This window comes from Pituophis catenifer, unplaced genomic scaffold (genome assembly GCF_029215685.1).
Source record: "Pituophis catenifer annectens isolate HBS135680 unplaced genomic scaffold, rPitCat1.0.hap2 SCAF_1, whole genome shotgun sequence".
Taxonomy (NCBI): domain Eukaryota; kingdom Metazoa; phylum Chordata; class Lepidosauria; order Squamata; family Colubridae; genus Pituophis; species Pituophis catenifer.
Genome location: NW_027256881.1, coordinates 106,347,465 through 106,419,553, shown reverse-complemented (window position 1 = coordinate 106,419,553; position 72,089 = coordinate 106,347,465).

Genomic DNA, 72,089 nt, shown 5'->3' with positions numbered 1-72,089 from the left:
CCATGACTCTGTTGCCCATGAATGACTTCTCATAAAGCACTATGTAGGTTTGGGGCAAAGCCACATCAGCATCCAAGGGGGTTCTAGCTTTGTTTGACCTCCCCACTGTCAACTCAAGTATAGTTTTATTTCACCACCTGAAATGATGTGAAAATGAACATAATGTGCTGAGAGATAGTGGGCTGCTTCTGAATGCTATTTGGCCACAGATGTTTACTAAGTCTACATGAAAGTAAGTCCTCTACATCTTTTTTAGAGTAACATTCAAGTAAAGACACTTGGGCTTGCCTTCCTTTCCATGATTTCCTAAAGTTTCTTTCCTTTATTCTGGCATTGTAAATAAGATTGAGTAGCAGATCCCTGGGTGATGACAGGACAGTACATGGTGGAATTTGCAATTGGTTTTATAATTCTATTTTGTGCCTCCAAGCCACTCCCAAAATCTTGGTAAGAAAACTGCAGGAAATTGTTCCAGCAGCCACCAGAAGTCAACACTGACTCAAAGCCCCTCCCACACAAGGTGATTGACAGGAAGATAGGCAGATACATATATAGACAGACAGATAAACTATTTCATAAACTAAGTCAGTTTTTTTTTTACTTTTTTAATAGAAGACTAGTCCAGCCAGTTCCTAGGAGTCAATTCTGACTTGAAGCAAAAAAAAAAAAAAAGGCAAGGATCAGGGTTATACAAAATTTAAGGTGCTGGACTAGAAACTGGGAGATCATGAGTTTTAGTCCTCTCTTAGATATAAAAGCCAGCTGGAGCCCCACCTTAAAGAGTTCTTCTTTGGGGAAGGGAGATATGAGGAAGAAGCACTATGTGCTGTTCTGAATTGTACCCCAAAAAAAGCTGACCACTAAATAACAGCACAGAGACACCAAAACTATATGCTAGTATCCAGCAGTTATAGATCTTCAGGTTGGATAGATCTAGCAGAGTAGAATATTTGCAACTGTTATCTATCTATCTATCTATCTATCTATCTATCTATCTATCTATCTATCATCTATCTATCTTCTACCATATTTATCCTTCCATCTATCCATCCATTCTTTTTGGAATAAGCCTACTCTAGAAGAGCTACTGTGTTCAATAAGACACTAGATTTGAGCAGCTGGTAGTCCTTAGGTTGCCTATATTCGGATGCTAGATGGTTGAGAAGGATACCAAGCTACTTTCCTTCATCTCCAATCACTCTGATCAATACATCTAAGTGTGTGAATTGGTTTGGTGTTCTGTAAATTGGTAAATATGAACACTGTAAGTGTGTTTCTGTGTGATAGAAGCAGGGAAAACATAATCTCTTCCCCCATTTATTATAAGCAGCGGTGGGATGCTGCCAGTTAACAATCAGTTCGGTGAACGTGCGCTTTGTGTGCGTGCGTGTCTAAGGCGCTTGTGCGCAGTGCTGAAAATGGAACATTTAGAAGCTCAGCTGCTTACCTTCCAAGTCAGCAACAGTAAGTAGAACACCGAGGGAGGAGCTGTGCCACGCGATTGAGGTGAGCTACAAAGCAGGAAATAAAGGACAAGATAGAGCAGGGGTGGGTGGATGGGACCAACTGATTGTCAGAGCTACCGGTTCACCCAAATCAGTCCGAACCGTCTGAATACCACCTCTGATTATAAGTAAAGTATTGTCTATAACTAAATGTGTGTGTGTGTTCAAATGAGTCAGGTTTCCACTCATTAGCCTCATCCACTTCTCGCAGTATGACCTCTGAAAGATCTCATTGGGATTAGGGTTTCTCTGATGTATATGCTGTAGTTTCAACCTCCATTCTTTTCCTAGAAAGCCCAGGGGAAAATAACACTTTATAGATGTAGTCATCCAGACAAACATTCCTGCTGCTGTTTTTTAGACTCTGGCCTCAACTTAAATTGCAGTCATTGGAACTGAAGCATTTTTTTTTTTTTGCTTTAACTGCAGTTTCAGTCTGTGCTTTTAATTGTGTTTAATTATGCTTTTAATTACACTGTAAAGCATCTTGTAAACTAAGATGATATGGAGATTTTAAAATAAATGAAATAAACAGGCAAGTGGCTTACACCATGCCCAGTTCTACTTGCCATTAACACAAGACATGTGTATTTCAATCTTTTTTGCCTCATTTTAATGGAAAGCTGGAGCATGGGAACATTTGAAAAAGTGGATAGAGCCAAAATGAACTGGGGCTCAGGGAGGGCGGGGAACCTAAGTTTCATTTAGTATAAATTTAAACACAATATAACTACGTGTCATGCCCCCATCAGAGCCTGAATCTGAGGAGGACGACAAGCCAGAGCTGAGCTGACGGAGATTGAGAGGGCAGCTTCATTGGCTTTGGAGGAATGTGGGGAGGAGCAAGACAAGGCATCCCAGGGCCCCTCAGGATTGGGATGGCTTGTTATCAGGGAGGAACAGGGGCAGGATGACAGGGAGCAATGGACATGAGGAACAACAGAGTTCAGGCGATGAGCAAGGACTGCCCCCTCCTGATCCCCAAATATAGAGAGTGGAGAGAAGGTGGGAACAATGCAGGCCAACCTGATGACTCAGGAGGAGAGTGCTGTGGGGAGCGGCATTTGTTGGGAACAAACATTGAATTTGTAGAGTTTGGTGTGCTGATACAGACATTTGGCGTTTGCAGGACTACTTGCTTCTTTCTTACTTTGTGGACTTGGTGCCTTATTCCTGACTTCGTGGACTCTGCCTTATTCCTTACTTTGTGGATTCATTGTTTGTTCCTTGGTTTGTGGACTCATTGTTTGTTCCTTGTTTCATGGACTCATTTCCCTTTTCCTTTGCTTTGCTGGACTGCGCACAGCCAGAGGCTGCCGTTTGGGCGCACTTTGCTCTGGGACTTGCTAAGAATGTGAGAGCATTTGGGGGGAAATTTGGAGCATTAAAGGGGAGCTGGCTGTGTGACCTTCATACCTTGTGCTGGGTCATCACACTATGATTATTCCTGTGTATTTCATAATTCCTGCCATATTAAAAATTACAATTCAGTGGCAACTTTTAGAGGGGTTATGAGAGCACTATAACCCTGATTAGGCAATTCATCCATGCAACTCTGCTGCCATCAGGATTAAGTTGTACATTAATTACCCTTTACTCTAATCAGTGCCATCACTGGTATTCAGAAAAGGCTAGCTGCAACTCCGCCAGCTGCATTAATAGAGGAGAGCCAATGTGAAGGTGCTGGCCTAGAAACTAGGACAGTGATGGCTAACCGTTTTGCCGTTGCATGCCAAAAGTGGGGAGGGTCACACTCCAGCAGCCTTCTTGGAGTCTGGGGAGGGCAAAAACGGCCTCCCCTCCCCCCCCGGAGGCCCTTTAGAGGCCAGAAATGGCCCGTTTCCTGACTTCCAGTGGGCCCGGAAGGCCTGAAAATCAGCTGGCCATCGCACACGTGTGCACTGGAGCTGAGCTAGGGCAACGCTTATGTGCCCACAGATATGGCTCCACATGCCACCTTGGCACACGTGCCATAAGTTCGCCATCACAGAACTAGGACATTGTGTGTTCTAGTCTTGCTTTAGGTATGAAACCCGACTGGATGATTTTGAGCCAGGCACTCTCTTTCAGCCCAGCTCAACTCACAGAATTGTTGTTGTGGAGATAATAGAAGAAGAAAGGAGCATTAAGTATGTTCGCTGTCCTAAGTTACTTATAAAGTTACTTAAAAGCCTAATAAATAAATAAATAATGCACCCAATATCCATTCACACCTCTGGTTTCTCACTTCAATCTCCAGCTATGTACGTACATATCTGTCTTGTTGATGGATGATGATAGTGAGGTCCTGATGGATCAAAAAGTAGGGCAAGGTGTAGGCCGACCTGTGCATGAGCACAGCAAGGAATCACAATGAATGGACCAAACAGAAAAGCCAAGGCACTCCAATATCTGGAACTAACATGAAATAGAGATAAAATATCCCATAAAACAGAACTACAATGCTTAGCATAACTACAAATCTATGAATGCAAAATGGCAAATAGGAGTATGGTATGACCATACAATTCAAATGTGGGATTGTGACTACCATATGGATTTAAATCACATTGAATATAGATTTTTCTCTTTAAAAAAAATCTCTTGTTGTTAAGTTTTCTGAGGATTGACTAACATGCATCTTGGTGATGTAGCTTTTTTGATCCGTTACAAATATGCACATGCATATGTTAATATAATATTCAATAGACAAATGTCTTGACGTTATGAATGCATGAAAAGGAAGACTTATCTAAATACTGACTAAAACATGCCAAGTTATCTATTATGCTGCACAACAAGCCACGGTGGAAAAATGCAGAAAACTTGAGGTTGTGTTAGAGAGTTAAATCTATCCCTGAGGGTTTAGATTCATCCCTGATACGTTCATGTGCACAAAATTCCATTTAGTCAGCTGACAGTTTGCGTGCACAGCAACAAACACTTTACAGCATTATTCTAACTGCACTTATTTGAAAGTCAGGCCTATTGAGTTCAATATGAATTATTCTTTTTTAAAAAAACAACAACAACCACAGCCTAAAACTATAGTTTTAAATAATCTATTTTCTAAGTCTTAGCGTATCATTCTTTATTTCATTTAACACATCAGTTTTCTGAAAAAAAGTGCATGGAAAAAAATCAGCTGAGACGTTATTTTTCCCCCCATAGCATAGAGTTACAAGGGTTGAGATGACAGGGCCTGAATTTTCACCTCTTTTTCCCAATATTGAATGTTTCCAATGTTGGTTGGAAATAAAATAGGTCTATTGAACATTATCAGAAGCTTAAAGCATTTATTTTATTTCTTGTCCAAAACAGGGAAAAAATATATACATAGAAAATATTCTCTGTTATTCTGTGGTTTCATTGCTTTGAAGAGCTGTGGTGGCACAGTGGTTAGAATGCAGTACTTCAGGCTAACTCACTGCTCACTGCAGGAGTTCAGTTCTCACCGAATCAAGGTTGACTCAGCCTTCCATCTCTCTGAGGTTGATAAAATGAGGAACCAGATTGTGGGAGGCAATATGCTGACTCTGTAAACTGCTTAGAAAGGACTGTAAAACACTATGAAGTGGTATATAAATCTATTGCTATTTAACACTTAGCTATAGCTAAGTGCTTTTAAAAGTTGCCCTGAAAAAAAAGGCAAAATTCAGTTATAGTATCACTTCTTGTCTACACTAACATATGATCAATGCCTTCAGCTAGCCTAATTAAATATAGTTTTCATAAAACATTAGCTAGAACTTGGTAAAATACATGTCAGGTTGAAAGTAATCCTTTGACTAATCTTTCATTGAAACCATATTACTCCCATTGCAAATTAGTCAACTCCTGGAACCTACTACATGCTGTAAGAATAATTTAATTGGCAACATACTGAATCAAAATAACCTACATGTAATTGTTATAGAATTTTAGATGGTAAACTATAAATTAACTCAACTATTACTTACCGTGTTTCCCCGGAAATAAGACCCTGTCTTATATTTTTTTTGAACCCTGAAATAAGCGCTTGGCCTTATTGCCATGCACTGAAAAGCCCGATTGAGCTTATTATCAGGGGATGTCTTATTTTGGGGGAAACAGGATAGTTGTTGTATGGTCAGAAATACCAACCGAAATATACATGTGAAGCTGAAGCATATAATTAGTATTTGTGTCAAGATCGATATGTAATATCTAATTTTTATCTTCTGCCACTCAAAATTATCAATGCAACAAAGATTCTGAAATTTAAGCAAAATGACCTCATAGGGGAATTCAAAGAATTTGAATATTTCCTTAAGTCTAAATTCTAGGAACCAAACACATGCTACATTGAATATGTTAGCAGACAATCCATGGCATGTTGAGTCATTGTTTCAGAGATATTTCCTCTTAAATAGAAAAGCAGAATGATTATAGATAAACAAAAAATCAGTCAGAGCAGGAGGAACTTCTGACTTCCTGCTGGCTTCCCCATTGAATTTTCTTCTGGGAAAATGGAAGTGAGCATTGGTAATCCTTCCTTCCTTCCTTCCTTCCTTCCCTTCCCTTCCCTTCCCTTCCCTTCCCTTCCCTTCCCTTCCCTTCCCTTCCCAAGTAGGTAAGTGACTGCTGCTGTGTGAAGGAAGGAGTGAGGGATTGAGGGAGTGACTGGAAAACTGTCAGGGAAAATGAGTACCATGTGACTGCTGCAGTGTGGTGGCAGCACTGAAGCAGCCACAACTTTCCCAAATTTAATTTTCTCACGATTAAGGGTTCTGGCATTGTGGAAGTGACCCAATCTCAGCTCGCTCAGCCGCATTTGTGCTAGGAACTGCTGAATGACTAAGCCAAGATTGTTTGTGCCACCAGTGACTTTGTTTTATTTGAGTCTGGTACAAATGGGTCTCAGTCGTAGTCGAGTGCTATCTGTACAAAGTCAGCACTGAGAGCTTCCGCCTCTCAGCGCCTTTTGAACATGCCACCCTGCCCCACTCCTCACCCTTGGACATGCTGCTCAGCTGATTGGAGAATCAACCTCTCCATCCTCCACTGCTACATCACCCGCCGGTGCCAGGAATCGCAGCCATTTGAATACCGCTCTTGTGGCGTTTTTCAGTCCAGCAGTCCGCTTTCCCCAGTGATTCAGTGCAACCGACACCCCCCTTGTGCAACCTACAACCCCTGTGCCTAATCCTTTGTAAAGAGGTTTGTTCTCAATTCATGTATTCCCTCTTATGCTTCATGTGTCGAGCAGTGGCTGGGCTGGGCTCGACACCCAATTTAATAACCTCAGCTTAAAAGGTTTTGCTCTATGATGCACCATTTTGCCCAGTTAAAGATTTCAGATGTGAGAGTTTTAGTAGTATATAGATGTCATTTCATATAACTGCAATTTCAGCAACACTTACTAACGCAGAGAGAGGGCAATCTAAACGCAACCATGCTGGAAATAAGCCTAAAAATTTCTTTCTCAATGATCTCTCCACTACGCCACCTCACCTCCTATAGTTTCAGTTTGATTTTACTCACATTGTATTCACTTGCATCCGGTTTCCTTAACTCCCCGTCCTTCCAACAAGGTCAGAAGAAGGAGCTTCAGCAAGACCTGTCACTTATGAGAAGTTATGTTCCTAATGTGTACAAGATTTCCATTTTGTAGCTGTGCCAGAATATTTTACAAACCTAGTTACTGTTTGGTGGACAAATGTTAATGAACTTTGCCTGGTATCATTGGTGGGTTGCCCCCGGTTTGGTCTGGTTCTTGCAAACCGATAGTAAAACAGGCGGGAGGCTCCGCTCACCAACCCGGATGTTGTCATAGACGATCTGCGCATGTGATCCCATTGTAAACCGGTAGTAAAGGTAAGTAGAACCTACCCCTGCCTGGTATCCAATGTGCAGACAATATCCTGTGTTGTAAATGCTGGAGAAGAGATGGAGCATGAAAGATCTCAATACTTGGCTTTATCTTTGACCCCATTCTAATAGTTCTCCATAATTTTTTAATCTATTAGGTTTCCACAGTCCTTCACTTGTACAGTAAAGCCGTTACAACTTCCCCTAGAGTCCAGTTTTAGTTTCCCATACACAGTGTAAATTGCAACTGCAATCACATAAAATTATTTCTTCCATTTTGCACGTCAACTACAATGAGTCCAGCTATTAATTCCTAGTAATTTTGCCAGAAATAATGTGTTCCATGTTGTGTATTATATTATTTCTATTCTATTGTCACATGCCTTCCCCTTGGAGTCCTTCTTGTTCTCAATCTTTATGGGCTAAAAAACGGTGTGAAACTTCACCCATTAGCTATCTAGAATTTCCTCTTCAATTTGTCATTGTTGTGGTGTGTATCTATCCAATTGTCTCTCTCCCGCCTCCTCCTTAAATTTCTGTTTTGTGGTCCCCAGACAGAAAATGAAATATTAGGTTTGTCAAGTGTATATCATTGTTTAAATGCCTGGAGATGATGGGTTAAACAGACCAATCAATGATACAAATCTCCAGTGCATTGCAGCTACTGCTAGTGATGTTTCCTCTGGCTGTTTAAGGCCTAGCAAGTCAATAACCTATTAATATCATAGTCTGCCAGGGTCAGCTATGAACAAGTCACAGATGTCTTTTTAAGACTCTAGATATAGCTAAGCGTAGATTAAATAGAAATCTTCCAGTGCTTCGTTTATAGGGGTGAGGTGGGGAAATTTTGCCAGATATTTCTTGTGCCCAAAAGGCTATTCTTTTTTTTTTAAAGAAAGTACAGTAAATGAATGTTGAAAGATTTATACATGAAATACAAATATGTATGCAGTAGAAAAAAATATTTTTATTTTGGATGATTATTAACCCTGACTCCTTTATTATAACTATGAAAATAGTAAGTCAAACCATGGGGCTTTCTCTATGTGAAAACTGAAATGACCCAGTGGGGCAGAACAAAATCATCTAGTTCAGGATAGAAAAACTGCTGCCTTTTATATCTTACTGAACTAGACTTCTTAGCATTCCCAATTGCTGGCCATGCTCACAGATTCACAGCCCTTTGGAACAGCTCATGAATGAATCCTGCTACATGGCATAAAGGCCACACAAAGTCAAATCAGACACTTCTGTTGTCTGGCATAATACATCATGAAGCAGTACCCAGGCATCGGTTTCTTCCAAACCTTCTAATCAATGCCTGGTTATTATTCTGTCTTTGACTCTATAATGGTACTGATCTAGCAGTCGAAGTTGTTAGCTATTAACACTTGGTGGTGACAGCAAAGATTAACACACATTTACTATGCATCATGCAAAAAAGCAGCCTATACTCTCTGCCCCAAATCTACTTTTCTATCTTTATATTTAACAAATTAACAAATTCTTTTAATAATTTTAATTGGTTTTGTCTTTTTAAATTTGGGGCCAAACAGAGATATTTCTTTTAATTGTTTTTATATATATTTATCATTTATCTATTACTCTCTCTCTCTCTTTATCTATCTATCTTAAATTAAAATTTAAAAATATTTTAAAATTTAAAATTATTTAAATTTAAAATTATTTTAAATAATTTTAATCAAATTTTTAATTGGATTTTTAATGTTCATGTAATTTTTTGTTCCGTTTCTTTGTAAGCCGCCCAGAGTCCTTCAGGAGAAGGGCGGCATATAAATTACATAAATATCTATCTATCTATCTATTTAGTTGTGGGATTCAAGTAATTTAACAACCGGTTCTCTGCCCTAATGATTTCTTCCAACAACCAGTTTGCCAAACTGCTCAGAAAGTTAACAACCGGTTCTCCCAAAGTGGTGCGAACTGGCTGAATCCCACCACTGTATCTGTCTGTCTATCTATCTATCTGTCTATCTATCTATCTATCTATCTATCTATCTATCTATCATCATCTATTGTATCTATCTCATTTGTATGTCTTAGAATACAATGCTAGCTGGCCAGTGGTGCGGTTCAATTTTTTTTACTACCGGTTCTGTGGGTGTGGCTTGGTGGGCATGGCATTGCTTGGTGGGCATGGCTTGGTGGGTGTGGCAGGGGAAGGGTACTGTCAAATCTCCATTCCCACCCCATTCCAGGGGAAGGTTACTGCAAAATTCCCATTTCCTCCTGATCAGCTGGGACTCGGGAGGCAGAGAATAGATGGGGACAGGGCCAGTTGGAATTTTTACTACCGGTTCTCCGAACTACTCAAAATTTCCTTTACCAGTTCTCCAGAACTGGTTAGAACCTGCTGAAACCCACCTCTGTAGCTGGCCCATAACAATGATAAAACTAAAACTATAAACTAAAACCAACATCTAAAAATAATGGCATGGGTTATATGTGAGCGGTTCCCCCTCTTTTTTTTTTTTTTTTTAGTGGGGAACCTTATTCTAGCTATTGAAACTTGGGGCCTGTACTATACGATTTGACCTGCAAATACCCCCCCTCCCAGTTCCCACAGCACTAAATGTGGCAGGCCTGAAGCTCCAATGTAAAAGATGGCTTCCAGGCCTGACACCAACTCTGGGAGTTCCAACACATTGGGAATAAATTCAATTTGAGAGAGCTGTGGCTTATCTACTTTTCTTGTAGACCTCTATCATGTTCTTTTATTGATTAAAAAGCTTAGCACTTTAGCCTTTCTTCCCTAGGAAAAATGTTTTAGTGCCATAAAAATATATATTTATATCAAAATGTATGACTGTTCATATATGCTATGAAGAGCAGACACTTTTGGCGGTGCTTTACTTGAACAACAATGCCAGAAGACATATATATCCATTCCGCTAATACTTTCTGCCCTCCCAAGAAGATAAGCCAGAGTGGGCATGCTCCAAGTCCCTTTAATTAACCAATGTCACTCTTGACACACCCACGCCTGACCCATCACAAGACCTATCACAAGACTCTCATTTGACACACCCACCCACAAGACCTACTGACACCCTACAAGGCCCTTATAAGCAGAATAATACTGACACTGACATCCCCTAACTCTGCTGAAGATATTACCTAGTCTGGTAATGAAACATTCAGAAACCAACCCACAAGCTCGGAGAACAAACCTTCATCCTTAACCAATGTCAGCTATCAGGACCTAAGAAAAGAGCTTTCTCTGTTGCCCCCTGCCCCAGAGCTCTGTACAGCTGATAATGATAATGTTTCAAAAGTCACTGAAAACTAGTTTTGCTCCCATGGGATAGGGTAATTAAACTGAGCTCATGTTGGGTTTTCTTTGGGATGTATTTTTGGATGTTGTGCTTGTCCTTCTGGACATTCAAGATTTTTCATTATCTCTCTATATATATGTTTATTGGTTTTGACTTTAAAATGTAACTGGCAACCATCTGCAGCTGGGAATTTTCTAAAAGAAGAAGCTGAAGCAGAAGAAGAATTTCAACATTTTATTTCAACAAGTAAATTATGTTCAACAATACCATGTTAATATTTTGCATCCGTTTTTAAGTACAATTAGTAGTAAGTGTAAAGAAAGTCTCCTTTGAGTTAAACTCAGGTCCTAGTCAGTACATAGAAATGCCCATGAATGGTTGGAGAAAGTTTGCTTCTTATTGTTGCTTTGTTGTTGTTTTTTCTTGCAACGTGCAGAACTGCTGCTTCGTTGTCTTCCTCTTTGTTTTTTTTTTTTAAAGCATATTTCAATCTAGTCTACAACCTTGTCACTCCTTGAAAACTTTTCCACTCAAGCACCTTGTTTTCGTTTTTCCTGTTTCTCTTTTTTGTGTTTTAAAATTGGGCTGCTTCCTTCGGTAAAGCTTGTTAAGAAATAAATAATAAATACTTGTTAAGAAATAAATAATTATATATATATATACATATACACACACACACACACACACACACACACACACACACACAAACACACACACACACACACACACACACTAACCAAGCCTGACCCTGGTTTGCTTTTCAAGATCAGCCAAGGTCAGCTAGGTGCTGCCATCTGCTGAAAACAAATAACCAACTATAGCACTAATAGGAATAGAAAGAGTAATTTTCTATTCGTTAGTTAATGCAGCTCAGTTTGAACAGCAACAACCTTTCTATATTTTAAACAACTGTTTTTTAAAAAAGAAAAACTTACAGCAGCACTTATGTTCTGCTAAATTGTAATGATGATGTTTAACCAGAAAATGGCATGCTTAGCATGAAAGAACCTTCCCTGCTAGTTAGAACAAGTGCCTGGGCTTCACAAAACTCAGTGGAGTTCTCATCTTGATATACTAAATAAGGTTTATTGAATCCACAATGTATTACAGAAATATCACAATTAATAACTTCATAGTGTTATCGCAGTACTTCACACATGCCATATCTGTATGTTTCCTATTGTCATTCTTTATAAAATAGCAGGTTTCACTTTCAAAAAAATATTAAAGGAGCAGTTATATTTAACTTGTATAATGACCCAATTTTCACTGCAATGTTGAATCTCTCACTTAGAGTGTTTGTTCCATTCAAGCCAAGCTTTTTAAAACTGAAAATAAGCAGACTATTCTAGATGCAGCTTTCAAGCAACTATAAAGCTTGCTACTGACACCTTTACAAACAATTTAGCATTCGCTAAAGTTGAGGAAATTCAAAACAAAATTACTTGGGTTCTTCGAGTTCTAAAAATATCATCTAAGTAGCAGAATTTGTCCCATCTCAATAATCTGTTAAAACAAGGTTGGGGCAGAGGGAAAGAGAAAAAAATATTTTTCTAGCAGAAGTTTGATCATTTACATTTTATTTATGAAAGTGCTATTTAAATATACATTTCTAGCATAAAGTAAGGTAAAGGTAGGTAAAGGTTCCCCTTGCACATATGTGCTAGTCGTTCCTGACTCTAGGGGGCGGTGCTCATCTCTGTTTCAAAGCTGAAGAGCCAGTGCTGTCTGAAGATGTCTCCGTGGTCATGTGGCTGGCATGACTAAACGCCAAAGGGGCACAGTGTTGAGGGTAAAACTGCCCTCTGCAAAGTGGTGCAACGGACCAGACAGCGAATAGATACGTTGCTTAGCAAAACACACAGATACTCACAGACTCTGAACATTTAAAGAAAAATAAACAGTCTTTACTTGTAGTAAAAAACAAACTTGGCTTCTCAAAACAAAGATAACACTTCTTCAAATAATCACGGTTCAACACAAAAACATAGTTTGCTTACAATTCCAGTTCTCTTCAGTAACACAGACCCAGTTCCTTTCAGCAGTTCAATCTTCTAATAGCAGGAGCAGAAGTGAATGAACTTCCTGCCTTCTTTTATGTCTGCTTAGCACAGCCAATTAGTCATCTTGTAGCAGTTAAAGTTACAGAACATAGTTTTCTATATATTATCTACCCAACCGTAGGATGAGCATCCAACATTCTCCCCTTTGGGTAGACTAATATATTTACAATCTTAAACCATACTGTTCACATGTATCTATATGTTTCCTACTTCCCTGTGCTTTTGTGAAATGATCAGCCACATTGTCTTCTGATGCACAATATACAAGTTCTATCATCTTGTTCATTATACATTCTCTTACATTGAGATACCAAAGATCTGTATGCTTTGTTCTAGTCTTTACAGCTATATTTGTCGCCATTTTTATTGCTGCCTGATTATCTTCGTATACTATTATAGGATCTTGTATATCTATTCCTAAATCTAGCATCAGCTGCTTAATACTGATCAAATCCATACATAACAAAGATAAACAAGAAAATTCTGCCTCCATTGTAGACATACTTAAATGCTTCTGTCTTACTGAACGCCACCATATCAAAGATTTTCCCAGAAATACAGCGATTCCTGAGGTTGATTTTCTTGTATTCACATCTGTTGCAAAACTAGCATCTGCATAAGTGGTTACATGCAATTCTTCTGATGGTTGTAGATATAATGCATGATGCATGGTATATTTCAGATATCTAAGAATACGTTTTGCTCCTTGCCAGTGTCTTTCTATAGGTTCTGTGTTGAATCTAGCTAATTGGTTCACGCTATAAGAAATATCGGGTCTAGACCAATTGCTAATGTATGATAAACTGCCAATCAACGATTGGTATATCCCTTTATCAAACAACAGACTTTTCACATCAGTGTTGCAATAATCTTGAACCATAGGTGTCTTTGATGGTTTACACAATTCCATTCTGAACTGTTTTAATAGATTATTAATTTTATCAGTTTGGGATAATTTAAATCCTCCCCTAGTTTTTTCGATCCTTACACCTAGGCATTGTTGTATCTCCCCTAGATTTTTAATTCTGACATGAGCTTTTAATTCATCAACAATCCTGTTGGCCTCTTGCTCATTCTTTGTAATCAGAGCTATATCGTCCATAAAAAGAAGTAATAATGATACTATACCATCCCTTTCCATTTTAAATAAACATGGATCTGCTAATCTTGCCTTAAATCCAATATTCTTCAATGTTTTTACAATGCACTGGTTCCATTCATAACCTGACTGTTTTAACCCATACAGATTTTTCTTTAATAAGCAACAGTCAGCCTTCTCCTCATTTTCCTCAAATCCTGAGGGTTTCTTTAAATAAATTTCATGCTGTAATGGTGCATGCAGATATGTGGTCTCTACATCTAAATGGGTAACTATATATTTATTTCTAGCTGCCCATACCAACGCTGCTCTTAATGTAATGGCTTTTAAGCTTGGAGTGAATACTTCATCATAATCATTAGGAGACTGATTAAATCCTTGAGCTAACAGCCTAGCTTTATATATTGGTATCCCATCTATCCCAGTCTTTAATTTATATATTCACTTACTACCGAGTATAGTTTTCTCTTTTGGAATTGTTACAGACTCATACACTTTCAAATTCTGCAAAGATTGTAGTTCTTTAGTAATTGCACCTCTCCACACTTTCTGGTCTTCAGGTGGAAACGCGGTCAACTCATTAAATGTAGTAGGGACTTTATTTACTTGATAGACTGTAGTTGCCTGAAACCTATCAGGTGGTCTTGTTACTCTACTCGACCTTCTTGGGAGTTCAGGACTTACAGATTGCCTCTCCACCTTTACCTCTTCCTGTACTACGTCTTTCTCTACCTCTTCGCTCTGGATCTCTGGCACTTCATTGGTAGCTTCAGTCTGAGTTTCAATGATAACCTCATTTTCAGTACCTAATTTATTCCACCTTACATGCTCCATAAACCTGGCATTTGCACTGTTAACTACCGTTGCTGTTCCTTTTACCCAAAATCTGTGGTTTGAATTATAACCAACAAATATTAATTGTTGTGCCCTACTCTGGCCCTTATGCCTTAACTGCACTGGAATATGTACCCATGCAGGTGATCCAAATGTATGTATGTAGCTCAAATCCGGCTTCCTTCCATGTCATATGGTATATGGAATTTTGTTAGTGGTTGTATTTATGGTATTGTTTAAGAGTGTATTTGCACACATAATTGCTTCTCCCCATAAATTAGCCGGTAAACCTGCATCAGCTAACATTGATCTCATCATTGCTTGTAGGGTTTGTCCTCTCCTTTCAACATATGAGTTACGTTGTGGTCTATATGGAGCTGAACATTTGTGCTTTATACCAGCATTATCTAACGTTGATTTAAACAAGCATCCAACACATGGAACGCTGTTACCTTCCCACCAAATTTTTCTACTTGCATTTTTACTTGCTTTCGAACTGCTAGGTTGGCAGAAGCTGAGACAAGTAATGGGAGCTCACCCTGTTATGCGCCACTAGGGATTTGAACCACTGAACTGCCAACCTTTCAATCAACAAGCTCAGCGTCTTAGCCACTGAGCCACCAAGTCCCTTTTTAGCATAAAGTATATTCTAGTAAATAAGTGATATTTATTTTTTGGATATGACCCCAACATCAATATAACTGGGTTTTTAATGGTCGACAAAGAATAGGAATGGTCTACCACATTTTTATTAAAGGTGGTCATTGTAATCTAGAGAGCTGGTGAGTGCAACTATTCATCATTCATTCATTCATTCACTCACTCACTGATTCATTCATTCATTCATTCATGCATTCATTTTGCTAGAAAATAATATATCAATACCAATCAATGCCAAATGAAAGCCTAAGGATAGGCTATTCACAGAAGACCATAAACATTGACAAAATCTTCCCAACTCAATGCACCCTATGGGTCTATGGCAATAAATCAATGCAAGAACCATATATTGCCCTATAAAAACGTTACAGATATTACTATCTGTATATTATTATATGAAGTCTATCAACAATAGATTGAGTTTAAGCCATATCTACATTTTAGATGGATGTAAAAAGAAACATTCTTCCTTCCGGTTCCTTTTTGTGCGGAAATGTTTGATAAAATGATATCCATCTCTAACAAAGTAATAACTATGGGAAGAATTTTTACATTTGGAACAATTTCTATGACCCATTGTAAGTTTGCATATATGGAAAGTGTCCAGATATGTGCAGAGGCTAGGAATTTATTAAGGGGGAAAGATTAAAAGATTTTGGTTATCAATTGGCAAGAAAATAAATTTAGCAAAAAGTCAAGTAATTTGAATGAAAGTTGAACATGTATTTATTTATTTAAATTTATAATTTTAAATGTATTCATTCACTTTTTAGCTCACCCAACTCCCAATACATATAGACACATAAACATCATGAGCATCCTCAAAAACATCATATCCCCTCCCCCCTAACCCCCATCTAGCAAGGACTCAATCTTCATCCTGCCTCAAAGCCTAGAAAAAATGGCCAACTCTTTACTAGTTTCCCATAAATCATTCAGCATTTCAAATTTCTCCCTCAATTCTCAGATCTAATAGGCTTTATCAGATTTCCCCCACCCCCACCACTTTCTGCCCATTGGAAACAGAACTAACCAAAAGGCTTCAAAGTCTGAAACTTTTCCAGCAGCAATTTGAACCTCTTTTCTCAAAATTCTGGTTCTGGAAAACTCATTAAAAGCAAATAAACATTTTATTTGTGATGCATCCCCCATCAGGTCACAGTCCAACCACAATTTAAATTAACAGTTTAGCTAAAACAAAAGTGAAAGTTACACATCAGTACACCTCATGGTATATTTACAATCACTATAACAATAACTTTTATGCAAGTATAATATCATACATCTGTAACCCCACATCCTGGCATTGGACTTCACAATTTTCAGCAAGATGGCAAGATTTTATTAATCATCACTATCATTGTTTGAAATTCAGGTCTAGAACTGTCAATTACTAATCATTTCTTTTGCCCTTCTCTCCTTCTGGAGATTTCTTTGTATGAAGAACTTGGGTAAATGTATTTTTGCAGATAGAGTCCTTCAGAAGGATTCAAGGTTGTCTAAAAACAGATGATCATTTGGGTCTTATTTTCTTCAGGATAGTGGCTAGAGGCTTTCCACGTAGCAACTCTGATGAACATTTGGAGAGCCTCATGGTAAGCATTAATTTTTGAAAAAGCCAGATGGAATAAATTGTAATCACATCAGGTGTGTTGTGGATGCATCACACAATTATTCATAACTATTGTCTAGCTACAAACAAACCACTTGTGCAAATGCAGTGAAAATGATCACCTCTAGAATAAAAATGCCAGAGACAGAAACTATAGGTATGTTATAAAACTATCAATTTTCTTCTCTTCCATCTCTCATTTCCAGCATTTCTTATATATTAAGAATTGTGGGCCTGTTACACGCACAATGACTAAATTGATCAGCATTACATAAAAGCAAGCAGCTCTTCAATGGGGATTTTATACTCTGACAAAGTCGGTAGGGGCCGACAAAAGCTTAGCACAAGTTTTAAAATAAAAAAATTTAAACTTTTAAACGTTCCGGAGATCGTGATGTCTATCGCCTCTTCTATATATATATATATATATATATATATATATATATATATATATATATATTAATTTGATTTATATGCCGCCCTTCTCCGGAGACTCAGGGCGGCTTACAATGCGTTAAGCAATAGCCTTCATACTTTTGTATATTTTATACAAAGTCAGCTTATTGCCCCCACAAACTGGGTCCTCAATTTACCTACCTTAGAAAGGAGGGAAGGCTGAATCACCTTGAGCCTGGCAAGATTCGAACTTACTTTAATTGCAGACAGCTGGTGTTCAATTACAGTGCTTAGTCTGCAGAGCTATCCAGGCTCTTTTAGACTAAAGCCAACACCATGTCCAAGTCGCTGTGGAGACTTGATTCGAGGTCTTTGGGCTCTAAATCTCTATATGACTATTTATTTGCTTCCTTCATAAAAAACAAATAATATAGTATCAGGTACCAACTAGTCAACAGAGCAGTTGGTGTCTGATGTCATTTTCCTCAGAGTTATTCAATGTGAACAATGTTGGGCCTTTTAATTGCTGGAATAGCGTGGATCTGTTGCTTAACACAAAAGGGGGACAAATAATGAAGAGGAATACCAGAGTGTTGTCATGTATGGCTTGGATTTGAAGGAGAAAAGAGATTATTGCAGCTGAACTGGCCACATGGAATGTGTTCATCCCAACCCTTTAAGGACCTCTCTGGGAATAGTGTACTTGAAGACTAAGAAAGACACAGTTGGTGCAAAAAGAAAAAAAAATCTATTAACAATGGCCTTTAGTTTTCAAGGACATCGCTCTGCATTTATGAAGTAAAAACAAATGTGTAACCAGGGCACACATGGAGAGACACATAAATATATCTGTTGTGTGACTACCTTGCATTTATATCAAATGTAAATCCAAACTGTAAAAGGGTCAGGATGAGTTTGTATTGTCTGATTGTTCCATTTAAAAGATAAATAGTTACGTTGGGTATCTCTGCAATTGATATTTCTATTTTATTTTTTAATTAACATTTAATCCCCCTTGGAATGGTGTAATCCTTGAAACCATGTCTTATCGTGAAAGCACCAGTATGAACAGTGACCAGGCAGATGAAGGATTAAATTAATGGTTTTGCAATATATCAACTTCCTGAATAGTCCTTTTTGTAATCATTTCTTTCCCAAAAGAACTCAGCATTTTTCATTGCAATGTCTGAAAAAGATGTCTGAATTAGTACACACCCCTGGATTGCAAAACATTTTAAGTGTTTACATGATAAAAGCTATGTCTGTGATTTTCAGTTTAAGACATTTGTTGGTTGTTTAGATGAATACCTTTTGTGATTGTGAACCTGAGAATTAAAACAAAATTTTGATCTGTTTGCCCTGTCCTTTTTCAGTAGTAGTTGTTTAAAAGAATATCCCTTTGTGGACTTCAAAAGCCATTCACATCTATCTGCATTCCTTCCTTTTCAAAACTCTGATCTCTCCTCTCTGTGTGTCCACTTCAGTCTGCTCTTCACAGATATTCTTTGTGCACTGATGTTACTGGCTCTTTTTAACCGAAAGCAGACTGACAATTTTCTAACCTGAGCATTAGAAGCAAAGTTTAAAAGGTTTAACTCAGAGAAAACCAACTTCTATGTGTAATTGCACAAAATCTTTCTTGATAGGAGATGAGCTGCTGCTGTCCTTCCTTTAAAACTCTCAGAGGAGTCAGAAGAGAAGTAGCTTGTTTTAACACAAAGAGACCATGAATGTTTTTGTTTCATATTAGATACTGATGCATCAAGGAATTGGTGATGGGTGATGTTTTGTTCTTGTTAGTGTGGAAGGGCCTTAAAATCGCCATGATGTCTGCAATCTATTTAACATCTCTGACACTTTGTATAGATCTAACAGATATATTAGTGCATGAAATATGGAGGTAGCTTCCCTGGTAATTTTCACTGAAATATAGAAGAACACTTGCTTAGTTCCTACTCTGCTGAATGGTGATTGCCACAGTTGTAGTTGATTTGCTCCTACATATTAAATGTACTATTTTTCCTGTTTGCCATCATACAGTGGATTTAAAATCCATTTCACCTTGTTTCATCATAGGATAAAAATGTCCTAAAGTGCAGGAATTCCCATACAGACATATTCTTATGGGCCATCAACATTTAGTGACTCTATTGCTGTATGACAACTTGCAAAGCATTCCTGACCTGCTCTTGAGTTGCCAAAGGCAGGGGAAAGGGGAATAGAGCCTTAAAGCTGCATCGAGGAACTTGCATTTCAGTCAAAACAAAGCACATTCCAGCCAGCAATGTCAAGGTCATTTCCAGGGCTATCCACAGTGACCGGAGGGAGTGACTTCTACAGCCCATGAAATTGCTTCATTGGGGAATGTGACTGATGACACACCTTGGGGGGAGGGAGAAACAGGGTCAGAGTCAAGGCACGAATTGAATGCGGTCAGAGTTGGCTTCACTTGGTTCATGCCAACATGAAGTGCCTAATAAATAACTGGATTTCTTTTAAAGCTTGGCTGGAGGCTCATTATTTAATTAGGGCATTAGTCGTAACCCTGACACTGTACCAAAAATCTCTAGAAGTGACCAAGGATTTCTGGATACCTGTCTAAAGATGATCCTAGCATTGCACAATGCACACAATTGGGTCAATTATTTCAAGAAAATTTTCCAATGAACTGCTTTGCAATCAATGATTTCTACTTCTTTCTGAGCAATTCCATTGTATTTATTGGAACGCTATGTTCCAATAAAGGAAGGAACTCTAGAGTAAGGAATACAAAAAGGTAGGCATGTATAAGGTGAAATTTCAAATTATGTTAACTCAAATGACAAACTTCTTTATCCCCTTGAAGAGCACTCGGAGGCTCCAACTGGTCCAGAATGCGGCCGCGCGGGTGGTTATGGGCGCAACCCGCTGTGCCCGCGTGACACCCCTCCTGCGCGAGCTGCACTGGCTTCCGGTGGTCTTCCGGGTGCGATTCAAGGTGTTGGTTACCACCTTTAAAGCGCTCCATGGCACAGGACCCGGGTACCTTCAAGACCGTCTTCTGCCACCAATAGCTTCCCACCGACCAGTCCGTTCCCACAGAGAGGGTCTCCTCAGGGTGCCATCAGCCAAGTTATGTCGGCTGGCGACACCCAGGGGGAGGGCCTTCTCTGTGGGAGCCCCAGCCCTGTGGAATGAACTGCCCCCGGAAATACGCAAGATCTCTGACCTCCGGGTGTTCCGCTGCGCTTTGAAGACCTTGTTGTTCCGCCAGGCAGGGCTGTCAATATAATAATTTTAAATTGGGGTATTTTAAATTTTAGAGTTTTTAAAGCAGCCAAATCTATTTAATTATTTTAATTTTTAATTATTGTTGTGTCTTGTGTTTTAAACTGGCTGTACACCGCCCTGAGTCCTTCGGGAGAAGGGCGGTATAGAAATAAAATTATTATTATTATTATTATTATTATTATTATCAAAGTGCGGATTCACAAAGTTTGAGACATATAGTACCATGGTTTTGTGACAGAGACGCTAAAGAATTCTCAGCCTGTGGTGAGTTATAAATATAACAAAATTAATTTAAAATTGTTTCCGTGTTTCTTTGATTGTTTTATACACCACTCCAGTCCAGAGATTCGTGGCTTACAAATTGCTATATATAACACAAACAACACACAGGAACAAAAGTAAGGAAAAATCAGGAGTCTGGTAGCACTTTCTCCAACTAACACATTTTATTAAAAGTCCCATGTTTTCATGAGCTGCAGCTCACTTCATCACTTCATTCACAGGGACTAGACTGTTTTGGAGTTTAAATTTGGGGTGAGATGGATGAGAAAGGGAAGACAGGTCGGTTATGCATATGCAGGTTATATGTGAGACCTGATATAAGTATTTGTCAATTAATAATTATAATATGTTTTTTAAGATTCCCTAAAACCTTTGGATATATGTGAATTCAGCTCAGAGGTCCTCAAATTTGGCAGCTTTAAGACTTGTGGACTTCAACTCCCAGAATTCTCCAGTTATGCTGGCTGGAGAATTCTGGGAGTTGAAATCCACAAGTTTTAAAGCTGCCAAAATTTGAAGATCTCTGGTTCAGCTATTCATCTCTCAGTGACATTATTAAAATCCCAACGTGTGTCCATTAATTCTTTTGCACAGTATTTGCATAGTATAAAGAATCAAAAAAGGTATTTGATGGCATGTGTCACATTAGAGGAAGCACTTATGAAGGCTCATCTAATCTAGCATATGTACCTGTAATGATGCCGTTGGTGTAAATGGGGCGAATAAACAGCTGGGTTTGTTGCAAAGTCTGGTTTGCATGTTAAGATCATGGTCCTGTTGTTTCTTATTGCCGGTGAGAATCTGCTTCTGGTTATGTGGTTGGTTGCAAATATGGATCTGCCACCCAATGCCTGACAAAGTGCAATGCGGTATCAGTGTGAGCTATAGCTTATTAAATTGTATTTGAGTGGTTTGAGCTGTAGATGATAACCAGTGGTGTTCTGTTTCTATGATCTGTCTTTTAATAGGTCCTTCCTGAGAACAGAATTGGCTCTACTTATTTATCTATTGATCTTGATAGATGGATAGTCAGTCTCCTAAGTGTCCAGTTTAATTCCATCAGTTACGTAAGTGCCTGAGAATAAATGTGGTTGCAGCAAAGAGCCTGGGTATAGCGAATGGATTTGGTGGTATGTTCTGGTGAAAGCTGGGAGCGTATAGATAATCTATAGGTTTCCTATGTGATGTGATGTTTATGTACCCATTATGGTAATTTCAAGGAAGTGGACTTGTTCTGCAGTTAGTCAAAGCTGACAAAACCTAAAATACGTAGGTCAAGCAGTAACTGTCACACTCCTTCAAGGCTGGTGGATAATTCTTTCCATAGATGCATTAAGTGCTGCCCACACCCAGTTTCCCATCATCTCTCGGTATCCTTCACCAGCTCAACAGCCATTGTTTCTGTTTCAGTAGCTTTAAACAATGCTGTTGGGCAGGTCTCCATGGATATAATAAGGACAGAGAAGTACAACTGCTTTGCCACATTTACAGACACATTGTAGGTTTGAATTTGACTTCTTAACCTGATTTGATCATATTTATTTTGTTTTGCACCGGCATTGCATCCGATACCTCTTATGTTTTTTAAAAAATCTAGAATTCTTCATTAAACCAAGAACTCCCTTGAATTGGCAGGGCAAGGAAGAATGCGTGTGTATGGGAGGGGAGAATGGAATTTAAGAACAATCTTGCCAAACACCTTCACTCTCATCATATTCCAGAGGTCGATAAAGCACTGAACATAACTGCTCAAGTATCCTTGGGAAAAATCAGGGTCTCCATTAGGCATTATCCATTTGATGACACTGCTCAGTTCCCAAGAATCCAGAGAAAGTTTGGACTGTGCACTTGTTCCCTACTCTCAGATCAGATCTCAGCTGCTCCAAGATATGAACTAGATCTAATTGGTGGCACCTATGTGGATTGGATTCCTGTCACTGCAGACAAAGCCCAGCTATGGTGGCTGTGAACTCAATAACCATTTCTGACTCCCCTTAGAAAAGGCAACATGTCCAACCTGTATTTCCAACTCAGATGTACAAAGAAGACCTCGCATCAATTAACTGCAGAACAGTAATTCTAATCATTTGCAGAATCTTCTTAATGAAAGTCACAAGCTCTTTCCTACTTGGAGTCTTAGGTGATGCAGCACCAGTTGTTATAACACCTTAAGAAAAAAAGCAAAACAAAGCCATAGTGAACTCTGGTAATCATAGGGAAGAGAACAAAGGAGCAGAAAACCAATCATTTTAAGGTCAATGAATAATGGAAAATAGCCTTGGTGGATACGTGTCTGAAAACACCTTAATGAAAACTTACATTGAAAGAGGAGGTACTGTATATACCCAGAGGCAAAGCTCGTTAATTGTGTGTGCTTTTCTGGAGAAAACCATAACAAGAATGTATAAAAGGTGTATCAAGAAGCTTACTGGAACACTTCCATCCAAGATCATCCAACTTGCTGCATCCTATCTTCCCTAGCTTGGCCATATTAGTTATGAGAAGTTATGCAAAGAGGGATGTTTGTGGCAATGACTGGAAACTGTTAAGAGAAATTTAAGAAAGCCCATTGCCTGATGCTGAACTTACTGTATATGCAGTTTGCAATCTCATATCAACCACTGCATAATATCTTGCGCATCTGTTCTTGGTCCCTTAACACAGTTATCACTATGTACATTGTAAATCATAAGGGTGCTCATAAATTCCCTGAATTCTGCAAAACTATTACCCAGATGGATGCATCTCTGAGAGGAAAACAGGCTTCTCTACATCCATCCAGGTCTCAGGAAGTTCTGCTTTCTTATCAAGAATAAAAGTGTTACTTATTGGTGTCAAATCATACATACGTGTATTATATTGCCAGCCTGGAAATAAGCAAAAGCTTTCACTTTTCCAATATCTTTAGGAGATGATGGCTTTCTAATCAAGGAGTTCTAGGAAGACCACTGGGGGAAAAAACAACAACATTATATTAGCAAGTTCTAAGTTATCATGTGAATATGCTTGCATGACAACTCCAAATGGCAAAAGTGACAAGCTGCATTTCAATCTGAAACTAAAAAAAAAAAAAATCTAAGCTCAGTCCCTACTATTATTATGAATTCCCTCCATGGGTTTGGATTAAGTCATTGAAGATATGATTTTATGACCATCTACTTGAAGAATATAATATTTCAACATGCAGAGAATTTGTCTCCTTTTTAATTTATGCCTTTGATAGGTCACAAAGAAGCATCATATTACATATAAAAATAATTCAGCTTAATTTTTTAAAGAAGCTATTAAACCTTTACCACATGATTTAATATTCATCAATCTTTCTATTCTGTCAATAGTGCCAATTCCAAAACAAGGAATGATCACATATTTATAATAAAGGATTTTCAAGTGCAGATTATTTATTTGCTTCCAAAACTGAACATGAATAGGTGATAGATGGGTAAGTAGGTAGATAGATGATAGGAAACAGATAGATAGATGATAGATAGATAGATAGATAGATAGATAGATAGACAGACAGACAGACAGACAGACAGACAGACAGACAGACAGACAGACACACACACACACACACAGAGAGAGAGAGAGAGAGAGAGAGAGTGAGTGAGAGAGAGAGAGAGAGAGAGAGATAGGCAGGCAGGCAGGCAGGCAGACAGACAGACAGACAGACATAATGCATACACATATATTCAGTTTCTAAGGTCTCCTACTTTTATCTCTCATGGACAATAAATTCATAATTTTCCATATAATCAATTTCATTTTGGTATATCAACTAAAATATATTTGCTATAATATGTGTCACAAGATTTAGTCAGACATAATCATACAGAAGTAGATTTGATTTTTATATCACTCTTCCTTCTGAAAGTGTCCAGAGTTATACACCAAAAAAATATTGTTCTATTCTGTCAATAGTGTCAATTCCAAAACAAGGAATGATCACATATTTATAATAAAAGGTTTTCAAGCGCAGAATATTTATATGCCTCCAAAACAGAACATGAATAGATGATAGATGACTAGGTAGGTAGATAGATGATAGATAGATGATAGATAACAAAACAATATACAGTAAAGATAAACTATAATTAAATAAAAAATATATAAATTTACTATGTAAACAAGCACAAATGTACAGTATTCTTCCAGGCAGCCATCTGTAAAAGGATTAATCCCTCTGCAAACTTACTGTGAAGCTGGACAGAACAACATGTATATGTGACTGTGATATATGTATATAGAGAGAGAAAGGAGGGGAAAAAAGATAAAGGAAAAGAAGGAAAATCCTCCATACAGAAATAGATGCACTCCCAATTGCTTCAAAGCAATTTTGGATCTAAAACGTGTGCTACTATGTGAGAGAGAGATAAATATGTATATAACGAATTATGTGCAAACATGCTAGTGAGAGTGCAATCTGATATGACCAGGCATTGCCTGAAACAAATCAATGGGGCAGGAAAGGTTTTGAGTTGTGCTCAGCAAGAAGTCTTTCATTCATTTCCATAATTAAATCTCAAATGCCTTTATTTTGTACTGCCGTTCAATAAAACTCCCTACCAACTTGGAGATGTACAGTACACTGAATTATAAAGGGCAACACTGGGATTTCCCTCTCCAGTAAAATACACAGTCTTTGCTTCCCACCTTGCTACCGTTCTTGTTGTTTTTTTCAGTCCACAAAAGATCTAACACATTTTTCTTCTCTTCTTTGTGCACAGCCAAAGAAAGAAACGGGGGGGGAGAGAGAGTGGATGGGAAGAGACATTTGCTTTGCAAGTTTGCCCTTCTCCCTTCCTGCTCCATCTTGCCAGAAAAAACAGACAAACTCTGGAACAGGCGCACGAGTCAAAACAGGTTTTCACTATTCGGTAAACAGCTTGGCAGAAAAGTCCATTGTGCCATGTGGTAACTTGAAGAGATGAATGGATCGGGATTTCATGGAGGAGACTCTTGGGCTAGCTAGTTGCAATTGGATCACTGTCTAGGCTTGAATTCCTTTATGGTTCATCAGGGCCGGTGGGTCCCCCCTGAAAGTGTCATGATCCTTCCCTTCCTCCCCTCCCGCCTTCCCCAGGGCCAGATGGTGTCCTTTCGGAGGCCTTGCTAAATGCCCAGCTTTCCACATGTAAAAACTCCTGGGAAAATGACCTAAAGCACAGCTGCTTAGTGAGGCTTGAGCAGATCTTTAGAAACACTTCTGTCAGGGACATGCAGATCATACCATTATCTAGAGGAAAAGAGGGGAGGCGAGGCAAAAGAAGGTAATCACCAGAAATGTGTTGATTATACACTCCCCTCCCCCCCAAAAAAATAAGACTCTGAATTGAGAACTTGCATAAGTAATATGATTCTTGCTATGATGTTGGTGGTGGTGGTGATAGTAGTAATTACTACTACTGCTACTGTTGGGAAGGCCTAGGAAAAAGATAATTTTTACAACAGAGTTTGATGGGCTGGGAAGGTCAGCTGTTTTTACAGCAAGAGGTTTACCTTCCTTGGAAGCAGATGGCATGAATAAGAAAGTAGAATGCGGTGCTGAAGGGTCAGGAAAGGACAAAAAGTGAAAGATTCCCTAGATGGCTGCATGAAGTCTGCGGGGAAGGGAGGGGTCAGAGCGTAAAAAGGGGTGAGGGAAAGTGGAAACTTTTGATGTATTGGGATTGTGTTTACCAATGAGCTGAATTATTCCCAGGAGGCAGGCAATATTGCAGGTGCAATGCTGAGAAAGCCAGAAGCCAACTTGTTTTGTTTTGTTTTTAGGAAATTAGAAAATTACATCTTCTAAACCAACAGAACTGTGAGAAAATTAAGACTTTTGGTTAAAGGAATGTGTAAGAATGTTTCAGTGCTGGCTATAACTTTTGCATACCTTCATACTGTCAACTAATTAAGTGTTTTTAAAAACAGCAGAAAATTGTCCAAACCTACTTGATGCACATCTGTGTGTTATTATGTTTTTATTTAATTTTATCTGTAGTTCTGTAGTTTTATCTGTAGTTTTATCTGTAGTTATCTACAGTGTTTATTATCTGATGTTCCTCCTTTCACTGCATAGTTTTTATTTTTAGTAAAATAGTAGCAATCCTTTTAAAAATATGGAAGTATATCAGCAAGACAGGTTAAAAGAAAGTGTTATCATAAAGGTTTGTAGATTTTTTTTTTTTAATGAACTCTAAAGGTATTTTAGAAGCTACCAGAAAAAAAAAACTGGAAAAAAATTTCCTTCCAAATAACCACTATGGAATGCTTTACAATACAAATATTAAGAGGGAGAGTCATTGACAATGCTAGTTGTTGCTTTATGGCTGGGCATGTCAATTTCAAGCAGGAAAGGATCTAATTGGAAACTCCTTAAGTTTATGCTATTATTTGCACAATCTATATAGGAATGATAAAACTGGCTCCTTTTATGGATCTATTTTTAAATTTTTTTTCTCTCTAATTAGGTGAGTATGTGCATATTCAGGGTTTGACACATAAGGGATTTGATATTTGAAACAACAGCAAAATTATTGAGTAACTAAAGTTGTATAAGTGTTGATTGCATTATAGTTTATAGTGAAATCCTATTGCAAAAGAAAGTCCTAGTCAATCAACATGATTTATGAGAAGATAAGGGTATAGGTTTAGTTGATTAATATTAACAATTCATGGATTGGGATAAAGCAGGGGTGAAATCCAGCGGTTCTGACAGTTTCTGGAAAACCGGTAGCGGAAATTTTGAGTAGTTCGGAGAACTGGTAGGGGAAATTTTGAGTAGTTCGGAGAACTGGTAGGGGAAATTTTGAATAGTTCGGAGAACCGGCAAATGCCACCTCTGGTTGGCCCCAGAGTGGGGTGGGAATGGAGATTTTGCAATATCCTTCCCCCAGGAGTGGGCAGGGAATGGAGATTTTACAGTATCCTTCCCCTGCCATGCCCACCAAGCCACACCCACTAAGCCACACCACGCCCACCAAGCCATGCCCACAGAACCGGTAGTAAAAAAAATGTGAATTTCACCACTGGGATAAAGAATAGTTATCAAATAAGTTGAAATTAATCTTTTCTGCTTTTTTTTCACTAATAGAATGTTAGCAGATCCAAATATACTGTATGGTGTTTATAAAAACTTGGGATAGGGGAATAGAATAGCAGATTAAGTGTGAATATGTCATAGTCATGTATATGAATGAATTTAGGCCTTCTCCTGCCCAGTATTTTCTTTATTCAAAATAAATAAAGCAAAGACAAAAAATGTTAAAATATTCAAGTGTTAAAATATTCAGATCTTTCTTGTGTTTAAACAGAGCTTGTTAACCTGTATCTCTCCAGATCTTCCAAATTATTACTGTCAGCAGTCTCAACTAACATGACCAGTTGTAAGAAATGCTGGAGATATGTGAGATAGGAAGATGCTCTAATCCAGGGGTGTCAAACTCAGGGCCCAGGGGCCGGATCCAGCCCATGATGTGCTTAGATCTGGCCCGCAGGGGCCTCCTGGAAACAGCAAACGCCCGGTCTGTGTTGCCTCTGCCAGTAAAAATGGAGCTCATTTTCACTGGGAAAGGGTTGCAGGAGCCTGTCGCAGCCGAAAACAGAGCTTGGGAGTCTGTTTTCGCTGGCAGAGCACTTGGGCCACCACAGGCACCCCAACACGAGTGACGTCAAGCTGTCCATGCCCACATTGGCCACACCGACCCCGTCCCCCCAAGGTCAAACACAACTCTGATGCGGCCCTCAATGAAATCGAGTTTGACACCCTTGCTCTACTCATAGGAACTATGCATTGAGGCTTTGCACAAATAATGGGGAAAACCGTAAATGAAGATTATGGCAACAAGTTACCCAAATATATAACCTCTATTCATATTCACAGAATGCCCATCCAAGTTCTGCATAAATTTAAAAACTAAGCTGCTAGTCATCTGCCTTATTAGAATAAATTGTTAGCAGTTCTGAACAAATAAAACTGATAGGCTTTGGTTAAAATTTTATTATCTTTAACATAGTTCATTAATCAGTATCATGAGCCATTTGGGAATGCAGGAGCATAAACTACAGCTATTAACTAACAGAATGATAAGTTGATCAACCTTTGCAGATTATGAGCATGCGCTCACATTTTTGGTGCTGGGGCGAACCGGTTATTAAATTATGTGAAGCCCATCTCTGTACCCAACATGTGCAGCTGCTGCCATATTCTATCTAATATCAATGACTGGGTCTGATAAAATTTGTGACAAATATGCTGTAGCTGCTGGCATGTTAATAGAAGTTGTAGTCAGTTTATTGATCTTTAGCAAATGTTGGTGTTGTACAGCACTGACCATCTGATTGAACAGAGAGCTGCAGGTTTCCCAATTTAGAGTTACTTTGGAGGAAAGAGGAGAGCTAGCTGTAAGTTTGTTTCTCCATTTAGCTTCCAAAATTTCCTGTGTGCCAAATTTATGGTATGATCCTTTGTTATACACAGGGCATATTGATAGCACATGGCATTCACTATTAAAAGATAATATTTTGTTTATATGTAGGTTAAAAAAGCAAAGCATTTTCTTTCTAAAAAAGCAAGATTTTAAAATACCATCTTTTTCAGACTATAAGATGCTCCGAAATATAAGACGCACCTAGCTTTTGGGGAAGAAAATAAGGGGAAAAAATCTACCTCTGCCTTCCAGCAATTTATCTCCTTGCAGCAAACAGCCTGGTCAGCTTCAGCACAGCCTAATTTAGCACAAGCAGCTGATTGGCGGTTGGATTGGCCTCCTGGAATACCGCCTAACAGATGTTCCAGGCTGCGGGGATCGCCACCGGCCGTTGCCACTGTTGCCGCCCAGCACTGCTGCCCCCTATTGCTGCCTCGCATGTTGTGATGCAGGCCCACGTAGTTAATATCAAATGCAAAACAGTTCCAAAAAACAAACAAATTTTATTAAAACACCTGAGAATTAATTCATTCTCAGCATATTCCAAATTAAATGAAAGCAAAGTCCTTAAAACACCATTCATTCTTCAGTATCTCTGACCTTGGGATAATTAGGCAAACTGCCAATTAGGCAAACTGCCAGTGGCAAACTGACACTGACAAGAAAGAAATACATCCAAACACAAAGCAAATCTCTCAACGGTTGTTTTCCAGCAAAGAGGCCAAGAGCCTTTGCTGGTCTTTCAAGCCTTATGGGAGGAGCCAATCATCTCTTGGCCCTACTCCTGAGTCGTCCTCTCTGCTTTATTTTATTTATTTATTTATTTATTTATTTATTCATTTATTTATTTATTTATTTATTTATTTATTTCAATTTGTATACCGCCCTTCTCCTAGTGGACTCAGGGCGATGAACAGCCAGAACTAAAACACATGCCAATACAAAATTTAAAATTATTAAAAGAATTACATAACTGGCCCAATTTAAAACAATTCAATTAAAACCCAATGACAATTTAAAAACTAAAAAACTAAAAAAGACTAAAAAGGGGGGAGGGGGTTCACGCCAGCCCTGCTTGATGGAAAAGAAAAGTTTTCAGGGCACGGCGAAAGACCCAGAGATCCGATATCCTTCGTATCTCCGGGGGCAAATCGTTCCAGAGGGCAGGAGCTGCCACAGAGAAGGCCCTCCCCCTGGGGGTCGCCAGCCGACATTGCCTGGCTGACAGCACCCTGAGGAGTCCCTCTCTGTGGGCGCGTACTGGTTGGTGGGAGGCTATCGGCGGCAGAAGGCAGTCCTGCAAATACCCAGGTCCTATGCCATGGAGCGCTTTAAAGGTGGTAACTTTTAGCTGCTCCTGCCTTCTAGGAATAGGCTTCTCCTGTTCCTCTGCCTTTCTATTGATAGCCTCTGGAGGCTCCGAAGTCCATGCATCACTCCCCGATGGCCCTGGCCCTATCTCTGCCTCCAACGCAGAGCCCTCATCCGGGTCTTCCCCAGCCTCCAGACTGGCCCATGTTCTTCCTCAGCCTCATTGCTGTCCAACTCTGCTGCCAGCTCCGCAGGCTGCTGGCGGACCACAACACCATGCTCTCCATTTTTGGCCTCCATGCATCCCATTTCTGGCCCATTCCAGGCAGCAGCGATCGCTGCCGCCACCACCTGTCCCCACCACCTGGAATGGGTCAAAACCAGGATGCGCAGAGGCCGAAAATGGGGTGCACGGAGGCGGTGATAGGTGGCAGCAGTGATGGGCAGCAACAGTGATGACAGGCAGTGGCTATCCCCACAGCCTGGAACAGCTGACAGGTGGTATTCCGGGAGGCCGATCCAACCGCCAATCAGCTGCTTGTGCTAAATCAGGCTGTATTGAAGTTGACCAGGCTGTTTGCTGTAAGTGGTAAATTGCTGAGAGGCAGAGGCTGATGGGTGGGAGCCAACGATTGGGCAGGGCTTCGGCAACATTCGCTGTATAAGGCTTACAGACTTTTTGGGGGGGAGTGCGTCTTATACACCAAAAAGTTCAGTAATATTATTACAAAGCTTTGTGAGTTAACATTCCATGGGATCAACATTTTAAACCTATACCACTGTGAGAATTAATCCCCAACCAGTCTGAATTGTGCTAAGAAACCTATCCAATACAATTTAAAAAAAAAAAACTTAAATCACCTCATGTAGCATTTTGTTTTGACACCCCAGCCCAACTTGGGAGGGTTTTTTTGTTGTTTGGTAAGTTGCCAGTTATTGATTTTACCATTTACTTGACATTTCACAGAGCACTGCCTCACTTACAGAAAGCGTTCAGCATTTATCCAGGACTGTGATCTGTCATAAAGTGAGATGACAAGCCATAAAATCCTAAGGGGTGAAAACACTTTGGTGAGATGCTGTCCAACCTGGATGCAATATGTCTGTGTTCAGATAATGCATGCTTAAAAAAAACAAAACACCCCGCAACAAATTTTATTATTTATTTATTCCGTTTTTGTCCTGACTTTCTACTCTGGTGAGTATTCAGCTAAGCAATGCTGTTGCAGCCAGAAAACCATTATTTCAATTACCCATGTGGCTAGAAATTGCAACCTTAGGTAACAGAACTTCAGCTCAGAAATAGAGGAAATTACAAATTAGATTTTAAGGAGTTAGGAATGTGTATTTCACTTTCCCCAGTAGTCATAGATTTTGAATAAACATTTGTTTTATCTTTTTCTATGTTAATCTGTTTTCCTTTTTTTTTTTCTACTCAACCATAGGAATAAACTTGTATATTTTTATTTATTTATTTATTTATTTTTCATATTTGTATACCGCCCTACTCCCAAAGGACTCAGGGCGGTGAACAGCCATAATAAATATAAATACATATAGAAGTTAAAAACGATTAAGAAACAGATTAAGTAATTTAGGCTCAAAGATTAAAAAACCTCCAAATTTATCTAAAGAGGTTTAAAACCCAATTTAAAAGCCAGTTTAAAAGCCAATTAAAAAGGGAGAGTTAGGCCAGACCAGCTTGTTGGAATAGAAATGTTTTCAGGGCACGGCGGAATATGCGTGAGTCTTGGATGTTTCGTAACTCCGGGGGAAACCCGTTCCAGATGGTAGGTGCCCCCACAGAAAAGGCTCTCCCTCTGGGGGCCGTCAGTCGACATTGTTTGGCCGATGGCACCCTGAGGAGTCCCTCTCTATGGGAGCGAACTGGTCGGTGAGAGGCTATTGGTGGCAGGAGGCGGTCTCGTAAGTACCCTGGTCCTGAGCCATGGAGCGCTCTAAAGATAGTAACCAAAACCTTGAAGCGCACCCGGAAGACCACTGGGAGCCAGTGCAGCTCGTGCAGGAGGGGGGTTACATGAGAGTGCCACATTGCTCCCATTACCACCCGCGCAGCCGCATTCTGGACCAGTTGGAGCCCTCGGGTGCTTCTCAAGGGGAGCCCCATGTAGAGAGCATTACAATAATCCAGGCGTGAGGTGACAAGGGCGTGAGTGACCGTGTGTAATGAGTCCCGATCCAGAAAGGGATGCAACTGGCGAATCAGGCGAACCTGATAAAAAGTCCTCCTGGTTATGGCCGTCATATGCTCTTCAAAAGACAGCCGTGAGTCCAGGAGGATGCCCAAGTTGCGAACCCCATCTGTGGGGGCCAACGACCCCAATAGTCAAAGATGGCGCCAACTGACTATATCGGGACGACGGAAACCACAGCCACTCGGTCTTGGATGGGTTGAGTCTGAGTTTGTTCCTCCCCATCCAGATCCGTACGGCCTCCAGGCACCGGGACATCACCTCGAGGGCATCATTGGGGTGGTCTGGGGTGGAGATGTACAGCTGGGTGTCATCAGCGTACTGATGGTACTTCACCCCAAAACCACGGATGATCTCACCCAGCGGCTTCACATAAATGTTGAATAGAAGGGGCGAGAGGACCGATCCTTGTGGCACCCCACATATAAGGGGCCTCGGGGTCGACCTCTGCCCCCCTGTCAACACAGACTGCGACCGGTCAGAGAGAAAGGAGGAGAACCACTGTAGAACAGTGCCCCCCACCCCCAACCCTTCCAACCGGTGCAGCATGATATCATGATCGATGGTATCAAAAGCCGCTGAGAGGTCTATGAGGTATATGTGCCTGTCCTGACCTTTTGTCTCTTTTTATATGCAATTTTTCTACTCATGTATGTCTGTATGATGACTTTACCGGGAGGCAACATAAGATAACTGCCTCAGGCATCAGATCATGTAACAACTAGGCAAATTGTATTACTGTGATTGTATTTATACCAACAAGATTAAGAAAAAAAATGCTTATGGGATTTTCTGACTCATGGGAAAACAATTGGTTAGCCTTGGATACTGCTCAAGGTAGCTTGGGGAAATGCCTTTGTTTTTGATAGCAAACTATTCCCTAGCAGTGTTCTTGAATGTCATTTTTTTTCAACATGTACATCATCCCAACCAGAGATGGTATTCAGCAGGTTCTGACCAGTTCTGGAGAACCGGTAGTGGAAATTTTGAGCAGTTTGGAGAACTGGTAAATACCACCTCTGACTGGCTCCACCCCCATCTATTCTCTGCCTCACAAATCCCAGCTGATCGGGAGGAAATGGGGATTTGCAGTAACCTTCCCCTGGAGTGGGGAGGGAATGGAGATTTTACAGTATCCTTCCCCTGCCATGCCCACCAAGCCACACCCACCAAGCCATGCCATGCCCACCAAGCCACACCCACAGAACCGGTAGTAAAAAAAATTGAAACCCACCACTGATCCCAACTACATGTTACTTGAGGGATCATCTTTTTCCAAAAGTCTCCACTCCATTCAATCTAGCAGACAGGGCATGCTGCAGATCCCATCAGCCAAAGAGTGTCATGTGCTGGAGACTAGAAGATGGGCCTTTTCGGCAGTAGCCCCTGCTCTGTGGAACATCTTCCCCTTGGAGAATAGAATAGTCCTAAACCTGATAGCCTTTCCTAAAGCTGTGTTCCTGAGCCTGGATCACTGAATGTATTAAGGATTCCATGTCTTGGTTTAACTGTGAATTACCTTAGTTGCTGTGTAAAAAAAATTTTTAAATGTTCTATTGTTTTTATAGTTTTGGAATGGTAAGCCGCCCAGAGTCATTGATTGATATGGGTGGCTATAGAAATTGAAATAAATAGAAATGAATAAATGAATGAATGAATGAATGAATGAATGAATGAATGAATGAAATTGTATTCGTTTATTTCTCATCTGAGGGGGGAGGGGAATGCCACAATAGTGAGCACATTTGAATAGTGAGCATATTTGAATAATGAGCACATCTGTCCCTTGTACATGTGTACATATGTATGAAAGGGTTAGACTCTGATTGCAGAGTGACACTCAGCCTCTTGATTTTTTTGCACGTGGGAAACATCACAGACACTGCTGTTCTCATTGGAGAATATATGAAACAAAATTTAGCAAATGACAAAAACTGAAGAGTTTTTCCATTTCTCATGTGGCAAAAAGTATAAATTAAGTCAGTTGTATTAAAATGCAAACCTAAGAAACATCTTTGCCATCCCTCATAAGTCCTCTTGGAGATTCTATACACTATGTTCATATTGTGGTATATTAAGGAAAATGGGACAATTGGCTGTCAAACAGATCATCATCAGTTGACTAGCTATAGTTCTTATGGAGGGATGTCGGTAAGAATTATTGCCAAAATTTAATGTTAGATTAAGTCACTTGCTTCTGTATGCTTTCTTCTGTTATTTTTTTTTTTAAAAGCTCTACAATACAAACTGTATGCCGTTCCTTAAAAGTTTAGATATGCTTTTTTTCCTCATTAAAGTACTTTGATCACTAAGATATTTCCCGGGAGACTAGGCTCCAAGGCTTTGCATATGTTTAAGAGCTGTCGCTTGTAACAGAAGGTGCTTATTTGTGATAACCAGTGTTTCTCCTGCTGAGCTGGTCAGATGCTGTCAGACTTTTCCATAGAACTAACCTTCTGTCTCCTTCCTTTCATGGCCAGAGTAACATTTTGTATGGACACAAAGAAACTATTCCTTTCCTTCAACAGGACAGACCCTCAGCTCTAGCACTTCCCTTTCAACCTTTGCTCTTTTCTCAACTTTTATTTTCCCTGTGGGACACCAATGTAACACATGTCCTAAACCAACATATGTAAAATACATTGTCAGAGTTGCATTATAGCCGGTATGCAATGAGAATATTCTTAAAAGATAATTATGAGGGAATTAATCTCTTACCTTAACTTGTTATTGGGGAGAATTTTCTCCCAAGTCCAAAGCTCCTCCCATTGTAAATCCATTGGACAGAGATAAGAAAATGCTTCTGAAATCTTACCAAGAAAACTGTAAGGATCTATCCAGGCAGTTGCCAGGAATCAACAATAACTCAAAGACGCTCACATTGAAAAAACATATTACAGTCATCGGGATGTTTCAGGTTGATTGGTCTCAAAATACAATGCTGCCTAAATATTCAGAAACTCAAATATATTGTTCCATCTATCCCAAGCACTACCCAACTTTGCATAACAGTGCTTTAGGGATTATCAGTCTCTCATGATTGTTGAGACATCTATGTTTTGTGATGACCAGTTGGCCAAGCACATGGGTTTTGTGACTGGTCACAAACTGATCAGGCCATGGATTTCCTGTCCCTCCTCCACAGATCATTCTTCTTGCTATCTAGGTAACATGAAACTACATGCCTGCAGAAGTAGATGCTTGCAAAAGGATTCAAGAAATCAGCAAATATGTTCCTTCGTCTTGCTACTGTAGTCTTACTATAGTAAATGAATATACTGTAAATATTAATGGGTTTGCTCCCTCTTGCATTACTCCCACAACTAATGCAAGGATGCAGCAGCAGCTTGAAGGGGCATTTTTAAGAGCTTTGAAATATATCCATTGGCAAATCTGGTGCAAATTTTTAAATTCAGTAGAATAAAGTAGTAAAACCTGTCTTGGATTATGCCACATCATGGTGCAGCAGACAAGTCAAATGTTTAAAGATGCTTTATCTCTAGACTATTCCCTGCGCATACAAAAATGAACTCCTCAGGAAGATAAACTATGCCTTATTATGACTGTTTGTGCAGAGAGGTTTCTTTTCATACAAGGATATTTATTTTATTTATTTATTTGACATATGGCAATACAAGGTGATTGATATATATAACCAACCTTTCTCTATAGCTTTAAGCATGACATCCAGCGAAAGCTTTGCCTCTTCAATCTGCTGATTGTCTACTTTGGCTTTGCATACATTACTCCTCCATCCAAAAGGGCCAAATGACCTATTTGTATAAAGGGGAGAACAGTTTTGGCTTGAAATTTCATAACTCGGCAACCCCATCCTTCCCTTGGATCAAAACAAGGTCTCTCCTCCACCTCTGCTTCCTCCACTGCTTTGTTTCTTTCTCATTTCCTGGCCAGATTATGTTTGGTCTGTGTGTAAACACTGTGTAACTGCCACTTTCTTCCCAGGCTTTTAATGAGAATGCGCTGGATGATCAGGTGCATGCACTCCACTGTCATTTGCAGCCTGACCCATGGGTCAGAGGTGATTTGGGCAGGCTCTGGGATGCATACAAATCACATCCTCTTGTCTGTCTGTTTTGTTGACTGGTTCTCCTCAGGGTCATGGCTATCTTAAGTAGCGACCTGAAGGATAAAGTGAACCCTGTCTGAGCTGTAAAACTTTGACTTTGGACCAATTGCATCTGACATAGAGCAGCATGAGGTTTGGTTTAGCCTTTGGATTCAGAACAAATCACTGGCCATCAAAAGCTGACATGTAGCTTACAGAATACCTCCTCCTCTCCCACAGCTATATCTTTTCTTGCAGCAAGTAAAGGAAGTTTCACGTTTTGGCCAGCAGGTTTCCCAATGCAATGCCATATCTGTTTTGTCCAATTATCTCGAAAGGGTAGGGATATGATTTGGACATAGATCAGTGCTTTTCTATCCATTAATTTCAGTAGGAAAGTGTTGAACAGGTGGGTTTAATCTCTCCTTGAAATCAGTTTGAATAGTTTGGATCATATTGTGAACGTTTCCATCAACAGATTTGGAGGAACATATGAGGCCCTTTAAGGCTGATCGTTTTTGTTTTGTCTTAAAAAAAAATAAATTGAGGCTTTTAGTGGAAGGCTTCTAAGCTTTTACAAGGATGCAAAATAAAACATTTATTCTAAAGCCAAAATGATATTTTGAGTGCATCGTTTTATAACTTACATCACTAAAACGTTTTATCCATGATAGATTATATGTATGATATGAATATTGTAAATATATTAAGTAGGAGATGAGCGTCATATAAGAGGCTGAAACTAATATTCAGAAATCAGCATCAGGAAACTCTGAGAATCTGATAGGCACCGTGCAGTGTTTCTGAAGTGAATGAAACACAGAAATCTAAATAATGCAATGTATACAATTTATTTCATGGGGAGTGCCATAACCTATTCTGGTCCTGTTATTGTTCTTTAATGTGTCACGTGCTTTTTTGTGTGTGCTGATTATTATCACCAAATCAGGAATCTTATTGTCAGCATTCCAAGTAATGTATACCTGGATTCACATGATTAAACTTTGTATGTATGCATGCATACATGTCAAAACTTACCAATGAGAACAATCTACTTTGTGAAATAATAGACTTCCTGGAAGCTAAACAGAACAGCTAAACTTATCTGTCAATGTTTCAGACTAGGGATTAAATACCTGACTCCTAGCACAATGGGATAGCCCTAAAGATAATGGATTGAGAAGTCCCATCTCAGCTAAGCAAGAGTTCCACCAATTGGGAGAGAAAAGGGAAAATTGCAGCATTTTAGTTCCACCAAAACCATGTGACTTGAGGAAACAATAGGGAATTGATTCGCCCTGTAAAAGTCCTATGCCAAACAGGTTTTTCATTCTGAAAAAAAAAAGCTTACTGGGAATGAGAATGATTTATTTATTTATTGATATTCCACCTATTTATTTTTATAAATAACTCAAGATGGTGAACATAACCAACACATCTTCCTCTCCCTATTTTCCCCACAAGAACAACCCTGTGAGATGAATTGGCTGAGAGAGTGACTGGCCCAAAGTCACCCAGCTTTCAGGCTTAAAGCAGGACTAGAATGCAAAGGTTTCTAGCCTAGTGCCTTAACCACTAGATCAAATTGGACCAAATTGGACCAAACATAATAAATTAATAATTATACTTTTCTCTTACAGTAAAATTGAGTCCATTAATAAAAGTAAAATATATTTCTTTAGGACTTGGGACAAACTCAAATATTCCAAAAATTGGGATGGAGAATTTGTGACTTAACATATTCATCGATCAGAAATAAACTATAGCCCACTATTTAGCGCATCACTGATTTTACACCAGTTAAATGTAAGGCAAATACAAAATGTCAAAGCATGTTCACTATTAAAGAGAGAGAGCCTCAAGAGTAGCATCGTAAAATCATGTTTCAGTTCTAATAATATAAGGAAAGATCTCTGTCACAGTCTTCTGTTTATTGGGTACTAATTAACTGCATTAATTATATTTTCACTTTGTCTTTCTTGTAAAAACAGTAAAGGAATCTATTTCAATACAGTTTTATTAACTATAGAGGTTGGGCAGTGGTGGGATTCAAAAATTTTTACTACCAGTTCTGTGGGCGTGGCTTGGTGGGCATGGTGTGGCTTGGTGGGCGTGGCTTAGTGGGCGTGACAGGGGAAGGATACTATAAAATCTCCATTCCCACCTCACTCCAGGGGAAGGTTACTGTAAAATCCCCATTACCTCCCGATCAGCTGGGACTCAGGAGGCAGAGAATAGATGGGGGCGGGGCCAGTCAGAGGTGGTATTTACCAGTTCTCCGAACTACTCAAAATTTCCGCTACCGGTTCTCCAGAACTGGTCAGAACCTGCTAAATACCACCTCTGAGGTGGGGTCTGCTTTTTGGGTTTGGTTTTTCCACTTTAGAGTTAGACTATCCCATTTGAAACACTTACTCAACTTTCCTTCAGTTTTCTTATTGTTCCGCATCTCTGGATCTCTTGTATGATGGTTCCTCAAATCAGCAAATCACAAACAAGAGCAAAAGCCTGATAAAAGTATCCTCCCCTTCCCAGAGGTGAGACAGGCCTCCTCTTTCCTGGCCTTCCACAAAGAAGTTAAATGTGGCTCTGTGATCTCATGTAGGGAGTCCAGAAGAGCACACAGCTTTGGGGCTGGTTGATGCCCTCCCTTTGCCTTTTAAACAATCTTTTTAACAGATCTAAGTCATCCTTGCCTCCTTTTAAAATCTAAATTTCCTAATTTTTAATTTTTACATGCTGTTTTTATATTTTAACATTTTATTCTACACCACACAGAATCCCTCAAGGAGATGGGTGGTTCAAAAATGTGATAGATAATGGATAGATAGATAGATAGATAGATAGATAGATAGATAGATGATAGATAGATAAATAGATAAATAGATGATAGATAGATAGATAGATAGATAGATAGATAGATAGATAGATAGATAGATAATAGATAGATGATAGATGATAGATGATAGATAGATAAATAGATATAGATAGATAGATAGATAGACAGACAGATTTATTTATTTGTTTATTTTATTTGTTTAAATTTCTATACCGCCCTTCTCCAATATAGGACTCAGGGCGGTGAACAGCCAAAGTAAAACAAGACATACATACAAAACATACAAAATCTAAAAACTGATTAAAATAATTAAATATCTTGGCCATAATTAAAACTTTTCCAATTTAAAATCAATTTAAAATTTGACTCAAGACAGCCCAGCTAGTTGAAATAAATGGGTTTTCAGGGCCCGACGAAAAATCCGGAGGTCTGTTATTGTACGTAACTCTGGGGGGAGGTTGTTCCAGAGGGTGGGCGCCACCACAGAGAAGGCTCTCCCCCTGGGGGTCGCCAGCCGACATTGTCTGGCGGACGGCACCCTGAGGAGGCCCACTCTGTGTGAGCGTACTGGCCGGTGGGAGGCTATTGGTGGCAGAAGGCGGTCTCGTAAGTACCCCGGCCCTAAGCCATGGAGCGCTTTAAAGGTGGTCACCAACACCTTGAAGCGCACCCGGAAGACCACCGGGAGCCAGTGCAGCTCGCGCAGGAGAGGTGTCACATGGGAGCGCCTCGTCGCCCCCATAATCCCCCACGTGGCCCCGTTCTGGACCAGCTGGAGCCTCCGGGTGCACCCGGAGGAGATGATAGATGATAGATAGATAGATGATAGATAGATAGATAGATAGATAGATAGATAGATAGATAGATAGATAGGATGTTTTGCAGAGAACTAAAATAGTGCATCATAATTTCAAGTAAGCTATACATTGATTCTGCAACATAAGAGCATAGCTTTTAGCTATATTTTGGACGTGGTACTGCAGAAGTAACAGCACCACATTGTTGTACAGTCTGATTTTTCTATGTCTTTCTGTGGCTGAATTGCCTGACCATGGGTTTTGTGGGACTTCAGTAATTTGGAAAAGCCTAATTTACCTTCCAGAGTAAACATGCCCATGCAGTTGCAATGGATTTAAGTGTACTTAGGCTTATATGTGAAATAAACACGGATCACTCGTAAATGAAGTGTAACAGACAAACTACTACGGCCACTGAGCAGGAGTTAAATAGTTTCAATGTGTAGTTAGTCAGATTCAGCCCAGTGATCTGGAAGGGAAATGTTCTGCCTCAGTCCCATGAGCCTGCCAATTTAGTCCCATTTCCTTTATATGAAACCTATTCTGAGTCAATGCTGTCCTTGAGCTTTTGAAATTACAGTTTAATAAAGCTTTGAGAGATAGCGGCTTCCATACTCTTAACATACAACCATTCCATTCTTCGGAAGCATCTGTTATTTACTGAACTGCCTAACTTATCTAAGGTATAACATTGTTTCAACTCTGATTTGTGGTTTATTTTAAGCAAAGGGAGGAAGGAGGGAAGGAGAGGTCTGCTTTTGGTCTAGTTATGACTGTCATCCTTCCAGTTAAAAATTAGTTTCTTCAAATATGATGCTGATGGAACAGCATATTATTTTTGACAAGCAAGAAATTAGAATATAAATGCTGCATAACATTGGAAGAATCCAGATAGTAATTTTCTAAATTTCTATCAACAAACTATTGTGTGTTGGTTTGCCCTGGAGAAGCAAACATTCCACCTAGTGGATATTTGAGTGCTTCTTTTTGAAAACAAATCAAATCATTCACATCACAGTGGTGAAATAAAAATGTATTGATATGAAGAATGCTTGAAAGACACAAGTGCTTCAAAGATTGGTTATAGTGTTCTCAAAACATATATCTTCCCTCATATATAGGTCACCATTTTTTTTAATTTAACATTCTTAACATTCTTAATAATCATCAAAATAACATTAAAGAAATTAAACTGGAAAAGAGACCACACAGTAAACTAAGAAAGAAAAGAAAAAGAAGAAAAAAATCTACCTTACAATAAATTTCATAATTAGTTACAATAATTGATTTACTACTAAATACGCTACTATAATATAATCAGGGCAAAATATAAAAAATCTGATGTCTATCCTTTCAAATGCATTCTTTGGAGAGTCCAGTACACCCTAAATACAATTTTTATGAATCAGCTTCAACCTTAATAGTATCTGTTGTTACTATTTTTACATTTTTAAGAGCATGAATCCATTGATAGGGAATTATTGGAGATTCCAATTCTTTAGTCCATGCTTGAAACATTCTAGAAATCTGGATCTGAAATGTTGCAAAATGGAAGCTTATCAGAACCTACTATTCTTAGCTGACTCAGTCAGAAGAAGGCAATCTAGTGTCTTCCAAATGTTTTATAATACCCATTTAACAAATCATTGCAATTGGCTATGCTAGATGGTACCACTGGGAATTGAAGTTCAAAGCATTCGGAACAGTGGTGGGATTAAAAAATTTTTACTACCAATTCTGTGGGCATGGTTTGGTGGGCGTAGCATGGCTTCATGAGTGTGGCTTGGTGGGCGTGGCAGGGGAAGGATACTGTAAAATCTCCATTCCCTCCCCACTCCAGGGGAAGGTTACTGCAAAATCCCCATTTCCTCCCAATCAGCTGGGACTTGGGAGGCAGAGATTAGATGGGGGTGGGGCCAGTCAGAGGTGGTATTTACCGGTTCTCCAAATTACACAAAATTTCCACTACTGGTTCTCCAGAACTGGTCAGAACCTGCTGAATACCACCTCTGATCCAGAAGGTACTTTGTCCCTGCCCTGGCCTAGCAAATTCAACTCTATCCTTTTTCATTGAGAAAGCATCTTCAATGTGCCTGGAGATTTTCTGTTAGCTCTGTTTTAAGAGGCCACTCTGAATATTTATTGAGCTACAAAGACATACAAGGCACAAAGAAGGAAATATCAGCAGGGCAGAATTTACAAAGAAATAAAGTAATGAAAGAAAAAAAAGCTACAGATGAGGGGATTTATTTATTAAATTTATTTGCTGCCCATCTCCACAAGGCAACCCTTTTATTATTCTTATTAATGAAGTTTAACTTCATCACAAGAATTACAGGAAATGACTGTACAGCCAACATTTGCATATATTCTAGTGCTAAAAACTGAAAGGATGGAAACTAGGATAAACAAAAGAATTAAGATCCATATAAAATAAGATTAATTTAATCCATAAATTTATAATTAAATCTAGAAAAAAATTGCTCCAACTTCTCATTTTCACCCTATAGAAATTTCAAACAACATAACAAACATAACTTGAATCCATTCCTTTACAGTTTTTTGGAGAAAGTATCTTTCCATTCAGATAAAATTCTTCTCTTTGCTGATGAGGGGCCTCTTACTGAAAATAAAATGACCTTGACTGTTGATAGCAATAGCACTTAGACTTACAGTATATACACTTCACAGTGCTTTTTACAGCCCTTTCTAAGTGGTTTACACAGTCAACATATTGCCCCCAACAATCTGGGTCCTCATTTTTCCCACCTCAGAAGGATGGAAGGCTGAGTCAACCTTGAACCTTGTGAGATTCGATCTGCCGATCTTATTTATTTATTTATTTATTTATTTATTTATTTATTTATTTATTTATTTATTTATTTTTGCGATTTATATGCCGCCATTCTCCTGAAGGATTCAGGGCAGCTTACAATAACAATCAATAATACAAATCACAAAATAACAAAATAAGTTAAAAACACCTTAAAAACCATATTTAAAATTATTACAGTTCGTGCAACCCCCTAGCAGATCAAGTTATTTGACGAAAGAGCCTCGTCTTCAGTTCGCAGCGAAAGGAGAGGAGGTCCAGGGCTATCCTGAGCTCGGTGGGCAAATCATTCCAGAGGGTCGGCGCTCTGACAGAGAATGCTCTCCCCCTGGGGGCCGCCAGTCGACATTGTTTGGCCGATGGCACCCTGAGGAGGCCAGCTTTGTGGGAGTGCACAGTGTGGGAGGAAGGCAGAAGATGGTCCTGCAAGTACCCCAGGCCTAAGCCATGTAGGGCTTTATAGGTTAGCACCAGCACCTTGAAATGGACCTGGAGAGCAACCGGCAGCCAGTGCAGCTCGCGCAGGAGAGGTGTTGCACGGGAGTAACAAGGAACTCCCGTAACTACCTGTGCGGCCGCATTCTGGACCAGCTGGAGCCTCCGGATGCATCCCAAGGGCAGCCCCATGTAGAGGGCATTGTAGTAATCCAACCAAGAAGTAACAAGGGCGTGGGTGACCGTGGCGAGGGCATCTCGGTCTAGGAAAGGGCACAACTGGCACACAAGACGTACTTGTGCGAAGGCCCCCCTGGTTACGGCTGTCAGATGGTCATCCATGGACAGCCGAGAATCCAGGAGGACATCCAGATTGCGAACCCTAGCAGAGGGGATAAGAGTCTCCCCTCCTATCACTAAAGATGGTACCTCTAGATCCCGAGATGCCGGCATCCACAGCCACTCAGTCTTGGATGGGTTGAGTCTGAGTTTGTTCCTACCCATCCAAGCCCTCACCGCCTCCAGGCAACGGGACATCATGGAAAGGGCATCCCTAGGGTGATCCGGGGTGGAGATATAAAGCTGGGTATCATCCGCATATTGGTGATACCTCACCCCAAAACCACAAATGATCTCACCCAGCAGCTTCATATAGATATTAAAGAGCAGGGGGGAGAGAACCGATCCCTGAGGCACCCCACAAGTGAAGGGCCTCTGGGAGGATCTCTGACCCCCCCGCCGATACAAACTGCAAGCAGCCCGAGAGATAGAGGAGAACCACTGTAGAACAGTGCCTCCTATCCCCAACCTCCCAAGTCGCTGCAGTAGGGTACCATGGTCGATGGTATCGAAAGCCGCTGAGAGGTCAAGAAGGACCAGGATGGAGGAACAACCCCCATCACGGGCCTGCCAGAGATCATTCACTAGGGCGACCAATGCCGTTTCTGTGCTGTGACTGCACCTGAAACCAGATTGGTAAGGATCCAGGTAGTCAGTTTCCTCCAGGAATTGAGGGAATTGCTGTGCCACCACAGACTCGACAACCTTCACTAAAAAGCGGAGGTTGGAGACTGGATGGTAATTATTAAGGGAGTCAGGGTCCAGGTTGGGCTTCTTGAGGAGAGGGTGAACCACCGCCTCTTTAAGTGCAGCGGGGAAGACCCCCTCCCTGAGCGAAGCATTGACAACAGCCTGGATCCAGTCTCCAGTCACCTCCCTGGCTGCCGAAACAAGCCAGGAGGGACACGGGTCCAATAAACACGTGGAGGTCCCCAGCCGACCCATAATCATGTCCACTTCATCCAACGAAACAGGCTCAAACTCAACCCAGATTTTCCCGCCAAGACAAGCCCCAGTCTCCTCAGTGGATTCTGCCCAGTCAGAGTCCAGCCCGGTCCGGATCTGAGCGATTTTATCTTACAGAAACTGTGCAAAATCCTCAGCTCAGCCCTGCAAGGGGTCCTCCCTCACTCCCAGATTAAGGAGGGAGCGGGTCATCCTAAACAGGGCAGCTGGGCAGTTTTCTGCAGATGCAATGAGAGTGGTGAAGTACTACCATTTCGCTGCTTCCATTGCCACAAGATAAGACCTAATATGGGTTCTTAGCTGTGTCCGGTTAGATTCTATCGGGAGGACCTCCAACCACCCTCCAGGCGTCTTTTCCCACGCTTCATTTCCCTGAGCTCTGCAGTAAACCATGGAGCCACCCGGGATCTGCCTCAGATCAGAGGCCGCATAGGCGCGATTCAATCCAGGGCCCCTACCGCAGCTTGTTCCCAGGCCGCAACTAGGGCCTTGGAGGAATTGTGAGTTAAGGAGGCGGGAAATGGCCCAAGCTCCATCAGGAAACTTTTGTGATCCATCAGGCGCCTGGGGCAGAACCATCTCATAGGGTCCGCAACCCAGCGACGGGGTCTAGTGGTAGGAAAGTCCAGCCTAAGGAGTCCATGACAGGGGGTCGATGGATAAGGTCCCCTCCCCCCGATCATTTATCCACCGCCCAGAGAGAAAAATCAGGTCAAGTGTGTGTCCTCCTATATGAGTTGGGGCCTGTACAATCTGAGTCAGGTCCATGGCCGTCATGGAGGTCATGAACTCCAGCACTAACTCAGATGTCTCCCCGACTGAAGGCAGGTTGAAGTCTCCGACAACCAAAAGGTTGGGGAGTTTAACCGCCAACTTGGCCAAGACATCTAGTAGTGCAGGCAGGGCTGAGGCTATGCAGCTGGGTGATAGGTACGTAACCAGCAAACCCAACTGAACTCCAGGATCCCACTTCAAAAGGAGCAATTCACACCCGCCAATCTGAGGGACAGTGACCTCCCTAGGACTAAGACCTTCCCTAATAACGACCGCCACTCCCCTGGAGTCACGGCTGGTGTAATACCTGGAAGCCTGGGGGACACAAGTCAGAGAGAGGAACACCTCCCTCCATCCCTAACCAGGTCTCGGTGATACAAGCCAGGTCCGCTTCCTCCTCGTCGATAAGCTCTCGGACGAGGAGGGCCTTATTCACCACGGACCTGGCATTCAGGTATACCAGCCGGAGTCCAGGGGTCCGCACTCCATCACCGCCGAGGGGGCAGGATGGCCAAGGGGACAGGAGAGTCCCACCGCTCAAACACAGTGGCGGGGCTCTCCAGACCCCCTCCTCCCACCAGCCCTGCCCTTCCCCACCATCACCAGGATTGAAAAACCCTCTCTCCACCAAACTTCTTCGTTCCCCCCCTCCCCCCTCCCCCCACAACCATCTGACAGGCCAAGTTGCTGAGCCGCAGGAGCCGCCCCCAGCTCATCTCTCACCACCCTCCTCCTGGGTCCCCTTAAAATTTGATTAAAAACCCTAATTAAAAACCCCCTCAGATCACGCTTCGAATTAGTAATCATAATATCCCAGTGAGCACTACCTTGGTATGGTTGTGGGCTCTGACGAAGATGAGAGTTATACCAGAAGTTCAAAGATTCTGGACAGGTCTCATCATGGGAATCAGACAAAGAGTGTCCCTCCCATAAACAATGTGGCGAGATGTAATTTACACAAACCCATACTGGATCAGTCATTCCCCAATGTTAGGTACTGGAGTACCTGGACATCTGGTGATAAATTTTCTGGCTATACAATTTAGGACTTTGACTGAGCAAGCAGAACCAGCAGTGGCAGAACTACTGGAAGAAAAGGTGTTTACCCATCACAAAGATCACAAAGAAATAATGATCTGTTTTTACGAATCAAGTCCAATAAGAAGAGCATAGCTGAAAAAATACACCAGTTCTGGAAAAACAAAAACAAACAGAATCAGAAATAACAAAGAAGGAACCGTGCAGTTCTGGACACAGCTATGAGACAACCCAAAGAAATATAAGAATGCAGCTTAGATAAAGGAGGTGGATAAGAATAAAAAAGAAGCTGAAATGAAATAAATTGCAATAATAGCAGAAATGTGGAGAAAAGGGCAAGGACTGATCAGTCCCACTAAAACTTAAGTTCATGATTTTTGGTTTAAATACGTGACTGGTCTACACCCACTCATTGCCAAGCAGTTTAACAACATACTGCAAGGAGGTGAAATTGAAGATTAGTTGACATCCAGTAAAATCTATCTGATAATGAAAGAGACAGAAAAAGGGGCAACACCAGGCAGTTACAGTCCAATTACTTCTTCCCAACAACTTTCAAATTGCTAACTGGTATAGCTAATGCAATTCAACAACATCTGGTTGAAAACAAGCTCTGTCCACCTGAGCAGAAAGGAAAATGCCCAAACAGCAGCTGAACTAAAGATCAGCTTCTAATTGACAAGATGATCTGGGAAAACTGCAATAGAAGGAAGATCAACTTAATGTAGCTTGGATTGATTACAAGAAGGCATTTGACTCCCTGCCACATGGTTGGATAATCAAATGCCTAGAAATTACAGGAGTCAGTAGAAACATTAAAAGATTTCTGCAAAGATCAATGGCACAATGGAAGACACAATTGAAGAAATCAAGATGGCCTATAGAAGTAACATCAAGAGTCTAGATCAAGGGTGTCAAACTTGCATCATCACGGCGTTGTCACATGACGTATCATGACCTTTTTCTCCCTTCACTAAACCAGGCATGGGCATGATGATCGCTACAGGCTTGTGATCTAGATCAGGTCCTTCTTAGTCCTTCTTACATTTATTTAGACTAAACATGGAGGAGATCTGATTAGTATGTGAAAGTCTTAACCTAAGATGTCAATACTATAGAATACTCCATAGCAATGTAAGGTAGACAGACACAAGGAATTTTTCAGTACATACAATAAGATCAACCCTTGTTTCTATATCCAGTTCTTTTTCAAGGTACAGTTCTTTAAGATATTTGGCTTTCTTTATTCTTTTTTTTTTTTTACCAATGCATCAAAGATACTAGGCCTTTTGAAGATCTGGGAAATCAATGCCATTGTAAAAATTTGCTATTGTTTCTGGTATGATGGTGCAAGCAGCTGAACTGATAACTCAGCTGTTTACCCAGTAAACTCATGGGATAGGTTATGAATGTTTAGTGTAAGATATAAGGTGAAAAAACCATGATCACTATCACAGACACTGTCTTAAAAAATCCTTCTTGATTGACAGCTAAATGCACAGCTCAGCTGAGCTTTGTCTGAAATCTTGACTTACAATTACTATATCATTTTGAGATATGGGCAGGATGGATATTTCACAGAGGCCGTGCAAATCTCCTTGTGCTACTGCTTGCCTTGAGAATCTCTAATAAGAATTGATGTCATGTGTCATTTGTCATTTAATCAACAGCATCACATCTTGATCTTCAAATGGGCATCTGAGCTATTTTTTCAGTGCCGAGAAAAAAAATTAATATGCATTGCAGATCTGCACAACTGCATTATAAGCTGAAAAGCTGGAAATACAGAGAATGAATCGCTCTGTAGTAAACAACTTTAGGTGTGTTTTTTTTGTTGTTGTTGTTTTTTTGGAGACCTGAATCCCTCTTGATGATGACAAACAGCCTAGTCCTTCACATCATTTGCAACCTACCTTCTTCATGTGTTAAGAAAGTCTCCGGACCTGGGTGGAGATAAACATGGTAGTATCGGCATTTGGTATTATTGTATGCATAATCAACATTATGCCTACATTCAACATTAGGAAAGTATTTATTTATTTGTCAAGCATATATAAGATAACAGGTAAAAGTATAAACATAATTTGAATACATGAAAAGAGTAAGTAAAAAGGAATATTAGGACAGGGATGGTAAGCATGCTGGTGCACTTATGCACGCCCCTTACAGACCTCTTAGGAATGGGATGAGGTCAACAGTAGACAGTCTAAGGTTAAAGTTTTGGGGGTTTGGGGAAGAAACCACAGAGTCAGGTAGTGCATTCTAGGCATTGACCACTCTGCTACTGAAGTCATATTTTCTGCAATCGTATTTGGAGCGGTTTACCTTGAGTTCGTATCTATTATTTGCTCGTGTATTGTTGAGGTTGAAGCTGAAGTAGTCATTGAAGAAGTAAGGTTTTCATGAGCCTTCCCTTGCAATCCCATGAGTTGCAAATTTTGCCTAGCAAAATACAAAGTTAACACAAGTTAAACCTCTGAAGTGGAGATTTGTCTTTATGTTCTTGGTTCCCTTTAGGAAAAAATAAATATCATTTGTAATAGCTTCAGCTATCAACACTTGAAAATCCGAGAAAAGCACTTTGATGCTGAGCAATATATTTTAAGTTCACATTTGAATTAGAAGTAGCAAAATAACATGGATGGCAAGGTCTCGGTTATGAATATTGGAACAGTGAACCCTTTGGATAAATTGACATGGAGACATGGAGTTAATATAACACTCCTGACCATTGGTGGAATTCAATTTTTTTTACTACTGGTTCTGTCGGCGTGGCTTGGTGGGTGTGGCAGGGGAAGGATACTACAAAATCTCCATTCCCACCCCACTCCGGGGAAGGATACTGCAAAATCCCCATTCTCTCCCCACTCCTGGGGGAAGGATATTGCAAAATCTCCATTTCCACCCCACTCTGGGCCAGCCAGAGGTGGTATTTGTCGGTTCTCTGAACTACTTAAAATTTCTGCTACTGGTTCTCCAGAACCTGTCAGAACCTGCTGAATAACACCCCTGCTCCTGACTCAGTTAAGAATACCATGCAAACAGGGCTTCATTTTGTATGAAAGAGACAGTGTGGAAAGAGTTGGAGGCAACCTATGAAAGAAAAAGATTTTCTTGAAAACTGACCAAGACACCATAAATTTTATAATTCAAATTCTTACATTAAACATCTATTTATAACTAAGAAAATACTTGTTGTAGATGATATTTCTCAATTATGCTCCTGACTGCTCTGATCAATACTTAACCCTTTGACCCAGAGACCCCCATTATTACAAATTTTCTTTACCTGGCAAGAACTTTAGAAATAGTATCACTACATACATACAACTGCTCTGTTAGGAATATATTAGCCATGTTGGTTAATATAACAAAAACATGAAATGGGCAATTAAATATTGATGGGAAATAATTTATGCTGGAGGTCACAAGAGTAGTCAGAAATGAACAAAAAGAAACACTAGAAAACTTTAAGGCACAAATGCTGGTAGTAAAAATAAATATTTTGAAAGTGGGTAAAAAGTTTTTGTCATCTAACAAACGTCGTTGTTACTAATCCTAAGTAACTAAAACTAAGAATATAGTTTATTTTTAACCTTATATTCTAGTAGAAGTCATTTTTGTCGGAGGGCTTTTTTTTTCTTTTTTTTTTCTTTTTGCTGAAAAAAATCCCCTAACATCTAAGAAGAATAATGGATAGATTTTCTGCCTCCTTCCCAATCATGGGTGCCAGTTAGCAGGGGAACTTCAATGTAATATTATTAGAACTTTTTTTTTTTACAGTCTTGAGTTATAATTAAAATTTGTTATGTATGGGCATAACTAAAATTCAATCATTTCACACTCTTCAGTCCAAGCCTCAGGATATTTTGGGGGTAAATAGATTGCTTGGAAACAGCTAGTGACTACAGCTAAAATTACATTTTACCAACTGAGCGGAATGGCTTTTTAATTACAGCACTGATGTCCACATGCTGTCACCACCATCTAATACTGAGATGGTATTGATTTGATTTTTAACTTTGATGCACCAAGCAGGAGAAAAATGCAGAGTAGGACGCCTTCCCCCACCTCCATTCTGCAATCCCATTTCCAAAGTAAATAAAGGAATGCTGATATTAAACTCGTGGAAGAACTTTTTTGTTCATATGCTGTACACTTTTTTTTAAGGTACTGGGATAAATTGATGCAATCCCTCTACTTAATAAGCGGCCCCAAAACAATTGGTAGGTGAAACTAATAGCTCCTTGAATAAACCATAACAATCATTGAAGCCTTAATGTTGAGCCAGTCACTATGATAAATGCTCATTCAACATCCTCCAGTGGACCTATATCCTCCACTTGGATATAGTAGCATCATGTCAGGCCCACCAGGTAGAGCTGACCTGGAAATCAGTTCCACAGGGGAGCTAAAACTATTTTATTGAGAATGGCTATAATAACAGAATCCTAGAAGTCTGGTTATGTTGTAACTACACCCCCCTTCTTATACGTCAGTGAATTAAGGAGGTCTCTGCCTGAACCTCACCCATATATTTTTCTGTTGGTTGTGGACTTAAGATATATTTCCCCTTTGATAATGGAGCTTGCATATCTCCATCAAGGCAATCTTCCTTAGTCTCTATTCATCACTAAGTTGATTGCTGGTCTTCTGGGGGAAGCATCCCTGTGGGCTCATTAGAATTCTGTCTTAGGTGTGAAATCATCTACATCTGAGCAAAAAGTATTCTCCTTCCAAAGTTTTAGCACAGTACATCTAAAATGATGCAAATTGGGGAGGATGTAATAAGCAGGACAAGATTAACTATAGCTATGGCTGATCTCAAAAATTAAAAAAAAAATCTAAACAGCAATAGCACTTCATACATATACTTCAAATGCTTTACAGCTCTCTCTCTAAGCATTTTACAGAGTCAGCATATTGACCCCAACAATCTGGGTCCTCATTTTACCAACCTCAGAAGGATGGAAGGCTGAATCAACCTTGAGCTGGTGGGAATCAAACTGCCAAACTGCTGGCAGCCGGCAGTCAGCAGAATTAGTTTGCAATACTACAGTCTAATCACTGTGCTACCAAGGTTAAATAAGGTTAGACCAGGGGTGGGTTCTACTTACCTTTACTACCGGTTCGCAACGGGGCTGCACACTCTTCTGCGCATGTGCAGAAGCGTTTTGATGATGTCGGGGTCGGTGGGCGGAGCCTCCCTACGGTTTTACTACCTGTTCTATAGAACTAGTGCAAACCGGGAGCAACCCACCACCGGGCTGAAACTTGGATTTGAAGCAACAAGAAATCCAAGAACTGTCAAGTAGAGTATGTCAACATCTACTGTCAAGTAGATGTTGAAAAAAATAATCTTAGAAGAAAGGTGTGTTGAGGAAATCACAAAAAGCAGACCTTGAGGAAGATTTTTTTTTTCAATATTCAATAACAGATTTTTAATAAACCTTTTATTTAACCTGTTCAGTTAAAAAGAACCAAAAATATGTGCCAAGTATCTGTTTTGTTTCTTGTGTTATTCTCTCCCAGTAGACAGGGAGATACTAATTTCAGTCTAATGCTGTGAATGAGTTGCATTGTAATTTTAAACAAAATCATCCTGTCCTACATTTCCTCTCATCTGAAAAGCATGCATTTTTCCTCAAATAAAGAACAATCATCATCATAATTATAAGGCATAACCCTGATGCCTTGGAAATCTGCTTTTTTTTCTTCAGAATGACTGAATATGATTCTATATAGTAGCCCATATAGGACAACGGTTAGAATTGTGAGCTTTGTCAAAAACAATTGTAGCTATATTGGCTATGATGAAAAGATATCTAAAATCCATAGAAATGCTTAGTCGTAAGGGAGAACAATTTTTCCCTAAATAATTTAAGTGAGACGGTTGTTTTAGAAAATATAGTGCAAGGGTTAGTTCCCCAGAGTCTGTGAAAAAGAGGGACAGATGGAAACTAGCCCTCCTGAACAAAAGAGGGAGACAGACATGCCATTATATATGGCAGAAAAGAAATGCAAAAAATTCAAATAGTGTTTCCATATTCAGAACTTGCCTTTGAAACACAGTAGTCACCAGAATTATTTCATTTTGGCTTTTTAGCTTCCCTCAATAAAGATTTATCAGGTGTTTTCGATTCATTGGTGATTGTTCCATGTCCTGATTGTTGAGTGAAACTTGTCACATAATAATGGAGGTAAGTAATATTAACATTTTATTATGTTTAATCTTCCCCACAGGGGGATGGAGTCATCTGAAATTCAGAGTAATCTGAATGTGCACCTTTATTAGGCCATCAAAAGTTTTACAAAATTGCCTCAGCTTTTGACCTACTTAGAGGATGTCAAGATGGTGAGAAGCAGAACAAAATATGGGGAATGTGAACATCTGGTTGCCAGGTGTCCACTATTTGAGCGGACAGTCCACTTTTTTCACATTATGTTCACTATTTTTTTTCACATAATAGTGGACATTTTTTTTATTCAAAAGCTTTATGATGAAATGGTACGTAATCTAAAGCTGTACAGTCTAAGAGAATAAGGATAGGAGAATCGTGTTTTGTCTTTTTTTTCATAAGTTAGAATGAGACAAAGATTGAATGCTCATTGCAATCACATTTAATCACATTTTACAAAACAGCGCAAAAAATGCATTAAAGCAGTTATCTTTTGATATCGAAAATGTAGTGCTGAAAGTTTTTGCCGAATTTTCGAATTCTGCGAAGAAATGAGAAGAGTTGAAATCATTTTTTGAGTTTTGTGAGTCAGAATTCCATGAAGTTTTGTGCCATGTTCCAACACATTGGTTAGGTTTGTTTAAAGCGGTCGAAAGACTTCTTTTAAACTTCATACCTCTAAAATCGTATTTTATTTCTCTTGGATCTGATGAGCACCATAAGGTTATCTGGAACCTTATTTCGGATCAGGAAAATGAACTCGCAAAGGACAATGAACCAATAATTTCAGAATTGTATTTATATTTCACGCACTTCTTCTTGTCAATAATGCAAGTCACCCTACTGAAGCTGGAAAGCAAGAAAATTCTTACATATGATCTTCACATTATCATGTGTAAGCTGCGTGATTCTTTGCAAAAAAAATACGATGAGCAGTTTTTTGGAATGAAAGTTTTATTTGCCTTACGTAAAAAACATTTGCCTGAGAATGCCATGCAAAAGTTCAAGAAAGAAGCCATCAATGTGTATCAAAGAGCCATTGTGTACCTAGAAAAGTGGTAAAATTTCACCGATTCAGTATATGAGACGCTAAGTTGTTTCAATCTAATTGATCGCAATAATCCTCCAACTTTAGAAGAAATGTCGAACATCTGGTTATTATCACCATGGCGAGAAGAATACGTATTTTAATACGTGTTAAAATGTTTGTAAGAAAATATATAATTTAATTGTAAATTTTTTTTTAATTTTTTTACTACTTAACACACACACACACCCCGCTTGTCCGCTATTTTTTGGAAGCAGACCTGGCAACCCTATGTGAACCATATTCAAGCTGTGCCTGTTCCAGTTTATATTCCTAAAATCTATCTGCAGGTGCCAGGTGTATGTATTTCCATTAGAAGTAAGCAACCATTTTTGAAGGGCAGTAACCATTGACATTTGCTGGAAAAGGAAAAGGGGACGAAGGAAGGAAGGAAGGAAGGAAGGAAGGAAGGAAGGAAGGAAGGAAGGAAGGAAGGAAGGAAGCTTTTGTGTACACACACACACACACACACACACACACACACACACACATATATATATATACACACACACACACACCTTCAAGTCACTGTTGACTCCTAGATGACTTTTTTTTTTCCTTTTCTACTTTCAGAAGTCTTTATTTGTATTTGTGGCTTAGGCACTGATTCCCTGTTTGCTTTCTGCTCTATATTTCTCTACTAGGCCATTCCCTGTAGTTTTGCTACTGCACAGCAGAGGGAATGCCCCTTCAACTCACTTTCCACAGTATAGTATGCTATCTACATCTAGACTGAAATTAAAAAAAAAAAAAAAGTAATGGTTTATCCACAAATATTACTTGTTTCTTTGTTATATTTATATGCCGCCCATCTCGCAATTCGAGGCAACTCTGAGCAGATGTAACAAGATATGTTACATTCAGGATGTAATAACATTTATCAGGGAGATGCAAAGGATCTGAAGCTCAAAATCTTTTTTAAAACATTTCTCAGGTAGATAGGAAAAAAAGCTAACTGGAGAAAAGAAAATAGTAATTAAAAACAAATTCCGCTCGGTTTTGATCCAGGTGCTTTTTAACATCTTCGGCAAAGCTCTTAGCCCTTGTGGTACTTCAAAGTGAGGGGAAAGGAAAAATCTTAGAAAGTCTTAGAGAAGAGGGCAACTGTTGTCTCAAGGGAAGAGGTGTTTCTTTGTTTGTGAAGCAGCTAAATGAACAGCAGGGTGTAGCCAATAAGGCACTAAAGTGATGCAGCTCAAATGGACATAAGAAGAAAAGTCTGTCTTTTAAAGCACAGAAAGGAAAATTCACTTGGAGGTCAAACTTATAATGGGAGGGAAGTTAGCAAAGGCTGATGCCATCTGTTTTTTACCTCAAAATATAGTGGTTTCACAATGGAGCAACAAGGCATTGCAGACAAGTCAGAGCATGACATTTTACATCTAGCCATGTAAAAGCGGGGAGACATTTTAAAGCCCTTAAAACATTTCTAGTTCATAGTCAGTATATGACTAGTCAGTATATGACTATGGCAAATAATTGAATTTAGGATTTACACAGTGTTCTTGACTATTCAACACACACTATTTTATGATAATCTTTACAACAACCCAACAGATGTTTATAGTAATTAGCATGGAATGGAGAGAAGGGTGAAGCTAAAAGGGTGTATCTTATCATAAATCAATTTTAGGCAGATGTAAGCTAGTAAAGTGCAAAATGTGCCCCGAACTATCTCCCGTTTATTTCCACTAATCTTTTATTATATGAATGTGTTTATTTGTGTATTTGGGAAGGGAGACCCTAGAGAGAAATATTTAGAATGGAATGGAATGGAATAGAATAGAATAGAATAGAATAGAATAGAATAGAATAGAATAGAATAGAATAGAATAGAATAGAATAGAATAGAATAGAATAGAATTCTCTGTTGGCCAAGTGTGATTGGATACAGAAGGAATTTATCTTCAGTGCATAAACTCTCAGCATACATATAAGTGATAAATCATGATCATATTCTAGGCTCCACTGTAAACTGCACTTTATATCATCGTAGGCTATGAAAAGGTATTCTAAAAAAGGAAGCATTTTAGCCCTTTATTTCAAACCTACCTATCTGACAGATAAAAAAACAAATAAATAAGGTATACCAAGGTGATAGAAAGAACTTGGGAACCTAAAAGTGTGATTCAAGAAAACCTCACCAGTTTATATTTTTGTAAATGAGTGTGTTATGACTGCCCATACCCATCATGGCAGCCACCATGTGAATGTGCAAGCCTCTTCATGGCAGCCATCTTGTGACTCACACGTACCCAAAATGGTTGCAAGGTTGCTCCCTTCTGATAAAGCCCTGATTGAAGAAAGCATTGAGAGATTTTCTACTTCATAACTCTATTTCTAGAAATCATGGTGGATTTTATTAAAATCAAGGAGATCACACATCTAAAGACACATATACTTTAGGATTTTCTAAAAAGGATTGCACTTTAACCAATTTGAGGCAGATATAAATCTGTTGCAGTTTTCTATACTGCATGTGGAAACAGGAGCTTTCTTTCATTGAAGAAGTTACAGAGCAGGAAAGAATCTATGTAGAATCCAGTAATTGTTATATTACTTTCTTTTATCTAAATTATTAGTAGTTTGCTTAGTCAATTGAAACATATTAATTTTATTGCAAAACTGCAGTCTAAACCTTTGTTCTTGCAAATGTTGCCATCAAGTATATTTAAAACAAATCTCTTCCAAACAGGGCAGCTGGGATATTTATGTACAAAATATGACAAATAAATCAGCCATGTACTCAAAACTACACTAATTAAAAGGAAAGCAATACCATGTCAGTAGTTCTGCTTTCTTACTACAATTAACAGCATTCAGGCACCAATGACAAAAGAAAGGAAGGCCTAGACATGGCAAAGGTTTTATCCAAAGCAAACGTAACAGTATCACAGTCTTTCAGATTGCTTGAAATGTTCATAAAGTAGATGAACAGGATGATGGACATTGGAAGAATGAGAAAAGATGAAGAAACTTCTGTCATTCTTACAATGACCATACGTTCTTTATTTCAGAAACCTGGCCTTTAGTTAAATTATTTAATTTCTCAGTTTTGTTCTTGAATTTTCTTTTTAAAGCAAAATTATAAAGAAAAACAAATGACTTTATCCTTATGAACCTCACTCAGATTCCCCCACCTTTTTTTAAGGTTTGTACATTAGTTTGTAGTCATTCTTGTTTCTACCTTCCCAGCCTATACAATTATCCCAAGTACTTTTTACATATGTCTCTGTGTATTTTAACCAACAGGGATGGGCATCTATTTCTAAGCAAGATACCAAAACAATGAAAACGCTGCTCTTTTTTACTTGCATATTGATATCACACATGCGTAAGATAAATAATTTCCATTTCATTATATGTTCCCCTTGAAACTCTACCCCACCCCCAGTAAACACTAAGGAATAACTTTTGAACTTTTTTGAGGATAGGAAGCACTGTGATTTCCACACCCGTTTCTCACACAAACTGTAAGCATCACCACCAATTTTGTAATCGCATTCTGGCACTCTGCTGCTGACATTAAAATATGTTTGGCCCTTAGTTCTACAAGTAAAACTTAACAGTTATGAATGTGCTTGGCTGAGTTCACAAATTTGTCTTTGTGTTTGTTTCCTTTTGATTTAATAGAACACGAATGCCAAGCTTTTGTGATTTTTTAAAGCAAAGTTTGTGGCTTCCTATCATATATAAATCAGGTCAATTGTAGGTTATGCAACAAACAGTGGCTAAATGAACATAATTTATGTGATGAATGATTCTAGTCAGTGAGCAGTTAAAGTGCAATCTTAATGACTTAATGCAGAGGCAAACAACCAATGAATATTCTTAAAAGCATGAACTGGGGAGTCATCTCTGTTTTTCTTCCATTCAATTCTGTCCGATTCGTGGATACTGCCTGGACAAGGCTCTGCTGTTTTCTTGGCAAGGTTTTTCAAAAGTGGTTTTCCATTGTCTCCTTCCTAGAGTTGGGAGAGCATGATTTGCCCAAGGTCATTCAGCTGGCTTTGTGCCTAAAGCAGAAACAGAACTCATAGTCTCCTGGTTTCTAGAGTGACTGATGCCCTAACCACTGCACCAATCTGACTCTTGATCATTTACTTAAATGAAATGTCTACGATATAAAATTAATAGTTACTATTCTGGTTTCATGCTATACTTTATAGCAGTAAAATTCCTGTTGAATACTGGTAGTTGTTCTTTCATCGGGAAATTTCATCATTCCATTGCAAACTTTTCTTTCTGGGCATCTTCACTTCCTGATCAGCCCCTGATCAGTTCATCACAAGAAAGCCCTTGCTATGTGATGCAATTGGTAGCAGCACCTGGTAAATTATCCTTTCTTAATGGCCTAAAACCTGGCTTTGACAGCAGATCCCATCTCCCCCCATTCCATCCCTGCTCTCCCCATGTGTTTTTAGATTTTAATATTTGGTTTTAATTTGTTTATGATTAATGTAGATATATTTTATGACTATAAGCCACCCAAAGTTACCTTATGGTAAAATGGGTGGTTAATAAATATTATAAATATATATGGGCAGGGGGTTGGACTAGAAGACTTCCAAGGTTCCTTCCAACTCTGTTATTTTATTTTATTCTATTCTATTCTATAAATAAATAAGTAAATAAATAAATAAACAAACCTGGGAAGTTTGGGAAAAAAATCTAGAATATTTACGGAGTATGATCAAAGCTCATGGAGCAACCCTGATCTATGATACTTGTGGAGGGAAAATTGGGGGGAAAGTGGGGGGAGTAAGGATAGAGATTGGATAGAGAAGAGAAGGTTGAATTGGGACCCAACCAGGAAAGTTTTAAACATTTCCTGGTGGAGGACTCTTCTATTTGTACTATTTAAAAGCTGCTCTACTCCTTGTTTAGCATCTCCAGAGGAGTTCCTTCCAGTGCAAACAGTTTTGAAGAATATTTTTTTCTGATGCATCAGCAGGGAATCTAAGAGTTAAATTACCCTGCCTAATCTGCTTTATTTGCAGAAATATTCACCCCTGCTTCTTCCACCCTGCCTTCTAGATGTTATTATGTTTTTTTTTAAAAAAAAAAAAAAACAAGCAAATTAAATGTATGGATTAATTTTATATCTAGTTTAACCCAGAATTCTTTAAATGCCAGCAAAGTTGAAATATTACTTATCTTCCTCTACATAATAATCCACATGTAGACATCTTTGCATGCTGACAAATAAACAATTCATATTTATGCTTTCTCCTGAGTTTTTTTTTTTCTTTCAGTACACCTCAATGTAAATTCATGATTACTAGGCCTGAGTCTTACTTTTTTATACTTTATTTTGCCTCCAAAGAAACTTTCAGTGCCTTATTTTAAATTATATTCTATTCTAACAGCACAAAACGGAGCTGAAATGTAGAGGTTATTTACTAATAGAAAATATAATTATTTCTCTGGCCTACCAAGTGTCCCACAATTTGGAATAAGGAATGGATGCTGTAGCTTGTCCCTTCTCTCCTTCTTGTTCATTGCTATGCTATGGGCATAAATTTGTCCATGACACCTGCTTATGCCCTTAAGCAAGATCAACTCTGCATGATCACTTCGTGCCCTCCAGCAAATAGAATGAGAGCTCTCCTAGATACTTCCTTAGTGGTGTGTGTCTGTAACACTACTTTTATTCATGCATTCAGCCACATTCTGGATGTAACTGTAATTCAACTGTTAGAAATGACAAGCACTATACTACTCAGTCTGATAGCACAACTGGAAAAGAGAGGAGAAGCCTGAACCAACATTTGAAAAATGAATCTACTGATATAGTTTCTAAATCAGTTTAATGTTTCCTTTTTGCATCCCAGTCCCACACTAAGAGACTAAGGGCAGCAAATACACATTAAAATACATTGTGTTTAAGAAAAGAAATTGGATGGGGGTGGGGCAGACATGAAGCGCTCTTCAAGTACCTGAAAGGTACTTGAATGCAGAGTACAGCTTAATGGACATAAGTAGCAGAAAGACAGTACATTAGAAAAAGCTTCCTAATACTAAGAGCAGCTCAGTAGTAGAGCTAGCCTTAAGAGAGGTGGCCACAGGTTCCACTTATTGTGCATGGATAGGAGAATTGATAGCCATTTGTTATAGATGCTTTAATTATATCCACACATCAATTTGGGGCCCAAGCCTAATTGTGATCTTCCAACATCATGATTCTTTCTTTCGCTGCCTCTCCTTGGGAAAATTGGGTAGACCTCACTCTTCCTGCTGTTGGATACAAACAAAGTTCATCTTTTTCTAAATAGATTTTGAAAACTTTTTGATCTGACAGATTTCATACCAGGGTACTTTGGGGGAAAGACTTCAGAACATGGGGAGGGATAGGGAACATTCTGCTGTTTGCTTTCACTCCATTGCTATCTTAAAATATTGCAAACCAGGGGTGAAATGTTCCCGGTTCGGACCGAATCGCCCAATCCGGTAGCAATGGAGGTGGGTGGTTCGGAGAACCGGTAGCAAAAATCCCTGCCCCCCCATGCCCAGCTGAGCCGCACAATCATCAGAGGCTTTTTTTTACTTTTAAAAGCGTTTTTTCTACAACCTCTTTGGCTGAAAAAATGCTTTTAAAAGTAAAAAAAAAAGCCTCTGGTGATCGCGCGGCTCAGCTAGGATCCTCAAAGGCTTTTAAAATAAAAAAACTTTTTTTTCTTTTAAATGCCTCTGACGATCCAAGCTGAGTTGCTTGATTGGCAGAGACTTCTTTTCTTTTAAGTGCCTCTAACGATCAGGCAACTCAGCTTTTTTTCTTTTAAATGCCTCTGACGATCCAAGCTGAGTTGCTGGATCAGGCAAGTCAGCTGGGATCATCAGAGCCTTTTGAAAGCATTTTTTACAACCTCTTTGCCGAAGAGGTTGTAGAAAAAATGGTTTTAAAAGTTAAAAAAAAATTGGCCACGCCCACCCAGTCACATTACCCCCCACCAAGCCACGCCCACAGAACCGGTAGTAACAAATTGTAGATTTTACCACTGTTGCAAACATGATGTGAACCCATTGGCTACAGCCAAATGCTTTCAGATATCAGGAACCACAGTCTCCAGCAACTCAAGACCGCTTATTTAGTTATGCCGACTGAGGAATGATGGGAGTCTTTTAGGGACCTCCCTGAGTTTTCAGGTTCAGAAACTAAAGACTTCGACCATTCTGAGCTTCAGTTACACTAAGAGAAGAGAATTAGAATGCATCTGAATACACTTAGTCAACTGACCCAGAGTCTAAGATAAGGTAAGATCTGAGGATATCGCATCTGAACACATTGCAAATTATAATGACAAAAGCAAAGGAAATAAAGTCATCTACTTAAAAGAAAGAATAACTCAAACAGCTACTCCAGTTGGTAGTCAGGGTTATATTTTAAAAATTGGCATTTGTGACTCTTTGGTGGTAAATAACATTTGAATATCCTACATGTATGTATGCAACTGGCAACATAGAACAGGGCTAAAATTTAACAGACCTAATTATTTGTCTACTTTTATGCCTTGACAATTTTTATTAGTCTACAGTGCATTCCTTTTAGTACGTACTCTAAAACATAGTTATTAATGGATAAAGCTTGTATCACCATCTTCATCATCATTTTCTATTCTTATTTGTACTGTACTTTTTGCTGGATCAGAATTAAGACAGTGCTGGTTTACTGAATGACAGAATCATTCTAATACCTTGAATTGGTATACATTTGCTTGTTGCTGTTTTTTCAAACAATGGAACTTAATGTGGAAACTTCCCTTCCTTGCAGGGAGATTGAATAGTGAGCATCAGGGAAGGGTAACAGAGAATCTCAGAATTGCAACAAATATTTACATTACAGTGACAGTATAAAGGAAAACAAAAGCAAGTACACATCGGTTTGTGCAGAGTCTTCTATTTTATCTGATTTTGTGTAAGTGGTAATATATTGATCCTACTTCACCGCTGATTAAATGTAACACTCTAAGCAGTCCTAACTTTTGTACACAAAACAAATACATTTAAAGTGAAAGAGAAATGGTATAAGTTTATTTCTTAGGAAGTGCCATGTTGATGGAAAGATAAAAACACCAGATGTGGTTTCTACTAAAACGATGCCTTTTCCCTTTAAAATGATACTATACTTCCCTAGTCATATGTCTTCCAAAGAGGCATTTTTCCCCAGACCTTTATTTAAAACATAGTGCATGGATGTTATCAATGCTATTTTTTTTTCTTTGTTCAACATGCAGGCTGTACAACGTGTTCCAATTCTTCCCTTCCCAACATTGAACATTTGATTGCGTGCTTGTGTTAAAAGTTTATATGTCTGCTAACTTTCTTGCAATGCATAAGGAGAAGTAATCTAATAATTTTTGTCTTCCTTGCCAATTTAATTCCTTGCAGTTTAGTCACATCACTCTTTGTAGTTGTACAGCAAAAGTCAAAATATTTATTTATGTGCATGAGAAATGAGAAAATATGTTTCGTAAGCCATTGCTGCTAACAGCCCATCTGAGTCCCCAGTCCACAATTCTAGTTCCAAGTCCTACATCCCATTTTGTGAAAGGAGGACTACAAAGAACTAATGATGAAAAACTGTCATTGCAATTTTTACTGAAGGGGTGTGTGTGCTTAGTGTAGTCTCATATCAGAATTTAAAGGCCAACTAGTCAGATACAACTATAAAAGGTAAAGGTTCCCCTCACACATATGTGCTAGTCGTTCCCAACTCTAGGGGACGGTGCTCATCTCCGTTTCAAAGCCGAAGAGGCAGCGCTGTCCGAAGATGTCTCCGTGGTCATGTGGCCGGCATGACTCAATGACAAAGGCGCATGGAATGCTGTTACCTTCCCACCAAAGATGGTCCTTATTTTTCTACTTGCATTTTTTATGTGCTTTCGAACTGCTAGGTTGGCAGAAGCTGGGACAAGTAACGAGAGCTCACCCCATTACACAGCATTAGGGATTCAAACCGCTGAACTGCCGACCTTTCGATCAACAAGCTCAGTGTCTTAGCCACTGAGCCACTGCATCCCTCAGATACAACTATAAGAAGTTTAATTAAAAGGCTGGGAAAAAACAAAGCAAGCCCAATGAATTCTCTAGTTTTTTAAAACAGAAAAGCCCTTTCCTAGTTAAGAGAGGACCAAGGTTACAAATGTACACCTTGCCTAGAAAAATGATGCCTGGTCACCACAATAGACAATATATACACAAACATTTCAAACATCTGACAAACGAAACAAACAGCACCCCCTCTTTTTATGTAAGTGTCACATTTGTTGTTGTTTAAATTCTCACTACAGACCTTGAGTTTTGTTTTTCAAAAGGTCAGTTTCAGACTAATGGTTTCCTGATGAAACTGTGATTTGAAGATGTATGGTATAGGAGCTCTTTACTACTAGAAAACAGAGTCTGTGGTCCTTTTAGCCTATAGCTAAACCACTCATTGGCATCTCACAGGAGAAATTGCAGGGTTTTTTTTTTCCTTTAGTGTTTAAATATAGCCTACAGAAGCCTCAGTTACCTTTCTTCCTTTTCCTCCAGAGTCAATTAAATCTTCAGCTGACCATTAGAAAACAAATTATTGCTGCTAATCATGTGAAATAGAAAATTATGAGGACCAGTGGGTTGAAGATTAGCTTCCTCTGTATTTTTAATGCAGGATTCCTGCCTCTTCATGACATTAGTTGGACGAAAGCACTCATTTTTCAGAAAGATATGTAGGATGGAGAAAACAGAAAACTTATTTTCTTCTTCCTGCTCAAGATTTTCCATTGCCATTAGAAGTGAGAAATCACCAATGTGGGACAGAATTACTGGAGAAAACAGGATAACGAGAGAAGCAATGATACTTGGGATGAAGCGAACTTAACAAAGATTGTTGGGAAAAAAAATTCCTGAGAAGTTTGGGAGAAATATGTACCTGTACAATGCGCTACTTTGTGTCCATATGCATGCAGCCCTTAGTTTCTGAACTGCATCTAGGCCTAAGACCAGATACCAGTGGTGGGATTCTGGGGGTTCTAGGGGGTTCGGCCGAACCCTTTGTTAAATTGCTGGCTCGCCCCGCCCCTTGCCCCGCCCCTCCGCACTACTATTTATTGCCAATAAATGGGGCGAGCGAGCAGCAATTTAACAAACGGTTCGGTGTTTTTTTGTAATTTATTGGCCCCGCAGCACACCGAACCATTTGTTAAATTGCTGGCTTGCCCGCCCCGCCTCCCACCCGCGCGGCGCCATCCTACCGTAGCCAGGGGTATGCAATTGTGGCTCTTTTACAACCTGTGGCCTTCAACTTCCAGAACTCCTGAGACAGCTTGGCTGTCTCAGGAATTCTGGGAGTTGAAGGCCATAGGTTGTAAAAGAGCCACAATTGCCCACCCCTTCCCTATCCTGAGTTCCGCTGCCTGGGATCCACGTGGGCTGCCACGTGGTTCCCCACCAGCTCCGGACGCAAGAGAGCAGGATGGAGAAAGCAGCTTTCACGCCTTCACTCACCCTAACTCTCTGCTCTGTTGGATCACCAGCCGTTCGCTTACCCCACCCACTCCCAATCTATTGCTGCCTCCGGAGTCCCAGCTGATGGCTAGAGGAAAAAAAACTGTTCAAATTCTTGCCGCGGGGCTTCAAAGGGCCACCCTATAGCCAGTGGTGCAGCCGAACCGTTTGTTAAATTGCTGGCTTGCCCCACTCCTCCGCACCACTATTTATTGCCAATAAATAGTGGTGGGCGAGGCGCGGGTGAGCCAGCAATTTAACAAATGGTTTGGTGTTTTTTTGTAATTTTATTGGCCCGCGGAGCTTCAGCATAGGCTAATTAGCCCTTGCTTAGATCGGCTCCCGAGTCTCAGCTGATTTGTTTCAGCTGTTTTGCTCAGGGCTCTGCTGCTTGCTGGAGCAATTTTTTTTTCCCCTAGCTATCCTGAAAAACGAAACTGAAACTGCTTTGCTGTTGCTGCAAGGTTGGATAATTAGGCAGGCAGATTTCTTTTCTTTTTCCTCACCCAAAAAGGTAGGTGCAAACAATGGGAAATTTAGGGAAAAAGAGGAGAGTTCAAGATTTTAAAACACAAAAGAAAAAAAGCTCTATTTAACTAGAGAATTGTAATAATTGAGATACTATTAATTGTATATTTCTGAAAGCAGAAATGGTTAAGTTGTGGTTTGGAGGAATATATGGGGGAAATTATTTGGTTTATTATTATTGGTAAATATAATTAATTGATTTGTAAGAAATTGGATTGCATGGAAATAATTGGAATATTCATGTTCATATTGATTAATATACAAAAAAGGTAGTTATATAACTAATTGATTTATATTAAAATGTTGAATTTATATTAAACAACTAATATTACATAATTAACCAATGTGAGGATGGATATAAAAATAGATGACAATGGGAAGGGGTATAATATAGAATAGAAGGGAAAAATTGAATTTGATTAAGATTAGAGATGAGGATGAAGGGTAATATTGGTTTTTTACAAAAATAGATGAGGAATAAATATGGCAAAAAGGAAATATAGAAATTGTAAATTTAATTGAAATGACTAAACACTGTTTAAATTTGTGAACCGGCCAAATACTCTGTTCAAAGAAAATACATTGTATGTTTGTATGTGTGTTTCTAATTATTGTTATTTATTCATATTTGTTCTCTTTTATTCTTTAAAGTTTAACAATTCATTCTTTTATCTTAATATCTTTATATTTGTTTGGGGTTGGCTTTCTTCCCTTTTATCTTTTTTATTGTACAGCAATCTTTCTCCTCAAACCTACCACCTCTCTCTTTTCTTTCCTTCTTACTTTCTCTTCCTCCCCCTCTTTTTCTCCTCCCTACTTCCTCTTCCTTTCTCCTTCTCCCCCCCTCTTCCTCCCTCTCTTACCCTCACTCCTACTCTAATTTCCCTTCCCTTCCTTCATCCCTCTCTATTGCTGTATCCTTTTATGCATATGGACTACTCAGAGGACTGAAAAAGTTATTTCTGACTGGTCCTCGCACTTTTGACCAGTCCTCGAACTTACGACTGTCCTCACATTTTACGTTTTTGCCCTATCTTGTCACCATGGTGAAGAGAAGCAGTTGTGAAATGAGTGACATGGTTGTTAAGAATGCTACAATGGGCATAAATGATGACCAGTCATAAGTGCGAAGACCAGTCAAAAGTGCGAGGACCTGTCAGAAATCACTTTTTTCAGCCCTCTGGGTAGTCCTTTTGTGCATATGGACTACTCAGAGGGCTGAAAAAGTTATTTTTGACTGGTCCTCGCACTTTTGACCAGTTCTCGAACTTACGACTGTCCTCACATTTTACGTTTTTGCCCTATCTTGTCACCATGGTGAAGAGAAGCAGTTGTGAAATGAGTGACATGGTTGTTAAGAAAGCTGCACGGGCATAAATGATGACCAGTCATAAGTGCGAAGACCGGTCAAAAGTGCGAGGACCAGTCAGAAATGACTTTTTTTCAGCCCTCTGAGTAGTCCCTATGCACATAGCCACGCCCACCCCGGTCACATGACCAGCTAACCACGCCCACCCAGTCACATGACCAGCTAGCCATGCCTACACAGTCACGTGACCAGCTAGCCACGCCCACCCAGTCACATGATTGCCAAGTGACACCCCCAACTAAGCCATGCCCACAGGACCTGTTGTTAAAAAAATTGAATCCCACCACTGCCAGATACCCATAATAATCTAGCTTTCACAGAACAAAGGTTGAAGTGCATATAAGAAAGGGGAATGTTTTATACTCTAAAGCAAAACCAGACGTTGAAGATTAAAACACTTGTAGAACATGGTAGAGCAGAACAGATAATAAGGAAAAATTCATCTGATGAAGTAATGAAAATGAAATGAACAATATGCTTCTCTGAAAGAATATAACATCAAAATCTGTGTGCGTGTTGTTTTAATGTTTTGTTAAAATATTAATAATTAAAATACTTGGAATTTTGAGCATTATTATTTTTCTGAAATGTAAGTAAGATGAACAAATGCGATGCATTCTGATAGGAAGAAGTATCAGAAATGAAATCAGAACAAGGAGTCAGGGGACCTAGTGAACTGCTTGACGAGAGAATGTCAAGAAATGCTTAGTTTTGATATTCTTCTGCTTATACTAATATACTAGTGAAAGCAAAGGAAACTGAAGCTGATTTAAGATTGTTCTAAGTTTCAAGGCACAATATCAAGTACCAAATAAATTTGTGTGGATTATCAAAGTGTCTTCTCTTCCAGAATGCTATTGAACTTTTTTTTTTTTTTTTTGGTCTAGTTGTGAAGCTAGTTAATAGGTTAACGGGCTCCATTGTTAGCAACTATTCATGTTATTATTATTTTTTCCTGCTTTTAAGTGAACGTCTTTTGAACAGTATGCCTTTTTATGTCTAGTGCTGGTAGGTCTTTCCTCTTTTCTCTCCCTACCCCCCCACCTGTTTACACGAGGGCTTTGAAAATCTTGTCAGTATGTGCTCTCCTGAGTGTTGTGCGAATTGCACTACTGCTTCATTTGGAAGAGACACTCATCTCTGGAGTCCCATACTGTGCAAGAGTGCATCAAGGCCAAGGAAGCCCCTTGATGCAGGCTCATGCTGCGATTCTCCTTTGCACAGAGTCATGTGTCATGATGGTTTTCCCACAATGCACTCTTTAGTTCAGTGTCAAAGAAATAGAACAAATAATCTGCTGCCATCACAGGCAAAGATACTACTCGCATGGAAGAACAAGCTTTGTTTCTAAATGGTCCAATTTTGCACGCGTTCTTTTATCTGGGGTTGTTTTTAATTGCATATTTAATGGAAACCTATTTAGGACTATTTTCCAGTTCAAGAAATCCTGTTTAGGAAATGAGGGAATGAAGAAATTCCAGGAAGCAATGGATGAAATCTAGCTTTAGCAAGTGAAAAACCAAAATCACGTACATTTAAAAAAATCCTAGATTTAAATGTGTTGAGCCATAAAGGCACTCAGTAGCCAGAGATGAATCATACCTTCCTATAATTTTAAAGAGGGTGGCCAGAAAAAAGGGAAAGTCATTTTAATTTCTTTTAAAGGAAAAGGATGATTATCTGCTTGTCTCATCTGCTAATTGATAAAAATGGATAGCAATTTAGACACAAATACTACAAATGAAATAAAAATTGGTACAGAGCTAAAATGAGAAAGAATAGAGCAAGACAAGGGTATCTTCACAGTGGTTGGAAATTCTGGCAGCTAATACATTCAGAGCAGCAGATTAGAGAAAGTGCATGTAAAATGTTGCTTCTTCTGAAAATAATCAGGCTAACACTGCCACTTCTTAGCTTAAGCCTAAAGTACATTGAACTTCAAGATCCCATTACCCAAATAGTATGGTCATTACTGATGTCCATATGGAATCTATAGTAACTGAAATGCAAGGTATCTAAAAAGAATTATATTAAGGAGGGAAGATTTAACTAGTAGCTCCTAAAATGATCAGTTCCTTTTTTCCAACTTAGACTGTCTCCATGCCCCTGCTGAAAAGTCAGGAAGTAGAATAGAATAGAATAGAATAGAATAGAATAGAATAGAATAGAATAGAATAGAATAGAATTCTTTATTGGCCAAGTGTGATTGGACATACAAAGAATTTGTCTTTGGTGCATATGCTCTCAGTGTACATAAAAAGACAAGATATATTCATCAAGAATCATAAGGTACAACACTTAATGATAGTCATAGGGTATAAATAAGTAATCAAATCATATTAGGAAACAGTCAATATAAATCATAAGGATACAAGCAACAAAGTTACAGTCATACAGTCATAAGTGGGAGGAGATGGGTGTTAGGAATGATGACAGGATTAATAATAATGCAGACAGTAAATAGTTTGACAGTGATGAGGGAATTATTTGTTTAGCAGAGTGATGGCGTTCGGGAAAAAACAGTTCTTGTGTCTAATTGTTTTGGTGTGCAGTGCTCTATAGCATCGTTTTGAGAGTAGGAGTTGAAACAATTTATGTCCAGGATGGATGGAAAGTTTAGAGAAGTAGGATCTTAGGTTATGCAGCTCTAGTTCCTGAACTCTTGTACAAAAATGCTAAAGACCAAAACCCAAATATAATAATAAAAATTACAAAGTGTTTTAGAAATAAACTTTCCATTTGTCTTTATAATCAATCTCAGTTTTCAATCCCTTCTTTTCTGTTTTTCTGTCCTATGATACATCATTGTTCAGGGAAAAACAGCATATAGAAGTCCTCAAATTTTTTACATCAGAATAATTAATTCTGTTAATAAGGAAATAATTAATAAGATTAATAACTAACAATCACTTATCAATGTTTCAACAACTAATATTACTTATCTTGGTAAGTGGTACAACTGTCCCATTGATAATTCAATTGATCTTACCTGTCCTGTAAAATAGATAATCCTAATTTGACGGAAATAGTAAACTGAGGTCATTAGAGATGTTGACCACACATGCCAGATGGAATGAATCTACTGCTATCATTAAAAATTGCTGCTTTGTTATGCTTAAATATTTACAAATGCAGCTATCAGCCAATAACATAACTAACAAAGCAGAATAAGCATGATAATATGACAGATGCTTGAAATGGGATGACCAATGGAAAACAGGGAAGACAAAGCTCTTGTAGTTGATTTCCTCATGTGATTATTTTATATGCTATTGATAATGACAGATATTCTATACAATGATTGCTTTATAACCCAAGTTAATATATAGCTACTCAGAGATTAACTTCCATTGTAGGTTTATTCAGTGCTAATAATGAATCATTAATTAATTTCAGTTTCTCTGTATTTCCTTTTTCAGTCTTTTTCTGCTTTTCCACAACAATATATCTCTATATATTATTTTCTTTTTATATATATAAAATAATTTTTATTGAGTATTTTACATTTTAAAACCAAACACACAATAGCAAAAGAGACAAAAGAGACAAAAACAAAAAACAAAAACATACGTACACCAGACGTTAAAATACAATACTAACAACAGATATATACAATTTTACAACTTTCTGCATCGACTTTTGTCTTTACTCTTAGCTTTTATCCTCCCGCTCCTCTTTATTTTTAATCCTGTTTGTTAACAGGATCATTATTTACATTTATATCCAGTATGTTAATATCTAATTTCACTTTATATTCTTATTTCTTAATTTGATTTCTGTTTTCCAACCATGTATAAAACCTATTCCACACTTTATAATAATCTGAGGCTTCTCTTTCTTTTATCTCCATTGTTAATTTATACATTTCGGGACATTTGAGGATTTTCTTTATTATTGTTTCTTCCGATGGTGTATTGGTTGACTTCCACATTTGCGCTAGAGTAATTCTGGCCGCCGTTAGAATATGCAATATAATATAATAGAGACTTTTTTCCATTTTTCTATCAATCATTCCTAGGAGGAACATCTCTGGTTTAAAATCTATCTTTTGGAGTGTAATCTCTTCCAACCACCCTTTAATTTTATACCAAAATTTCCTCACCTTAGGGCACATCCACCACATGTGATAGTATGTCCCTAGTTTGTGACCACATCTCCAACATTGGGGTGATAAATTGGGATACATTTTTGCCAGTCTCGCTGGTGCTAAATACCACCTATAAAACATTTTATAGCTATTTTCTTTGTATGATACTGACATGGTCAATTTGCAATTTTTCTCCCATAATTTTTCCCATTTATCCAATTCTATGTTATGTCCAAAATTCCTAGCCCAATTTATCATTGTTTCCTTTACTGTTTCTTCTTCCAATTTGTATCCTAATAAGTAATCATAGATATTTGTAATCATTTTTCTTCCCGATCCTAATATTAATTTATCTAATTCCGATTGTTTCCTGTTTATGCCAGATTGTTCCTTATCTTTTTTAAATCTAGTTTTGATTTGTAAATATATTATTTTCACTAATGCCAATAAATAAAATGGAATGTATGCTCTAGTATTTGTATACTATTCTTTGAAAGAGGGAGAAGGGGAGAGTATTGTTTTAAAAAACCAAACTGTCCACCAAAGAAGACAGTTCTTCTGTTTAATGTTTAAGACAATGTTTCAAATTATTTACAAGTAATAAAGAACTCCAAAGTGAAGCCAAGAAGAAAAGTTGAAGAAATGAGGCACCAACAATAAGAAATAAAAACTTTCCAAATCATCAGAAAAGTGCATAATTTTGTGCAAAGAAGTAATCGCAAAGGTATGCAGGCTTTTCTGGAACTATTAACCTCTTGCACTGGCAGAGAATTTGTCAATTATGCATTTCTGAATGAGTTAAAACTGTATCTTCATTCTAAGAACTGTGAAATCCAGTGGGTAGTTAAATTCTGATCTGTATATAAGTGTGAGATTGGTGGATGAAACTTTGGATGAATTCTGGATGTACCAGAATTCATAAAGGAGTACTTTTTCAAGTATTCTTAGATTCAGATGCCTTTTATCATTTCCAGACAAAATAACTATTTGTCTTAAGAAATGGAAGTCTTTTAAACAAATATAAAACAAAAGGGTGATACAATGGTATAGTTACTTAGAAAGTTTCTATTTTACATTTCTTAGACAAACTTTCATGTCCTAATTGATGTGGCAATTATATCCCTCTATCACTGTATTAGGAACTAATTTCAGAAGAATGAGTATGGAAATAAATAATGGCCACTCAGACTACATCAACAGATTACTTCGCTATTTAAAGTTAAATGGTCTTATGAAATGAGTGCTTTAAGGGTATCTTTTAATTTAAGGTGATTTTCAATTAATCAAATGGTTATTGCAATAGGCGTGGTACAAGCTGATCATGATCTGGGCTGCCAAAATCATAGAATACATTTTACCCTTTTTTTTGTGTTTGTTTAATTGAAAATTATTCCCCCAACGCACCATTTAGACTGAAAGAAATCCCACCTATTTATTCCCTAAGATTTGAAGAGCTAATAGATCTGAAATCATCAATTGCTTTTACTTTTATCTTCCCCATCTC